At 42.6% G+C, this 72089-nt stretch overlaps 1 protein-coding gene across 14 annotated transcripts; it reads right to left on the reverse strand.

The window, feature by feature from the left end:
* Window positions 1–7550: 7550 nt before the first annotated feature.
* On the reverse strand, window positions 7551–40790 carry LOC126183899 (putative uncharacterized protein DDB_G0271606). 14 transcript variants are annotated; one of them, XM_049926237.1, is made up of 4 exons: window positions 40674–40790; window positions 11439–12174; window positions 10665–11180; window positions 7551–9632 (listed from the first exon to the last, which is right to left on the reverse strand). In XM_049926237.1, the coding sequence occupies exons 1-4, from the start codon at window positions 40674–40676 to the stop codon at window positions 7849–7851; spliced, it is 3039 nt and encodes a 1012-aa protein (XP_049782194.1). In that variant the 5' UTR covers window positions 40677–40790; the 3' UTR covers window positions 7551–7848. The 14 variants fall into 14 exon arrangements, with proteins under 14 accessions (XP_049782194.1, XP_049782192.1, XP_049782186.1 ...); XM_049926235.1 differs by having other exon boundaries at window positions 7551–9890; XM_049926229.1 differs by having other exon boundaries at window positions 7551–10148.
* Between the last annotated feature and the right edge of the window lie 31299 nt (window positions 40791–72089).

The raw sequence follows: 72089 nt of genomic DNA on the forward strand, positions 1-72089 counted from the left end.
GTAGCAACACAATGGTGTCAAATAAAAACATTATATTTTTCAAAAAACATTTTCAAAATTTCTTTCTTTTCTCAGAAAACATGTTGAGATAAATTATTTGATTAAAAAAAATGCAAAAATAAATTCTTTCATTGGCAAAAAAAAAATAGTGACTGAAACAGTTGTAACACTGTCCAAAAAACTAGTAGTTAATGTAATAAGAGATGTCTTGGCAAATGTTCACACGATTTCCCATCAAAGACTCTTTAGATTTGCTTTCCCAGTTATTTGACGCCACTGTTGTGGGTTTATTTAAGCACACTCGGACATCGTCGTGTTTCTTGTATGATGGAATTTATTTTAACCAGACAGACAGTGTCACGATGGGAAGTCCATTAGCTCCTGTTACAGCCAACCTCTTCATGAAGTACTTTGGGAACATCATCCAGGACAGAGCTCCTGCAAAGCCTACTTGCTTTTACCGTTACGTCAACGACACATTTGTTGCCTAGCCTCGTGGGCATAAAAAGCTTGGAGAATTTTTCCACCACATCAACAGCATCCATGATAACATCAGATTCACAATGGAAGTAGAGACAGATGGTGCCTTGCCTTTTCTAGATGTCCTCATTTGCTGGAAAGAAAATGGGAGTCTCAGCCACAGTATTTATTAGAAACCGACCCACACAGACCGATATCTGCATGCTATCAGATATCACCAAAGTTTCATCAACCCAAGCCCAGGATTCAAAAGATGGACAAGAAGGAAGCTCTAAATGCAAAAAATACAAATCTTTGGATACTGAATTGAGTCATTGATGTGCAAAACAAATTCTGTCATATATGAAAGCAAAACTAGCATGTTTCTTGATCTTTTTAGCCATATTAGTGTCAATAAAATGAGAAACTTTAGCAAATTTAAGAATAATACTTCTGTCACATCATCTCAATAGGAATAAAAGTGCACTCAGCAGCTTTCCTTTCTTCTTGCAAAATTTATCAAACTTCTTGACGGGAATAACCATCTCCTCCCCATAGAGGTTTCTGATGTGATTGTGTAGATTTTTCTGTTACTGGGACTGTGTATTTGAGGAATCCATTGAAATAAGATTATCCAATGACAAAGGTTTTACTTTTAGCAAGATATGGCATCCAATTTTATCAGATATAAAACAACAATGGTCTGGTTCTCGAAGGCTGCAGCCTAATTTGCAGTTCATCACTTTTGTTAGTTTCTACTGCTAGCTGTACTGCAGTTCTTTGCTTCACAGAGGACAGTCCTTTTGCTTCTCATGCATGCACAGTGGCTTGTTCCCAGGGTACAAAGGAGCTGCTGCATCTGATGTTATCTCAATTATGGCATGATTGTGCACCTACAATCTCACCTGAAGATGGCGGCCAGTTGGACCGTTGAAATATTGTGTTGTCAGGTTGATGAAATCCAGCTGCATACTCATTAAGAGCATCAACAGAGAGCATTCAATGTTATCAGTGAGCCAGTTGGAAGGTATCTTTGCTATTTTGCTCATGAGAAAGACGTTACAAATAGGAAACCTACTGAAGTTATTGCTAACCACTTTGTCAATTTCTTTAAAAGAAAAATAGCACTGATAAAAGTTTGCAGGCTACTGGTGGCAACTCAACGAATATCAATACTGGTTGGGAAGGAGGAATCACGCATTGAGTTGAGATCAAGCTGAATCATAAACTCATCTGTATGGTTTGTGCTCTTCATACTAATGAGCTACCTCTGCACCACTTAATCAAACAACTGAATGGGGAAACTTTAAAAAACAACAAGTGGAGTGGTAAGATTGGCAATATGCTTCATAGTGCAACTAACTTGAAATCAATCCTTCATTTGTCAGAATATCCTTTCAAGAGCCTTTTGTTCCACTGAGTGACACTATTGTCAAAACTCTCCATAGCTCAGGCTTATGGTTACAGGATAACACAGGCTATAAGGACAGATGCACTTCCAGCTGATCTGGAATCATCCTGTAAGCCACTTGTGGTGTTTAACAACTGAGAATGGAATTCCTCCCATATGGGTTTCAAAACATGACCTTAAAGGCAACAACTTGAAGACGTTACAAGTGCATCTGGAATACACTGTTCATGCCGGCCGCAGTGGTCTAGCGGTTCTAGGCGCGCAGTCTGGAACCGCGCGACTGCTACGGTTGCAGGTTCAAATCCTGCCTCGGGCATGGATGTGTGTGATGTCCTTAGGTTAGTTAGATTTAAGTAGTTCTAAGTTCTAGGGGACTGATGACCACAGTAGTTAAGTCCCATAGTGCTCAGAGCCATTTGAACCACTGTCCATGTTTGCTCTCTCTACTGCTTTACAATCAGATCCCAATTCTCTTGGGTGGAAGGACCTCAGCACATTCATTATGAACTGAAGCCCCTAAAATCCCAGAACAAGGCAGTAGCCAATATTGTTTTGCTAACAATCCAGTGCTCATCATGATACACATTTAATGAAATGGTGCATCAGACACTTTTCTGCTCGGAAGACCAAGAAGGAAGGAAAGCAGGGATCCAGAAGATAACTGAATTGAGGATGAAAATGATGATACAGCAGGAGATCTATCTGTTTGGCCTAGGAAAATACCTGCATTAAATCCAAATGCAACTTCTCTTTTAGAACTGAGAGACTGAACAGAAGCATATGAACTTCCACTTATTTGTAAAATCAAAATACCAGAAATAAGGAAGTTTGTAAGTTCTTAAGTGTCCATGTCATGAACAGTCCATAGATGTGTGAAACAAGTAACAGAGGCTTCTGGCATAGTGTGTGCTCATTAGAAATGAGGAGGATATATTAGAGGCCAAGAAGCAAGTAAAGGAATGACGTCTAGGAATGAAGTGAAGCAAGATTTAACGAATATTGTTGGTTGAAGATTTGCAATGTGTTTTCAGTGTTAGATAATAGAGACAGAATATAAGAAAAATAGTTTGAGTTCATTAGACCATGTTTTGAGCAAATTTTGGTGAATTTTATATTAATTTATGCCATTTTATGAGAAATTTCAGTATCTATTATAATCAAGTGTGAATTTACAAAGCTAAATGTCTATCAATAAAGAAAAGCCTTTTAAATTAGGATATTAAACATCAAAAGACAAATTTTTGGATCCCCTCATTCACAAAAATTTCGAAATTTTATTCTTTGCTCTCTAAAATTTACATTCTACTGTGTAATCTACAGGCAACTTTAGGAGTCAACATTGGGCAGGTGGCTTTACATAAGGATGTGTTTTAAGTGTAAACTTCTTTGCAAGTGCCATCAGTAGTATAATTCCTGATTAAGAAGTGAAATTCAGTGATTCTTATCTATAGACTATTTTTCCCCACTGATCCAGTAAAAAAAAAAAAAAAAAAAAAAAAAAAAAATACTAATAATAATAATAATAATAATAATAATAATAATAAAATGGCTGGAGTACTAGACAGGACACACAGTCTATGAAGGTATTTGTAGGATCTCAGCAATGAGTACTGAATAGGACATACTGATTTGAAGTTATTGCACAATGAGAGCACACTGTATGTGTGAAAAACACCTACATATTTGAAGATACTTGATACTGTTTGCTATGCAAGATTTATGCTGGCCACAGGTTCCTAGAGCCCCAGTGTAATATTTGACCTCATGAATGAGCCTGTAAAACCAACACTTAACATCTGATGGCAACTTTTTTTTATGCATAATGCGTCCAGGTTCTTATCTCTTTCAAAACCATTGGAATTCAGTGCCAATGCTTGCCTTACCATGACATTTCATAAATTGCCTGCAGGCTCAGTATCAAAAATTTAATGACACTTTCTGTGAAACATCTATTAACCCTAACATAAAGTCAGAGCTGACTTACAGCCTAGGTGCTCAGAGTTATTTCAGATTTGGTGATATTCAACAAGAACTCTGTTCCTGGATGAGTTTTAAATAATATTTTGCAACACTTTAAGTGAGTATAGAAAACATAACTACTGCATCTATCTTTGTATTATAATGAGTTCTGTTAAATAATTTTTATACTTATTCACCCCAAACAAAGCCAAACAGATAATTGCAGCATCCAAGAAGAAATCGTGGGAAGACTTTGAAAACAGGTTGGAGACTATGGGTCAAGCTGCTGGAAAACCATTCTGGAGTGTAATTAGCAGTCTTCGAAAGGGAGGTAAGAAGGAAATGACAAGTATTTTGGACAGGTCAGGAAAACTGCTGGTGAATCCTGTGGATGCCTTGGGCAGATGGAGGGAATATTTTGAAGAGTTGCTCAATGTAGGTGAAAATGCGATCAGTAATGTTTCAGATTTCGAGGTAGAATGGGATAGGAATGATGATGGAAATAGGATCACATTTGAGGAAGTGGAAAAAATGGTCAATAGATTGCAGTGCAATAAAGCGGCTGGGGTGGATGAAATTAAGTCGGAACTCATCAAATACAGTGGAATGTCAGGTCTTAAATGGCTACACAGGATAATTTGAAATGGCCTGGGGGTCGGGACAGGTTCCGTCGGACTGGACAAAAGCAGTAATCACACCAATCTTTAAACATGGAAACAGAAAAGATTGTAACAACTACAGAGGTATCTCTTTAATCAGCGTTGTGGGTAAAATCTTCGCAGGTATTGTTGAAAGGAAAGTGCGAGTATTAGTTGAGGACCAATTGGATGAAAATCAGTGTGGGTTTAGGCCTCTTAGAGGTTGTCAGGACCAGATCTTTAGCTTACGGCAAATAATGGAGAAGTGTTATGAGTGGAACAGGGAACTGTATCTATGCTTTATAGATCTAGAAAAGGCATATGACCGGGTTCCTAGGAGGAAGTTATTGTCTGTTCTACAAGATTATGGAATAGGAGGCAAACTTTTGCAAGCAATTAAAGGTCTTTACATGGATAGTCAGGCAGCAGTTAGAGTTGACGGTAAATTGAGTTCATGGTTCAGAGTAGTTTCAGGGGTAAGACAAGGCTGCAACCTGTCTCCACTGTTGTTCATATTATTTATGGATCATATGTTGAAAACAATAGACTGGCTGGGTGAGATTAAGATATGTGAACACAAAATAAGCAGTCTTGCATATGCGGATGACTTAGTTGTGATGGCAGATTCAATTGAAAGTTTGCAAAGTAATATTTCAGAGCTAGATCAGAAATGTAAGGACTATGGTAAAGAGATATAAATGGATTGAGTGCCAAATAGGAGGAACAAAGTTAGAACAGGTGGATGGTTTCAAGTACTTAGGATGCATATTCTCACAGGATGGCAACATAGTGAAAGAACTGGAAGCGAGGTGTAGCAAAGCTAATGCAGTGAGCGCTCAGCTACGATCTACTCTCTTCTGCAAGAAGGAAGTCAGTACCAAGACTAAGTTATCTGTGCACCGTTCAATCTTTCGACCAACTTTGTTGTATGGGAGTGAAAGCTGGGTGGACTCAGGTTACCTTATCAACAAGGTTGAGGTTACGGATATGAACGTAGCTAGGATGATTGCAGGTACTAGTAGATGGGAACAATGGCGGGAGGGTGTCCACAATGAGGAAATCAAAGAAAAACTGGGAATGAACTCTATAGATGTAGCAGTCAGGGCGAACAGGCTTAGATGGTGGGGTCATGTTGCACGCATGCGAGAAGCAAGGTTACCCAAGAGACTCATGGATTCAGCAGTAGAGGGTAGGAGGAGTCGGGGCAGACCGAGGAGAAGGTACCTGGATTCGGTTAAGAATGATTTTGAAGTAACAGGTTTAACATCAGAAGAGGCACCAATGTTAGCACTGAATAGGGGATCATGGAGGAACTGTATAAGGGGGGCTATGCTCCAGACTGAACGCTGAAGGGCATAATCAGTCTTAAATGATGATGATGATGATGATGATGATGATGATGATGATGATGATTCACCCCACAGCGTTACTAGATGTCTTATAGTGATATATGAAATATGTAAGTATCTAACTTACCTTCAAGAGAAATGTAGAGTATCTGAAGGTGTCTGCCTTCATTAGTAAACATTATTTTTATCACATTGCACTTGTTAAGTTTCATTTCATAACATGGTATTTTTTTACAATAAACTTATATAGTGTGATAAAAGCTGTCTGAGAGCAGAATTTACAGCCCTGAGCAGCCCTGCAGCTGTTGTTGTGGAGGCAGAAGGTAGTGAGTAGTCTGTCATCAAAAAGAAAAGAAAAATGTCTTATCACTGAAACAGAATATTTGTGATAATCTGTTGCTATATTCATGTTCTGCACTCCTCATTTATAAATTTTAACTGACAGAGAAATTTTTCTTTCCTGTATGAATTACTTCTTCTTCTTTTCCCTTTCATTTATTCCCTCTAATATGTGATCCATTTCTTCAGGATGTGGCAAATTTCATTTCATTATTTAACTTTGTGGTCATATGCCCTCCTGAAGCTACGCTCATCAAGGCACCCTAAGGGAGGGAAAAAACTTGTGCCATCTGTCTGTGAATTGTATAAATTTTTTTAGGTGTCTTATCATAACTTAAATATTTGTCTATCATATTTTCTGAGAAGGAAATTGAGGATCAGCCCAGCATTTGCGTAAATGAGTGTTGTTAAACCACATAAAATCATATTCAGGTTGGCCAGTGTGTCAGCCCATGGATCAGATCTGAGTCTGGCTCACCTTCCTAGCTAGAACATTCCATATTATACTATGTAAGCAGATCACATTTTTTCCCACCAAACTGATCATGCTTAAATGCAAATAATACACTAAAATGCCTGTATCTGGAACTTAGTACTCTAGTGTACTGCTGTTAGTATATTACCATTGATTCCAGGAGCTCTCCACTCACAAAGATGTGCTAAGTAACTTGCCACAGGAAACATGGTTTTTAAGCTATATTCCTTTCAATGTATGAACTATTTTTGGTTTCCATATGTGCAAAAGAAAATGCCATTCAAATTTGTTTTATGCAAGAAACAAACCTCATTTTTGTTTTGCTTAGGAAAGTACAGTATTTGCAAATTTTTTGCTATTGGATGTGTTACTGTGTACAATTTCTATGGCTTTTCATTGTTTCTGGCATTATTCCTCTCGTCCGCCACTATCCCCTGTTGGTGTTTGGTTTTTACATACTGTGTGATGAATTAAGTGGTTTGTAGAATAATAGAAGCATAATAAAGAAACATTCTCACTGTACTATAATTGTCTAATGGATGTAATGTCATGTCATATCAACCACTGATTTACTGAACCATCTCTCACTGTTTGTACAAGGGAAGCTACAGTTTTATATGAAAACTGAAACAGAATACATTGGTATTGGTCTCTCAATACTGACACACACACACACACACACACACACACACACACACACACATACACACACACACACACACAAAAAAATCTTGAATGAATATTTATGATCTACAAGTAGATGAGTCTTCACTAACAACATCAGAAATTGATAAGCCTAACTATATTTAATCTGCAGAAATTGGTTCTCATTCATGCTAAAATGTTTCTGAAAGTAATCCAATGAAAAATATAACACTATACTACAAAAATGGTCTATGGAATGGAAAAAAGGATATACATTTATATTTATTTTCATTTTATTTAAAAAAATGTTATTTATGTATGTTACACTCATTAATAAATAAAAAATGTACAAGAACATGAAGCATCTTGAGAAAAATATGTACAAAATGAGAAAGATGACAGTCCATGAATTGAATGAGTTTGCAGAATGATGTTGTAAATGGAAATCTAATTTGTTTGCTGACAAAATACAGCACCATGGGGATTCTTCACTGAGAGTTATTGAGGAATTATGTATATATAAGAATAATGGCAGTGGTGATAATGATGCAGTGTATCAGTACATAATCTTCTTCAGTTAAATGTCTCTTTCACTTTCTCATAAGCAGATTTTGCTGTGTCTTTTACTGAATTCAAAGCTTCCTTTCCTTTCTCCTTAACACTTGTATATATTGATCCTGCTTTATTGCTAAGTTTTTCCCAGAAGGAAGGCGCTTCAGTCACAGGATCAGATACAGAGTCTGATTCAGTTTCACTGATCTCACTGGCTCTACCACTTCCAACTCTTGAATCACTGTTCGCTTCTGACTGGTGTATGATTTCGAACTCTGACAGCCTTCCATTTACTTGTTGGTCTTGATTGGATTCATGCACATAACTATTTCTCTGAACTGATTGTTGCTGTATTCTTGAGTGTTGTTGGCTTCTTTTGTGCCCCTGATGCAGATCGTCTTCAGTGTGCTGCTGATGGACCCGCTGAAGATTATTTGTGAATCCTTGATGTTGCAGCCCATCTTCTTCTTGGATTTTTTGCAGATTATTTAGTTGTTGTAGCTGTTGCACATTATCTATTTGTGAAACCTGTTGTCCATGCTGATCATCATCATTGAATCTCTGCTGCTGTGACTGTTGTTCCAATCCAGAAATATAATCCTCCTGGTTAGTTTGATGAAACTGTTGTAGTTGGTCCAAGTCATCTGACTGTTGCCCTAGTTGCAATTGCTGATCGTCATGAGTGAATCTTTGTTGTTGTGACTGTTGTTCTGTCTGGGGTAGGTACTCTTGTTGAGTTGTTTGTCGGATTTGTTCTAGCTCTTGCAAGTTACCTGTTTGTGGCCCCTGTTGCACTTGCTGACTGTCATCAGGAAATCTCTGTCGCCCTGATTGTTGTTCCAGTCGAGGAAGATAATCCTGCTGGCTAGTTTGATGAAACTGTTGTAGCTGATCCAAGTCATCTGACTGTTGCACTAATTGCAAATGCTGATCATCGTTAGTGAATCTTTGTTGTTGTGACTGCTGTTCTGTCTGTGGTAGGTACCCTTGTTGAGTTGTTTGTTGGATTTGTTCTAGCTCTTGCAAGTTACCTGTTTGTAGCCCCTGTTGCACTTGCTGATTGTCATCAGTAAATCTCTGTTGTCCTGATTGTTGTTCCAGTCGAGGAAGATAATCCTGCTGGCTAGTTTGATGAAACTGTTGCAGCTGATCCAAATCATCTGACTGTTGCCCTAGTTGCAAATGCTGATCATTGTTAGTGAATCTTTGTTGTTGTGACTGTTGTTCTGTCTGTGGTACGTACTCTTGTTGAATTGTTTGCTGGATTTGTTCTAGCTCTTGCAAGTTACCTGTTTGTGGCCCCTGTTGCACTTGCTGACTGTCATCAGGAAATCTCTGTCGTCCTGATTGTTGTTCCAGTCGAGGAAGATAATCCTGCTGGCTAGTCTGATGAAACTGTTGCAGCTGATCCAAGTCATCTGACTGTTGCCCTAGTTGCAAATGCTGATCATCATTAGTGAATCTTTGTTGTTGTGACTGTTGTTCTGTCTGTGGTACGTACTCTTGTTGAATTGTTTGCTGGATTTGTTCTAGCTCTTGCAAGTTACCTGTTTGTGGCTCCTGTTGCACTTGCTGCCTGTCATCAGGAAATCTCTGTCGTCCTGATTGTTGTTCCAGTCGAGGAAGATAATCCTGCTGGCTAGTTTGATGAAACTGTTGCAGCTGATCCAAGTCATCTGACTGTTGCACTAGTTGCAAATGCTGATCATCGTTAGTGAATCTTTGTTGTTGTGACTGTTGTTCTGTCTGTGGTAGGTACTCTTGTTGAGTTGTTTGTCGGATTTGTTCTAGCTCTTGCAAGTTACCTGTTTGTAGCCCCTGTTGCACTTGTTGACTGTCATCAGGAAATCTCTGTCGTCCTGATTGTTGTTCCAGTCGAGGAAGGTAATCCTGCTGGCTAGTTTGATGAAACTGTTGTAGTTGTTCCAAGTCATCTGACTGTTGCCCTAGTTGCAATTGCTGATCGTCATGAGTGAATCTTTGTTGTTGTGACTGTTGTTCTGTCTGGGGTAGGTACTCTTGTTGAGTTGTTTGTCGGATTTGTTCTAGCTCTTGCAAGTTACCTGTTTGTGGCCCCTGTTGCACTTGCTGACTGTCATCAGGAAATCTCTGTCGCCCTGATTGTTGTTCCAGTCGAGGAAGATAATCCTGCTGGCTAGTTTGATGAAACTGTTGTAGCTGATCCAAGTCATCTGACTGTTGCACTAATTGCAAATGCTGATCATCGTTAGTGAATCTTTGTTGTTGTGACTGTTGTTCTGTCTGTGGTAGGTACCCTTGTTGAGTTGTTTGTTGGATTTGTTCTAGCTCTTGCAAGTTACCTGTTTGTAGCCCCTGTTGCACTTGCTGACTGTCATCAGGAAATCTCTGTCGCCCTGATTGTTGTTCCAGTCGAGGAAGATAATCCTGCTGGCTAGTTTGATGAAACTGTTGCAGCTGATCCAAGTCATCTGACTGTTGCCCTAGTTGCAAATGCTGATCATCGTTAGTGAATCTTTGTTGTTGTGACTGTTGTTCTGTCTGTGGTACGTACTCTTGTTGAATTGTTTGCTGGATTTGTTCTAGCTCTTGCAAGTTACCTGTTTGTGGCCCCTGTTGCACTTGCTGACTGTCATCAGGAAATCTCTGTCGTCCTGATTGTTGTTCCAGTCGAGGAAGATAATCCTGCTGGCTAGTTTGATGAAACTGTTGTAGTTGATCCAAGTCATCTGACTGTTGCACTAGTTGCAAATGCTGATCATTGTTAGTGAATCTTTGTTGTTGTGACTGTTGTTCTGTCTGTGGTAGGTACTCTTTTTGAGTTGATTGTTGGATTTGTTCTAGCTCTTGCAAGTTACCTGTTTGTAGCCCCTGTTGCACTTGCTGACTGTCATCAGGAAATCTCTGTCGTCCTGATTGTTGTTCCAGTCGAGGAAGATAATCCTGCTGGCTAGTTTGATGATACTGTTGTAGCTGATCCAAGTCATCTGACTGTTGCACTAGTTGCAAATGCTGATCATTGTTAGTGAATCTTTGTTGTTGTGACTGTTGTTCTGTCTGTGGTAGGTACTCTTTTTGAGTTGATTGTTGGATTTGTTCTAGCTCTTGCAAGTTACCTGATTGTAGCCCCTGTTGCACTTGCTGACTGTCATCAGGAAATCTCTGTCGTCCTGATTGTTGTTCCAGTCGAGGAAGATAATCCTGCTGGCTAGTTTGATGAAACTGTTGTAGTTGGTCCAAGTCATCTGACTGTTGCCCTAGTTGCAATTGCTGATCGTCATGAGTGAATCTTTGTTGTTGTGACTGTTGTTCTGTCTGTGGTAGGTACTCTTGTTGAGTTGTTTGTCGGATTTGTTCTAGCTCTTGCAAGTTACCTGTTTGTAGCCCCTGTTGCACTTGCTGACTGTCATCAGGAAATCTCTGTCGCCCTGATTGTTGTTCCAGTCGAGGAAGATAATCCTGCTGGCTAGTTTGATGAAACTGTTGCAGCTGATCCAAGTCATCTGACTGTTGCACTAGTTGTAAATGCTGATCATCGTTAGTGAATATTTGTTGTTGTGACTGTTGCTCTGTCTGTGGTAGGTACCCTTGTTGAGTTGTATGTTGAATTTGTTCCAGCTCTTGCAAGTTACCTGTTTGTGGCCCCTGTTGCACTTGCTGACTGTCATCAGGAAATCTCTGTTGTCCTGATTGTTGTTCCAGTTGAGGAAGATAATCCTGCTGGCTAGTTTGTTGGAACTGCTGTTGTTGATCCAAATTCTCTGCCTGTTGTACTAATTGTGGATATTGATCACTGTCCGTAAATCTTTGGTTTTGCACCTCTTGTTCTATATTAGGCAGATACTCTTGTTGATTTGTCTGCTGGATCTGTTGTAACTCACTTATTTGTGGTACCTGTTGCAGTTGCTGATCATCGTCTGTAAACCTTTGTTGTTCTAGTTGAGCGGGATAACCCTGCTGGCTAGTTTGTTGATAGTGTTGCTCATCCTGATCATCATTGGTGAATCTTTGTTCATATGTTTGTTGACCTTCATTGTTTAAACTTTGGAGTTCCTGTGTTTCCTGAATAATATCACCACGGCGATGATTCTGGTACTCTTCGTGAAACTGTTTGGAGATTTTTCCATAGTATTGTTCACAGATGAGTAAATTTTTACTAATTTGCTGTTGTGTTTGATCAAAGTTGTGTTGCTGGGTATTCTGCTGCCAGAATAAGTCATCTTCTTGGTTGCCATTATGGGATGCTTGCAGTGCTGCCATCTTCTGGTAAGTTTTGATGCATGTAGTCCTATCTGGCACTGTTCTGTAAGGTGCTGCTCCTGCAGCTGCTACCAATAGCAGCAGTGTGTAGATAATATGCAGCTCCATCTGAAAGAATAAAACATAATGATTTTTGTTTATTTCTAGCATATTACCCTATAATAATCATTTCAGTAGTGTTAGATTTTAAAGTTTGTATGATATGGTATTCAAAAGTTCCTGCAATTTGAATGTTGTACAAAAATGGCTATGATTTCATTGGAATACCACTTGGTGTCTCCCTATACATTATGCTCATATCAGTGTCAGAAATGTCTTTGAGCTGAGTGGTTTGGTTAGTTGTTGGTGAGCATATTTCCACTGTCATGTTTTCATGAGTTTACAGTTTTGTGATAGCTGACTTGAAAGAACAGCACATCTGTATGAAGTTTTGTTAGAACTTGTGAAAACTATGCCGCTCCAAGCCAAGTTGGGCGGGTTGCGTCACAAACTCGCTAGGCGCTCAGCAGGCAGTGCGGCACTATGTTTTTGAATTTTTTCCAGCTGTTGCATCCTTGAGCTCCCGTTCACCAGATGCATGTCTACAGGTTACAGAGATCAAGGATCACAGTTTATTAATAATTATAGTACAGAGTAATATCTCCAGGTAGAGTTACATTTTCTGCAAGTACACCAAGTCCTTTTATCCATACATGTATTTTCTCATCAAGAGTAACATTGCACCCCCCCCCCCCCCCCCACACACACACACACGTGTGTGTGTGTGTGCGCACACAAGTATATATATATTTGTGTGTATGTGTCTGTGTCTGAAATGTTACTTCTGGCTGTGCAATGTTACTCCTGGCTTTTCGAGCTTTTTTGATCAAAGCGAAAGAAGAATCTTCTATTGTAACAAATGCTGCTTAGTTTCTGGGTCTTAGGTGTAGTCCCAACGTTTATCACCAGTGGAAACCTTTGAAGGAAAGTTTGGACTGTCCTGAAGCTTCACATTTTCAATTCGTCTGGCAGGATATGTTCACACTGTCATATGTTGTTCACAAAGAATTGCACAGGTCTTGGATAGTCCATGTACAGTCTTCCAGAATCAGATACCTCATTTTCTGCATATTTTCTAATGTGATGTCAGTTGATAGTCATCTAGAGTGATCATCATTATCACTCGATGTTTGCTCATTTTTGAAATTGTTATGCTAGTCATAAGTCTGTGTCTGACCTAAAGCATTATCTCCAAAAGTATGTTTCAACATTTGGTTTATATATATATATATATATATATATATATTTTTTTTTTTTTTTTTTTTTTTTTTTTTTTTTTTTTTTTTTGGGCATGATTAGATTAGATTAATACTAGTTCCATGGATCATGAATACGATATTTCGTAATGACGTGGAATGAGTCAAATTTTCCAATACATGACATAATTAAGTTAATTTAACAACATACTTAAGTTAATATAACAACTTTTTCATTTTTTTGTGTTTTTTATTTTTATTTTATTTTTTTTTTTTTAATTTATATCTAAAAATTCCTCTATGGAGTAGAAGGAGTTGTCATTCAGAAATTCTTTTAATTTCTTCTTAAATACTTGTTGGGTATCTGTCAGACTTTTGATACTATTTGGTAAGTGACCAAAGACTTTAGTGGCAGTACAATTCACCCCTTTTTGTGCCAAAGTTAGATTTAATCTTGAATAGTGAAGATCATCCTTTCTCCTAGTATTGTAGTTATGGACACTGCTGTTACTTTTGAATTGGGTTTGGTTGTTAATAACAAATTTCATAAGAGAGTATATATACTGAGAAGCTACTGTGAATATCCCTAGATCCTTAAATAAATGTCTGCAAGATGATTTTGGGTGGACTCCAGCTATTATTCTGATTACACCCTTTTGTGCAATAAATACTTTATTCCTCAGTGATGAATTACCCCAAAATATGATGCCATATGAAAGCAACGAGTGAAAATAGGCGTAGTAAACCTACAAATTTGGAATATTCTACCTTAGCTATCTGCTTCTGATTAAGGTCTATATTTATTAATGGCATCATACCATTCACTGTACGGAACTGTATGTACTGTGTCTTATCAAAATTCAGTGAGAGTCCATTTACAAGGAACCACTTAGCAATTTTCTGAAAGACATTATTGACAATTTCATCAGTTAATTCTTGTTTGTCAGGTGTGATTACTATACTTGTATCATCAGCAAAGAGAACTAACTTTGCCTCTTCATGAATATAGAATGGCAAGTCATTAATATATATTAAGAACAACAAAGGACCCAAGACTGACCCTTGTGGAATCCCATTCTTGATAGTTCCCCAATTTGAGGAATGTGCTGATCTTTGCGTATTATGAGAACTACTTATTTCAACTTTCTGCACTCTTCCAGTTAGGTACGAATTAAACCATTTGTGCACTGTTCCACTCATGCCACAATACTTGAGCTTGTCTAGCAGAATTTCATGATTTACACAATCAAAAGCCTTTGAGAGATCACAAAAAATCCCAATGCGTGGTGTTCGGTTATTCAGATCATTCAAAATTTGATTGGTGAAAGCATATATGGCATTTTCTGTTGAAAAACCTTTCTGGAAACCAAACTGACATTTTGTTAGTACTTCATTGTTACAGATATGTGAAGCTACTCTCGAATACATTACTTTCTCAAAATTTTTGGATAAAGCTGTTAGAAGGGAGATTGGATGGTAATTGTTGACATCAGATCTATCCCCCTTTTTATGCAAAGGTATAACAATAGCATATTTCAGTCTATCAGGGAAAATGCCCTGTTCCAGAGAGCTATTACACAGGTGTCTGAGAATCTTACTTATCTGTTGGGAACAAGCTTTTAGTATTTTGCTGGAAATGCCATCAGTTCCATGTGAGTTTTTGCTTTTAAGGAGGAAATGCCCACAGAAGTGACATACCAACATCTGTGTGCTCCACCGTGACAATAGATGACTACAGTCAGCCTTAATTATTCAGGAATGTTTGACTAAAAAGAAGAAGATAGTCGCTCCTAAGCCTTCATGCTCACCGGGCTTAGCTCTGTGTGACTTCTTCCACCTCCCAAACATGAAAATCTAATTGAAGGATGAAGATCTGATACACTGGAGAAAACAATAGCAGAATCACAGAGGGGACTAAACATATTAATGAAGAAAGACTTCTGGGATCCATCTCAGAAGCAGCAGAGGCATTGAGATAAATATATTTGCTTCCAAGGGAACTACCTTGAAAGTAAGAAATTTTGGCAACATGTTGGAGCTTCAGCAGTTTTTAAGTGTAACTCCATCTTGAGCTCAGTAGATGGAACAGTGGCTGGTTGATGAAATATGCCATTATTTTGATATTGTTTTGTTAGGCAACCAATTTCAATACTCCAGTCATGTCATCTGCAGGCCTGTCACATGAATGACATGAGGCACCACTTGTGCATGGATCAGATGAGGCAACAATATTCATATCTGGTTCTGCAGAGGTCTGAACTTCATGAGCATGTGTGCCCTTCACACGTATGAAAGTAGCTGTTAATAGTTGGACAATGTATGTATCCAATAAATTGAACACCATCTATTACTGCATAAAAATTCTATCAACCTGCACAACAAATGAAAAAATAAAAATGTGTTATTTTCCAAAGCAGAATCTCTATTGTGATACCGCATAATCTCTGGGAAAACTCAAGTGCAACAAAAGTTAGGACATAAAGGAATTACAGACATTGGCTGTGAGTGGGCATTAACTAAAATCATTGGGGAAAGTTGATAATTTGTGTGAGGCTAGGAGTCGAACCCAGGTCTCCTGCTTTCTAAGCAAACACTCTGACCACTAAGCCATCCAGACACAGTGGTCATTCAACTGCACAGACTACCCTAGCAAAACAGTGAAAGTTGTTTCACAGCCCAAAAGAGAGTTCAGTTGCATGAGCCATGGAAAGGGCTGCTCCCAGAAGCTCATCTAAACTTTTATTCAAAAAACTTCAAGTATTCACTCACATTACACAAGAAGAAACCAAAATATATAATTCCAATATTCAGATACAACACTCAAACAAACTGGAGCACTCCAAGAAGGAAATAAGCTGTACAACAAACTACTTTGTGACATCAAAATGATCAAACATACACTCCTGGAAATGGAAAAAAGAACACATTGACACCGGTGTGTCAGACCCACCATACTTGCTCCGGACACTGCGAGAGGGCTGTACAAGCAATGATCACACGCACGGCACAGCGGACACGCCAGGAACCGCGGTGTTGGCCGTCGAATGGCGCTAGCTGCGCAGCATTTGTGCACCGCCGCTGTCAGTGTCAGCCAGTTTGCCGTGGCATACGGAGCTCCATCGCAGTCTTTAACACTGGTAGCACGCCGCGACAGCGTGGACGTGAACCGTATGTGCAGTTGACGGATTTTGAGCGAGGGCGTATAGTGGGCATGCAGGAGGCCGGGTGGACGTACCGCCGAATAGCTCAACACGTGGGGCGTGAGGTCTCCACAGTACATCAATGTTGTCGCCAGTGGTCGGCGGAAGGTGCACGTGCCCGTCGACCTGGGACCGGACCGCAGCGACGCACGGATGCACGCCAAGACCGTAGGATCCTACGCAGTGCCGTAGGGGACCGCACTGCCACTTCCCAGCAAATTAGGGACACTGTTGCTCCTGGGGTATCGGCGAGGACCATCCGCAACCATCTCCATGAAGCTGGGCTACGGTCCCACACACCGTTAGGCCGTCTTCCGCTCACGCCCCAACATCGTGCAGCCCGCCTCCAGTGGTGTCGCGACAGGCATGAATGGAGGTACGAATGGAGACGTGTCGTCTTCAGCGATGAGAATCGCTTCTGCCTTGGTGCCAATGATGGTCGTATGTGTGTTTGGCGCCGTGCAGGTGAGCGCCACAATCAGGACTGCATACGACCGAGGCACACAGGGCCAACACCCGGCATCATGGTGTGGGGAGCGATCTCCTACACTGGCCGTACACCACTGGTGATCGTCGAGGGGACACTGAATAGTGCACGGTACATCCAAACCGTCATCGAACCCATCGTTCTACCATTCCTAGACCGGCAAGGGAACTTGCTGTTCCAACAGGACAATGGACGTCTGCATGTATCCCGTGCCACCCAACGTGCTCTAGAAGGTGTAAGTCAACTACCCTGGCCAGCAAGATCTCCGGATCTGTCCCCCATTGAGAATGTTTGGGACTGGATGAAGCGTCGTCTCACACGGTCTGCACGTCCAGCACGAATGCTGGTCCAACTGAGGCGCCAGGTGGAAATGGCATGGCAAGCCGTTCCACAGGACTACATCCAGCATCTCTACGATCGTCTCCATGGGAGAATAGCAGCCTGCATTGCTGCGAAAGGTGGATATACACTGTACTAGTGCCGACATTGTGCATGCTCTGTTGCCTGTGTCTATGTGCCTGTGGTTCTGTCAGTGTGATCATGTGATGTATCTGACCCCAGGAATGTGTCAATAAAGTTTCCCCTTCCTGGGACAATGAATTCACGGTGTTCTTATTTCAATTTCCAGGAGTGTATTTCAGCATATAAAACAGTTGTTCACAACTACCTACTGTAGAAGTGTTATTAGGGTGTAGCTGGGCATTTGTCAGGTTCAAATCTAAATGTGTGCATTGTTGTTGTAATAAATAGTGATAGTGGAAAATTTGTATAGATTGTGTTAAATGTGAAACAATGAAACTGGTTGCAAAACTCAAGGATCTGTGCACAACTATTTCCTCAGTAAATGTTCTTACAATATAAATAAATATTTGTTAGTACAAAGAAATAAAATGTCATACAACACATTTTCATCATGATGTCATATAAATTGTACATATCTTTTAATTTTCTAATTTGTGTCTTTTGCACAAAAATCTGCAGTTGTAAACTATGGTCACAAAGATACTGCAAAAACTGTAATTTTTTAGAAAAACTAGATTAACTGTTGTAAATTCATAAGCAGAGTATGATGATATAGTGGTCATTTATATCATTTGTGCAAAAAAGATGATGATGTAAACTATGATCACATGATGCAGTAAGAATGGTAAACATCCAACTGATTTTTTGCATTCTTATGAAGAGTATCCATACCTGTATCTTTTTTAGATTTAATCACAATTTGAATTGAAAAAATAAGTATATACATATATATCTGCTTATAGCTATTATTGAATGTGATATCCTGTATTTTGTGTTAGATATGAAATTTATAATCATCACATTAACTCATGTTGTCTCATCTCATCTTCTCATAAAACTGACTTGTTGCATATCAGTTTATATCTATGTACAAAAATGAAGAGGATCAATAAAACATTGCAATACAATTGATTTTCCAAAAGCCACTCTGGTGACAAACATATTTCTCCCAACAGGAGGGCAGTTTGTTGATGCTGTTACTGTAGAATGTCTGACTTTGTCAACAGAGCCACAACCTCACATCTGCTTGTACTGCTTCATCACTATCAAATCCTTGAAGGTGCTTCTTAAGTTTTGGAAACATGAAAATTGGACTGGGCCAAGTTGGACTGTATGGAGGATGGTCAATTGACAGTGAACCCAAGGCATCAGATTGTTGCAGATGTTGCAGTGTTTGTCTGTGGTCTGGCATTACCATGCTGAAAGAGAGGGTGCTCCATGTGCAGAAAAACTCTTCAAAATCATGCTTTTGGGACCATTCATTAATTACAATAAATGTTCCTTGATTTTTTTCTTTTTTTTCAGACATCATTTTAACAAAAGATAAAATTATACAATATTTTCTTACTCTACACATTTTATAAAAACAGTCTTAATCGGTGAGGCAGTTTTGTTTTTCTAGGTATTCCCTTACTATATAGAAGCAGTGCTCGACCAAGTAATCCTTCGCAATTGATTTGAACTTGCTTAAGTCCATTATTATTTGTGTCGATTTGAGTAGTGCATTGTACAATTTGGTGCCAGGGAGGAGTATGCCTTTCTGTAATAGTTTTGTGTTTTTCTGTTGTAGATTTACATCATTTATGTGTCTTGTGTGGTAGCTATCTACAGATTCATTACTGGTGGTGCTTGGACTGCCGCTATTTAGTTTTTCTTTTATAATAATTACATTTTCAAGCATATAAATACGTGGAAGTGGTATTATTTTATTTTTCCTAAATAGTGGCTAGCATGGTGCCACACAAGTTGCAACTTGAGTCAGCAAAGCAGGAAAATTGGCAAAGTAATATGCGTGACATGTAACACCTCGACTGATATTGAAAACAGAATAAAAAATTCTGAGGCACTGCTTTTCAGCATACCCACATATACATGAGTTTGCCAAAACACTTGATTACAGCAAATGCACTGTTGTTTACCAATGACAGGAGCATTTCAATAAAATGATGCACTGATGATGACCTATTGGCAGAAAGTCTCTGAAAGAATGAATAGGTGGGAAAATGAATTACAGATAATGCTTTGCTTATAAAGGAAGAAAAAATGGTATGAATGAATTTAAGTAATATAAGAAGAAAAGTTAGAGATGGCACGAGAGTTTTAGTATTGTATAAGCCCCTCCGTAAAATTTGTAGGCTTAGGGATGGTTGAACAACTGAGATGGGAACAGCATCTAGAATTTCCAAATAAAAAACTAGTTAAATGTTGTTAAGTACTAAAAAGGCTTTGGGACTTCTGCAGCACTGAATCATTGTTGTGTACCTATGATGCATTTATGAACAGCTTACCTAGATATGGTGTGATATTCTGGGCAAACACAAGTATGACAAAACATACTTCCAAACTTCAAAAAAGTGCTATTAGAATTATGGCAGGAGCGCCCCACAGAGAGCCATGAAGGGAAATCTTTAAAGAATTTGAAATAATGACACTTCATGGTTTATACATTTATGAATGTGTTTGTGTTCTGAAATCTCTCAGGAATTTTCGACATTGAACGATTCACCCACTGAGCCAACATCTTTCCATTGATCGACAGTAGAATCCCGATGGTCCCGTGCCCACTACAATCATAACTGATGATGTCTTGGGATAAAATGGTAACACATAGGGGTGGTCTGCTGTGGAGCTCCATGTTCAACAATTTACAGTGAATGGTGTGCTCCAAAATACTTGTGCATGCACCACAATTGTGCTCATTCAGCAGAAATCCCACAAATCACCATTTATCCTACTTTATAGAGCAGACAAATCGCCGAACACCATGTTCTGTGAAGAGTCATGCATGTTCAACTATTTAGTGCCTAGTGGTAATCTCACTGTCCTTTTGCCTCTTTCCATAGAAGCTGACAGCAGTAGCACACAAACATCTGACAAGCTTCACAGTTTTCAAGGTACTCATTCACAGGCTGTGCGTAATAATAATCTGCTCTCTGTCAAAGCTGCATATCTCAATGGATTTCTCCATTTGCAGTGTGTATCTTCCCTAGAGTGATCCCCCATCCATGTCTGCTCCTGTCATATACTTTTGTTACTATGTCACATGCCTGCAGTGCCACACGATGGCATCCAACTTCATGGTAGGCAGTGGTCATAATGTTTTGGCTAATCAGTGTTTTGTACACATGACGGAGATGTGCTGAGATGTATTTGCATATGATATAATTTTAGCAACTTCGATTTGCCAAAACTGGTCAACAAATCTTTAATGATAATGAGCCATCTTGGCTGTTGAAGTTTATACTTCCGTATTACACATTACTCTAGATTGCCCCCACACTTGAACAATATTGAACATACATAATTAATCAACCTCTCAATGAAACACATGATGGGCAGTAATATATTTGTTTGGGTTTATTTTATGTACATATTACAACAACAAAACTGCAGATGTATGCCAAAGCACCAGAGAAGATGCACCTGAGAACTCTAGGAGAAAACATCTGGTAGTTGTAGATTTAGATTTTCTTATTCTATTCTGGCCTTCACAGTCCGCGCAGCAGATATATATTGAGGGTTGTGGATGATTGGCAATGAGATTATTCTAAGGATACCACCTTGAGTGAAACACTGTTTTGTCTCATTCAACTTTTAGCCATGCATGTTTTGCTGTAGTTGCACCATTAGCAGTGAGTTCATTACATTTATTGCAGATGATAAGGTACATAAAAAGGGCCCATACAGTCACATATGGGTATGGTTATAGTCATCAAAATTCATGGAAAATTTGTATAAAATATGCTCTTTTGCTCCACATGAAGCTGTTTGCACGGATTTCAGTCTTGACTGAACCCCTGCTAGGTGATTTTTCCCCTACAGTATAAAAACTCTATACATACAACCACACTAGCAGCTAAGATACCTGCTTGGTGAACTATTTACAAGGGAACTTCTTCAGTTCAAATGGTTAAAAGTGAATAAAAATTATTTTAAAATACGGAGAAAGATCTGATGTACCACTTGTTAATGTCACTGATCTGTAAAACACTGCATTTGTGTACTATCATTGTCTGAAGGTTTACAAATCTTTACAGAGTTCAGAAGCACAGTTCACTGTACCATACAGCAGGGTGTTATGACCAGAGATCCACAAGAGCCCTGAATTAGATGTTATTTGGCAAAAAGTTAAAAATACAATGCCTGTAAGGTTACATAGCTACCAATAGCAGTCATCGTGTCATCTCTTATTCATCACAAGTGCAAATGTGGATTTTTGGGTGATTAAAACACAGCTGAATGGAACAGCATGTACACGTGACAAGGGCAACATGTGACAGTGCTGCATCATTTCCAGCGTATTCATGCTGCAGTAGTTCAGTACCAAACATGAAAATGAGATTGTGAAGTCAAGATGAAACAAACAACAACCACATCTAAACCTACCAGCCGTCTTCTTCTAGAATTATCAGATGCATCTTCTCAGGTGCTTTGGCTGATATTTGCAATTTTGCTTTCCAGATATTTATCACAATCTGTTCCATACTCCTGTGTTTTATTCACCTAATTGAAACTCCACATTTGCATTTAAATGACAAATAAGAGAAGAATGTATAACAACTCAGCACCTGGGAAATTGTGTGAATACTGCATGTGTTCAAATGTGAGTGAAATCTTATGGGACTTAACTGCTAAAGTCATCAGTCCCTGAGCTTACACTACTTAACCTAAATTATCCTAAGGACAGACACACACACCCATGCCCGATGGAGGACTCGAACCTCCGCCGGGACCAGCCGCTCAGGCCACGACTGCAGTGCCTTAGACCGCTCGGCTAATCCCGCATGGCTACTGCACGTGTTAACATACACTAACAAGCTAAAACGTTATGGCTACCTGCTTAATAGCATATTGGGCCACTTTTGTAATGCAATATAGACTATCACCAATTCTGCATATCATCAAATCTGCAGTTCATTGGTATATTTGTGGAGCTATGTGGAACAAGGTGTCAATGCACACTAATATAAGTCCTGCAAATAAATGGCCACTGCTTTCTGTATGTGATGATGGTGTTCAATAGCAACTCAGATGGGAACGGTCGGATTTACCTCAGGCGAATTTGGTGGCCAAGACATTACCTTGGTTTCACTAGCATTCTCCTCGGTCCACTGTAGCATCATTTTGTCTTCAAGACATGGATAATTATACTACTGGAAGATGGCAGCATTGTCAGGGAAGACTTCGAGCAGGAAGGGATGCTGGTGGTCCACAGCTGACATAGTGTCTTTAGTTTATACCACAGGTCCCATGCAAGCACAGGAAAATGTCTATCATAGAATAGTAGTGCCAGCGTTGGTCCATGGTGTGTTGTAGATTTAAGCGTCCATTGGTCTGGATGACGGTGTTTGTGGAGACGACCATCAACCGTTTTTTAGGAAAATGTGATTCATCTGATGAGCCGACTCATTTCTAGTGGTACACAGTCCATTCTCTATAATCCTGAGCCCACTACAATCATAATTAACGACGTCGTCGGGCCAACGTGTGAAAACGCAGGGATCGCCTCCGCTGGAGCCCCTTGCTCGACAGTGTGCACTGAGTGGTGTGCTCCGAAAGACGTGTGAGTCCACTGCCACTGTGTCTTTCGCCAGGGGTGCCACAGATCGCCATCTATTTTAATTTACGGAGCAGACATGCCTCCAAAGCCCACGTTCTGTGAAAAGTCGTGGATGTCCAACCACTTAGCATGTAACGGTAGTTTCACTGCCCTTCAACCACTTTCCATAGATGTTCACGACAATAGCATGTGAACATTCGACCAGCTTCGTCGTTTTCGAGGTATTCGTTCATGGGCTCTGCATAATAATAATCTGACCTTTGTCAAATCTATCTCAGTGGATATGACTACGAAGTCTTTCGCGATGGAGTCCTTGCAGCACTTAGGCTACAGCAGCACTTAGCAGGAAGACAGGGGAGCTACTGAAGAACTCTGGCCTCCCAGAAGAACTAGTCAAGAATCTACGACCAAGAGCACCAAGGCCACCCTGGTTATATGGTCTACCAAAGTCCATAAGGATGGGGTCCCGTTGAGACATATTGTTAGTGCTATTGGGTCTCCTACATATCGGTTGGCAAAATACTTAACCAAATTATTAGCACCGATAGTCGGCCACTGTAGCCATCATATTAATAACTCAAAAAGGTTTGTTGACATCATAAAGCAGATGAGGATAGGTCCGAATGACATCATGATCAGCCTAGATGTGGTCTCTTTGTTTACAAAGGTACCAGTGGAAGATACGTTAAAACTGTTGGCTGCTCATTTCTCTCCTGAAATACTGAAGTTATTTCGACACACTTTGACGAACACCTATTTCTTGTATGGTGGAAAATATTATGAAATGACTGACGGAATAGCCATTGGTTCGCCACTGTCACCAGCCATTGCTAACTTCTTCATGGAGGATTTCGAAGAACGAGCATTGAACAGTGCTCCCTTACTTCCATCCTGCTTCTTCAGGTATGTTGACGATACATTTTTAATCTGGCCACATGGCAATGAGGCACTGCAGCAGTTTGTTGATCATTTGAATGGTGTACATCAGAACATACGATTTAGAGTGGAGGTGGAGAAAGATGGGAAGTTACCCTTCTTAGATGTGCTGGTGGAGCGAAAATCAGATGGACGTCTCGGACATTCTGTGTACAGAAAACCGACGCATACAGATTTATATCTAAACGCGCGTAGTTTTCACCACCCAGCTCAGAAGAGAGCTATGCTGAATACCTTGGTACACAGAGCAAGGACTATTTCGGACAAGGATCATCTCAGCTCCGAGATTAACCATCTGACGACGGTATTCAGAAAAAATGGATATTTCGATCGTGATATCAGATCTACTCTGGCGGAGAAACCTAGGAAGGTCGCTGTTCGAACAGATGAAGAGGACCAACACATCGCGCGGCTACCATTCTGCGGTGCAACGACCAGCAAGATCGGCAGAGTCCTGAGCCGGCAGGGAATCAGACCAGTCTTCCGGCCACCCAGGAAGATTAAGGAGATGTTGCGACCCGCGAAAGATAATCTCGGCCTCAGAGTACCGGGAATTTACAGCATTCCTTGCGAGTGTGGCAAAAATTATGTGGGCCAATCTATAAGAACTGCTGCCGATCGCTGTGTGGAACATCAGCGTCGCCTGAAAAACAGGTATCTAGAAAAATCAGCGGTGGCTGAGCACAGTTTGTTAAATAAATATAAGATTTTATTCGATGAAACAAGAGTACTTGCTGACGCTTCAAACTATTGGGACACTGTCATCAGGGAAGCAGTTGAAATTAGACTCCGTGAAAATAATTTCAACAGAGACTCCGGTTGTGCACTCAGCAATGCATGGAAGCGCGCTATTGATAAAGACAGAGCGCAGAGGGAGACTTCTCACATTCCTCGCAGTTATCCGCCTTTTGCGATGGATGGCGCTGCAAGCAACGCTGGATAAAGCGCGCAAAGAAAATCTATGGATATAGAGGCAGCCACCTCGGTACGCGCCGTTTTCACCGTGACGTCATCCAGCCAATGAGAAGCCGTCCACTGCTTATAAAAGCAGAAGCCTCACCGGTCCACGACACTCCCGGCCATGACTGCGTTACCTACCGCCACCTCAAACACGGCCCTCCCTCCTTCCTTTCCCTCCTTGCCACCCTCTACAATGTCATCCTTGCCACTGGCTTCTATCCCGACCTGTGGAAAACCTCCCGTATCCTGATGTTCTCCAAACCCAACAAGCCTCCATCTGATGCCTTTTCCTATCGTCCTATCTGTCTCACATCGGTGTTCAGCAAGCTCTTGGAATCCATCCTTTCCCGGCGCATCCATCTCCACCTCCACCAAAACCACCTCCTCCCAAACACCCAATGTGGCTTTCGACCTTCCTTCTCTGCTGATGACCAACTCCTCCGCCTCACTCATCTCCTCTCCCTCCAGCTTAACTCCCGTCACTCCGCCATTTTCGTCTCACTTGACCTCGAAAAGGCCTACGACCGTGTCTGGCATCCCGGTCTCCTGTTTAAACTCCAAACCTACGCCCTTCCTATCAACTACATCCATCTGATGGCCTCCTTCCTCTCCCACCGCCCCTCCTATGTTACCATCCATAATGGCAATTCCCACACCTTCTACCCCTCTGCAGGTGTGCCCCAGGGCTCTGTCCTCTCCCCTCTCCTCTACCTCCTGTACACGGCAGATATGCCCCAGCCCCCCCCCCCCTCCAGTACACCTCTTGCAATATGCTGATGACACCGCATTCCTTGCCCTCGCTCCTACCCTCCAACGGTCCCAATGCCTTCTCCAGAATCACCTTGACCTTTTTGCTGCATGGTGTAACCAGTGGCTCCTGAAACTCAATCCTTCCAAGACCCAGGCAATCATCGTAGGTCATACCACTCGCTCCTTCCGGCTCCTGGATTTTTCCCTTACTGTCTGCGCACGTCCTGTCCGCCTCACCCCCACCCTCACCTACCTTGGCCTTACCATTGACCGTCACCTCACCTGGATCCCTTGTCTCCGCTCCATCCAATCCAAAGCCCACAACCGCCTCCGATTCCTCAAACTCCTCTCTGGCCGGACGTGGGGGTTGCACCCCTCTACCATCCTCCACACCTACAAATCCTTAATCCGTCCCATCCTCTGTTATGCCAGTCCTGCCTGGATATTTGCCCCCCCCCTCCAAATTCTATAAGTCCCTCCAAATCCTTGAGCGTCATGCTCTCTGCCTCGCCTTCCGTATACGCCTCCCGTCCCCCACGCGGATCCTCTATGATCTCATTCCTTTCCCCCATCTGCTCCTATTCCTCGAACATATCCGCATCCTCTACACCTCCCGCCATCTTGAACCCCCTCACCCCCTGGTTACTCCTCTCCTCTCCCATTCCCGCCCCCTGCCACGTCTTCACCGTTGTGTGCCCCCTACCCTCCATCTCTACACCCTACATCTCCTTTCCCAAGGTGGCTTCCATCAACTCCCCCTCCCGGATGATGCCCTCTCTCCCTCCATTTATCCCTCCTATCAACTCTGATCCTCACTCCCCCTCCTTTCCTCTGTCCTTTTCCCGGGCTCCCTCTCCCCCCCTTCCATCCTCTTTCTTCCCCACCACCCCTCTCTTTGCCCCCTTCTCTCCCCCGCGTCCTTTTACATTTCCCTCCTCCGCCTCTTCTCATTCCCTCTCGCGTCTGCCCTTCTCCCCCTTTATTAGTCCTCTCCCTCCTTGGTTTCCCCCCCCCCTTTTCGTTTTTTCCTCTCCTCCCTCCTTGTTTTTCCCCCTACTCCAGGTCCCCCCCCCCCCATCTGCCTTGGGTCGGGAGTGCCATCTTTGTGCCGCCTTTTTCGTGCAGTGTTTTACAGTGTGTTTTTCCAGTGCGTGCTCCGTGTTGTGTCTTTTGGGAAGTGTAGCGAACAGCCATCATACTGTCGCTGGGTGTGCTTTTTATTACTTGCGAACAGAAACCAGACTGTCGCCATGTTTTTTTAATTGTGTGTCTACTGTGCTACTTGTCGGATTCCTGTGTCTTTTATCTACATTGCCAACCCCCTTTGCTTTCTGTTTTAACTTTCCGCAATTTTACGCCATTTTTCACTTTAAATCGCCATTTTATCGCCTGTTTTTCCTTGTTTCTTTCTTCTTCCTTTATTTACAAAAAGTCTGTAGGCTGTAGAGCAGCGTAGTAAGCTGCTGCCGGCCCGCCCCCTTCGGGGGGAATTGAAAATCAATAAAGAAAAAAAAAAGAAAAAAGAAAAAAAGGTCCAAGACAGTCAGTTTTACCCCTGACGAAGATGATGGAGGTAGTCACCGAAAGCTTGGGATGTTATCCAAATTTGACGCTGCAAGTAAACCGAAAACTTTTTATGCTATCTCAGTGGATGTCTCCATTTGCAGCGCATATCTTCGCTAGGATAATCCCGGCTTACAAACGTTTCTTACTGTGTCACGTGGCCGCTACACCAAGAGGAGGCATCTAGCCTTGCAAAGGGCAGTGTCACAATGTTTTGGCTGATCATTGTTATTATTTCGAGCAAATGTTTGTCTTTTTGCGAAATAATGTCTCATTTATGATTACTGTGAATCTGCTAGTCATAATTGTGTGTTGTACAGTATTGCTTTTTAAGCGCCTTGTGCTTAGATATCCAGAATGAATCTTTTACTCTGAATGTGCACTCTTATGAAACTCTGCATTTATACACAATCTATTTTGAAAATTAACGAATCTTAAAGCTATGCATGTGGCTAAAGAAACAATACCACATCACAGACGATTAGGACCAGTAGATTCACAAGAGTCATAAAAGAGGTATTATCTGCGAAATTGGTTATGTAGTCTTTATATTAGCTAACCTTTGTGCACTTCTCTGCAAAGCTCTGCCGAGTAAGATAACGTGTTAACACCTTGGTGGAAATGAATGAAAGTGTGGAAGCATGTCGCCAGAGGTCTCCCAGTCGTGCCAAGAAAGATGGACGTCACACAGCCTGAGTTCAACGTGACTACAGCGCCAAACGATACCGGCCCGACAACACGGGGCAGTTAAAGGAATGGGAAAAGGCAGTGTGTGTATCAGTGAGCAGTTACAGTGCATAGTGGTGGTGTTCCTCATTACAATATGGCCTCGAGACAACACCTGGATGACTTTACACGGGGAAGAATCATTGGGAAACTGGAAGAAGGGCGAAGTGTGACGACCATAGCCTGGGAGTTTGATACTGCTCACAATATTGTTTCACGTGCACCGAGAACGTTTCGGACCACAAACAGTGCTACTCGAAAGACCACTACATTATGTCTACATCTACATCTACATACATACTCCGAAATTCACCATACGGTGCGTGGCGGAGGGTACCTCGTACCACAACTAGCATCTTCTCTCCCTGTTCCATTCCCAAACAGAACGAGGGAAAAATGACTGCCTATATGCCTCTGTACGAGCCCTAATCTCTCTTATTTTATCTTTGTGGTCTTTCTGCAAAATGTAAGTTGGCGGCAGTAAAATCCTACTGCAGTCAGCCTCAAATGCTGGTTATCTAAATTTCCTCAGTAGCGATTCACGAAAAGAACGCCTCCTTTCCTCTAGAGACTCCCACCCGAGTTCCTGAAGCATTTCCATAACACTCGCGTGACGATCAAACCTACCAGTAACAAATCTAGCAGCCCGCCTCTGAATTGCTTCTATGTCCTCCCTCAATCCGACCTGATAGGGATCCCAAACGCTCGAGCAGTACTCAAAAATAGGTCGTATTAGTGTTTTATAAGCGGTCTCCTTTACAGATGAACCACATCTTCCCAAAATTCTACCAATGAACCGAAGACGACTATCCGCCTTCCCCACAACTGCCATTACATGCTTGTCCCACTTCATATCGCTCTGCAATATTACGCCCAAATATTTAATCGACATGACTGTGCCAAGCGCTACACTCCTAATGGCGTATTCAAACATTATGGGATTCTTTTTCCTATTCATCTGCATTAATTTACATTTATCTATAATTAGAGTTAGCTGTCATTCTTTACAACAATCACAAATTCTATCCAAGTCATCTTGTATCCTCCTACAGTCACTCAACGACGACACCTTCCCGTACACCACAGCATCATCAGCAAATAGCCGCACATTGCTATCTACCCTATCCAAAAGATCATTTATGTAGATAGATAGATAGATAGAAAACAACAGCGGACCTATCACACTTCCCTGGGGCACTCCAGATGATATCCTCACCTCTGATGAACACTCACCATCGAGGACAACGTACTGGGTTCTATTACTTAAGAACTCTTCGAGCCACTCACATATTTGGGAGCCAATCCAATATGCTCGTACCTTAGTTAGGAGTTTGCAGTGGGGCACCGAGTCAAATGCTTTCCGGAAGTCAAGGAATATGGCATCCCTCTCATACCTTTCATCCATGGTTCGCAAGATATCATGTGAAAAAAGGGCGAGTTGCGTTTCGCAGGAGCGATGCTTTCTAAAGCCATGCTGATCCATGGACAGCAACTTCTCTGTCTCAAGGAAATTCATTATATTCGAACTGAGAATATGTTCGAGAATCCTGCAACAAACCGATGTTAAGGATATTGGTATGTAATTTTGAGGATCCGTCCTTCTACCCTTCTTATATACAGGCGTCACCTGCGCTTTTTTCCAGTCGCTCGGGACTTTATGTTGAGCAAGAGATTCGCGGTAATTGCAAGCTAAGTAAGGAGCCAATGCAGTAGAGTACTCTCTCTAAAACCGAAATGGAATCCCATCAGGACCTGGCGATTTATTTATTTTCAACCCATTTAGCTTCTTCACAACCCCAGGGATGTCTATCACTATGTCCTCCATACGGGAATCTGTACGGGACTCAAACGGCGGTATGTCAGTACGATCCTCCTGCGTGAAAGATTTCTCAAATGCTAAATTTAAAATTTAAAATTTCATTGCCAGCCCAACAGGTAAAAACGCTCAATGCACCCAGGAACATCGTCAAACATGATCTTCTTGGTAATCCTGATTTTGTGATGTGGGGAGACATAATTTGACGTGGGAGTACTGACCTCCAACTCTTTGAACTCGTGTCACTCATCAGTAAACATTATTGTGACACTAAACTCTTTCCCCATGAGCGTCATATCGTGGGAGATTTCGGCACTGACTTCATTTTGCTGGATAACGATGCATGACCACATCGAACAGTGGAGGCAGAGGAGCTCTCGGAACGAAAGGATATTTGGCGAATGCACTGGCCTGCCCTTTTCCCCGACTTACATCCCATCGATCTCGTGTTTATCTGCGCTGGGGAAACATATTGCATCACGTCCGCACGCATCGTCGGCCGTCCAACAGTTCTCAACCGTGCTGGTGGAGGAACACGTTGATAACCTTGTGGCTAGCATTGGAGTACGGGTCAGATCGTACATTTCCGTCTGCGGTGATCACACATCTTATTAAGAACAGTGTCCCTCCTTCTGTAACGTCCAGGGGACCATAATAAATCAAGGTAACTTCAGTATAATTATTGACTTTGAATAAACGCGTCATCTCTGTTCACCTCATTGCGTATTTCTTTCAGTTACTATATGTACTATAATGTGGCAGTGTTGGTTGGTGATAGTACAAACAGTTTTTCGTACTTTGAAATCATTTTTATTTGCTCTTAGCCGTTAGAAGTGGGGTGCTTCCTTTGTTAATGGCCATAGCAATAGTTATACGCACTTGACTTCCCAATATAGTGTAGCTTACCGAGTGAGATGGCGTACAAGGCAAGATTGGGTCTCAAATTTCCATCTGGCCATCGTCTGCAGCTCGTGGTCTAGTGACATCATCCTCGAACACTCGCACAGAGCTTCCGACATTATGAACCAGATAATTCAAAGCGAGAACAGTTTTAGCCCTGTAGTACTCCCTTGCGGTGCGCCCGAAAGTTACTCTCACATCCGACAATTTCTCCTAGGAGTTGTGTCTGCTAGGAAAGCTTGTTCGATGTATCTTCTTCCTGTCTGGGTATTCTGGGTCAGGTTGCTCTTGCTTATTCCACGTGCATAATGAAAAGAATGTGGCATCTGACACCAGCTTTGCGCTACTGAGATAGTATTCTGCATACAATGGCCCACCACTCGTCGGAACGTCGGTCCTTAACGAAGAAAATGGCGCTTTGCTGCAATTTTCATTTACTGACAGTTGTACGAATTTTAAATGAGCTAGAAACCCATGATTTCCACATCCGATGCACCGAAGGTCTTGCAAGTAATTTTCCGTCAGTGCTTCGGCCGTGGAAAGGTAATTTGTGATGGATTTATTACTAGTTATTTATTTTCAGGATACTCCTCAGGTTCAATGGCTACTGCGTGGGTTTCAGTTCTCGCAAAATTTGCCATAAAACTGTATTACTGTTTCCTTCTCCCACGAGGAAGAAAGGGCAATTTCACAGACAGGAGTAATAAAATTTACGGCTGCAGATCAAAATAAAACGTAATGTATTTCAAGCAGTGAAGCTGAAAAGAAAAATGCAACTACATATAACTTTAATTAATGAATCATTAGCCATATACTGTAACCTGTTGTAGACTTAGGAGAGAGGAATCAGTTGTAACTACACAGAAAAGTAAACAAATAAATTCGAAATTTTTTTCCATCTATAAACCGAGTGCCTTGAAAGTGCCTGCTGATATCTAAAATGCTGTTTTTGCGTGCCTCTTTAAACAACACAGGCCAAAGCAAAGTGGTTCCTTAACTTCCACGTAGGTTGCTTCCTTCTAGTGAGTACTCAGCCATTCACTCACTCCCCAAATTTCCTAGATACACTAGAAAATGTGCCTAAGAAGCAGTATTAGAGTTTACTTGCTGGCGCAAAAACGCACATATTAGTCATCTCCAGGAAACCTCGACAATGGCCTCAGTTTGGTGACGAAGAGAGGCCATAAGTCCTTCAGGCATGTTATATCCAGCTAAAGCTACTGATTGAGGATTGCATTCCTTAGAGGTGCCAAATTCTTGAGATGTTTCATCTGCTGTTCCAAATAGTCCCATGCATTTTCTATCGGACTGAAATCCGCTGCTTTAACGGGGCAATAGACGTGCGGCCCTGCGAACAGAAGATGTAGAAAAAAAGGAGAACGCTTGATCACCGAGAAAGTTGAAATGAATCCAAGTCTGTGTTGAATGTGACCTGAATGAATAGGCCCAAGTCATATCCCGAAAACATGAGAGAACTACCTCCGGCTTGATCAACTACACACCTGCACATAGCGTGTGTGTGTGTGTGTTTGGAGTTTACGGGCGCTAAACAGCGTGGTCATCAGCGCCCAAACGCATAAAAACAGGAACACATGCAGCGAAGGGACTAAGACAAACAGCGAACAAGGAGAACGGCTAAAACACACAGACCTGACGCAGTTACAAACCCTGCACATAGCGTCAGTGCACTCGGGTCCTTGCAGCATTTCGAAAACTACCCCAGTCAGCTACTAACCGGCATCTGCGAAGTACCCGACTCAAAATGTCGACTGCATGCGGTTGCCTTCGCGATCCTAGCTTGGAAACTGACATCACTAACAACAGTAGTTCCTGCAGGGTTAGAAATGACAAGGAGTGACGGTCCCTGTCTGTGATGCAGCATTCCCTCAAGGTGGGAGGGGGGAGGGTGGTGGGGGTCACGACAACCACAAAATTTTTTTTACTAGAAGTGTTTATATTTTTATATCCGAAATGTGTTTAAAAATATTTTTTCCGAAAATTTTTATTTATTCCTCTACATTAGTGTTAACAACTTCAAAATATTCCCCATTAGATATTATTCACTTCCGCCAACGTTTCTTTCAATCGCCGAAAGGCTTCTGGAACTCGATCTCTGGGATAGCGTTCAGCTCTTTCCGTGACGCGTTTTTAATCTCACATGTACTCGTAATACGACGACCCTTAAAGATTTTCTTTATTGTTACAAACAGAAAAATGTCAAATGGGGGCCATGCCTGGCGAGTATAGATGCTGGGGCATCATTACGGTATAGCTTCTGGCAGAAACTCACGAACAGACAACGGAGTGTGATCACATGCATTATCGTGATGCAAAAAGCTCGGTTTGTTCGTCACAAATCTGGATGTAAGAGCGTTGAACTTGAGAGGGTACTCCTTATCGATCGTTCGCGCTTGTGGCAAGAAATCGTGATGCACTACCCTGTTAATATCGAAGAACACTGTCTTCATAACCTTTAGGTTTGATCGCACTCGTCGAGCTTTCTCCGTCCTTGGTGACCTAGAGTGCCTTTCCACTGGGACCACTGAATCTTGGTATCGACGTTACATCCGTGCATCTGCCTTTTATCAACTGTTATGAAATCTTTCACTAGTTCTGCAACATTGTTATCACATAGCGACTCCTGAGCAACTTACGTTCGCCCCTTTTTTTGGTTTTCAATTTAACAATTTTGGAACAAATTTTGCTGTCACAAGTTATATCACCAAAACAAGCAGTTCAATTTGTAAAGTTATTTTCTCGGCTTCTTTTCATTTCTTTGGCTCATATAGGCTCGCGTCAATTGTGCGGGTCTATCCTTCTTGGTACGACTGCAATTAGGATTCCGATTGTTGGAGGCATACTTCAATAAAAAAAATTAGATCGTCTGCGTGTTTTCGCAACAAGAAAGTAAGATATTGCGTTATTTTATATTATGTTGTTTAAATGAACAACGATTTTATTTTCTTATCGAAAGAGGTGTAATAATTACAACAGAACTCCCTTTTTCTTTATTTATTTTCAAGGTATGCTGTTTATTGTCTTCAAAAAAATGTTCAAATGTGTGTGAATACCTAAGGGACCAAACTGCTTAGGTCATCGGTCCCTAGACTTACACACTACTTAAACGAACCTCTGCTAAGAACAACACACACACACCCACGCCCGAGGGAGGACTCGAACCTCCGGCGGAAGTTTATTGTGTGAGAAATAACAACTGTCACTAGCATGCGGGTTATTATTTTGTTTAAATTTTATCATTCACCTGCACAATCATGTGTGCATTAATTCTGAGCTAAGAAATGTTAGTGAAAATACATGTTCACTTTAAAAAGTATGTACTGCAAGTACGGTATTGTTGCTTTTGATTCTCAGGTGCCAACTGGTAAAAGTGTTTTATTCCAAAGTGAAATACTTAATATCTTGAACGAACGTCAGACGTCCGTGATTTGTCTGAAAACGACAATGCTCATGTTGATAATCCATTACTACTGCTGGTGAGTGATATAAAAGAAGAAAGCAGCCATAAAGGAAATTGTGTCGAAAGCAGTAATGAATATGAAAAGTTTCTTGCTGTGCCAAAATTTTCGTCGCTGAAACTATCCCATTGTGGGTGTTTACAACAATGTGTAATACCAGAAGAGTTTCCATGAAGTGAATTCTCAGCCTTCTAAATCGACGACACAGTGGCGCTGTTTATGGAGACAGAAGAATTTTGACGAGAAGAGTTTGCTCTCCACAGATGCTTCCAATACTGAGGTGAAGTACATGTTAATTTATTCTACGATTTTTAAAATATTTTTGTGTCAGTCACATATTGGGAATATCATACATTTCTTTCAGGTTCCAGTGATATAGAAAAACACTATGTATTACTGTTTCTCATTATTTCTCTGAAGATTTCGTTACTTTCGCATCAGAGCTGACAAACATGTACTCAATTGAAAAAAATGGTAAATCGTTACTTACGAATCATGTTGAACTTAAGCATTTCTTTGGTTTAAATTTAATAATGAACATGGTCCGAGAATCACTCCTGCCCGTTTCAAGTAATGACGAGATAGTTTCCGTACAATGGAAAGACAGAAATCGGGTTCTAATGGTATGGCTATGTTCTGAAATTCACACAGAACACAAAGACGGAATGCTGGACCGAAAAGGAAGAAAATCTATATTTAGCTAGCAAGTCCTTCTGCTTACGCAGATATAACCTGTCAGCGGGCGGGGTGATCATCTGTGATCAACAAATGGAGTGTTACCTTACTTGATTTAGGACAAGGAAATGGATTTTGAAGGTCACTCTCCATTTTCTCGACTTAGCTGCAGTGAGCAGCTGGATGGAATACAGAATAGCCACGAAACGAAATAATGCTGAACAGAAAGGTTTAAGGACCTGATGAAATTTCGACTGGAAATGGCAACTCCCACGAATAAATGACCTGAAGTAGACTAACCAGAGGATGGAACTGAGCCTGAGGGATGTAAACTGCAATCCTCCTGCCCATACTTCTTGCGACGACAAGCGGTTCGACGGTTATGATCATCTCCCATTCGTTGACGATCAGACTTCTCCACGTACGTGTAGATTAACTCGATGTAATAGCCGAACGGAAATTCGTAGCGAAAAACGGCATGTATACTTATGTCTTTTGAAGCACAACAGTTATTTCAAGCAGTTTCACACACAGAGGTAACAGGCTCATGGTCTGTTGGATTATTGTTAGTGATTTTCAGTGGTTGTTTTCCAATGTTTTAAGTAACTCTTTAAATTTATATTCTAGTTTATGTCTGAATGAATAAAAATGTTTAATATAGTTTCACACACATAAATAATGATATCTTTGTCTGCTTCACTATTACTGATGATTTCTCAGCGATTGCTAACCTATGACTTTCATTAATTATTTTAATTTATATTCTATTCTATGCTTAAATGATAATGAAATATATAATTGTATGAGGACGTGATAAATATGGATCTGATCTTACAATCACAGTCCTACGTACTTGACAAGCATACAGCATGTGTTTTATTAATAAACCGTAACCCGCAACAGCGTATGAGTCCATTTCTCATAACCGTAACTGAAAAAGATTTTTTTGTAATTATCCTGGCCTAACTGTACTCTGTAAGTCAAATTAAAAAAAAATCAGGGCTGAACGGGGTCTACCAGCATCATCTGCAACTTCTCTGGCTGTCATTCGCCAATTGTTCGTAATAATTTCTTTCACTTTTCCACGATTTCATAGTTTAATGATGTCCTGGGGAGTCCAGGGCTCTCGTCATGTTCGACGTCTTCACGGCCATCTTCGAAACGCTTATACCTCTCGTAAACACTTGTTTTACTCGTAGAACACTCATCAAAAGCAATATTTAACCTTTCTAAAACTTCTCTGTTGATCCATTGTGGATACGGGACAGCGGCTGGTCAAATATTTACCAAGTAAAATCGCCAAACAGCCGTGCGTTTTGACAAGTTATTTTATTGAGACAACCAGTTTCGGGACCTCAATAATGCCATCTTCAGGCCCCACATGCACGTCATGTATAGACAATCAGATACTTGCATACTGGAGTCATCACTATCTGGATACCGTGAATTCGTTATTCGAGTGTTTTCTTCGAAGGTTTGATAATGACTCATTGTTGTTGTCAAGTTAAGAGGGGGCGAAGTCAGGGGTAAAAACACAGTGACCTGTGATACCCTCCAGAACCGAACCCTGGATCCATCACTGTTTTTAAGCCTTTGGGACCACTAATATAGCCAGTCCGAACTTACAGTACTGCCTATCCTTTGAAGACATCAATCTATAGATTCTACAACTCACAAGGAATTTAAAAAAATTCAGTGACACAGTTCATAGCACATAAACAAATACTGTGGCCTCTTAATTAACCGACGATCATTTCTTGTAGACACCTTGGACAGTCCGCGTTGATATGCCAACAAATCGGCCAGTTTCATTTATGACATGGTCGTGCGTACATCCAGCCACGATAGGAATACGAAATAGCATGCATGTCTGAAGGAAAGTTGCATCGTACTTCTTAATAACACAGACACTGCTACTCGTATTTATTCGCCAGTACCAGGCCCTCGATTCTCAATAAATTTGTCATTCCTAGAGGGGAATATACGTAACGTACCAGTGCAGATTGTGATACATGGACGACGACATGGAAGTTTAGGTCTGGCCGTGATTCGTGCACGGATATCCGAAGCAGTTAAGGCGACCGCTCGCTTAAAGCGGGAAATTCGGGTTGGAAAAATTTTCATTGTCGTCATTCCAATATACAGCCGATGGTGGTTCATAACCGCAATTGCGAATACATCTCCCGTACAACTACGATCGCTCCAGTTGCTGCACCTATTCCATAGAGGCGAGTAGCACATCCACTGTACTGGAGTGTCCTGACTGAGGCTCGCTGCACTGGGGGTGACCAATGGTTTGTCCTGTGAGCTTCGCTCCTAGCTGACTTTTTCTCGACGATTAAACCGTCTCCAAAATTGTATCACTATTTAACTCGCGTATGACGTTATAACTACCTGCATCATTTTGCTCTCTTTATGTGTGTACAAATACGCAGATTCACAGTCTAAAAAATCTGTGTTTTAGCTCTGCTTATAACTTTGATTGCCATTAAAATACCAATTTCGAAATTTCGATCAATAAAAGGCTGAGTGATGGTTACGGCAACTAGGTTTAGTTAGTTGGTTAATTCCACGTTCCAAAGATCATCCCTAATCTTACTTCCTACCCTTCTCCATACCAGTATATGCTGGTCATTTAATATTACGAAATAGATCAGTGGCTTCAGCTGAATAGAAATGAACTTGTAGCTCGTTGACAGTACCCTTTATTAGAAAGACATACGTAAATGTAACCAAAAAAACTTCTTTGTCTTCTGTATTACACGTGCAAATCGTTTTTTTTATTAAAAAATCGTTTATAGAAGAAGAAACAATATTAAATTTAAAATTAGCTTCTCTGCCCGTTAGGAATTTTATATTATTAAATAAATGATAAAAAAAATTTTGTGGCTGCATGTTGATAGTCTTTCTGAGCCACTGAAAACTTTAATAACGAGTGGGAGGGGGGGGGGGGGGAGAGGGAGATTTCTGTCTCCCAGCATTGCAACTCTGGGCTACGATTTTCGCTTATAATGTTGCACCATGCGTGAACGGCCTCGCGGCGCTTTCGACGTTATACATCAAGCAATTTATATGTGGAACAGCAACAGTCCTATAATACTCTTTTGCGGTGCTCCAGAACTTACTTTCACAGCCGACGATTTACACCGGCATCCAAACAGAGCGTGCTGAGTTCCGCAAGATAGCTGTTTGCGAAGTCTGTGTTAAGTCGTACAGGGGAATTTTCACTGTGCGAAAGTGTCGTAATACGCATGTATAAAACGTGTTCCATAATTGCTGAGATATAGGCCTACGGTAGCTGCGGGCCTCTGTCCGACGGCCCTTCGTGGAAATGCGGATGTTTCGCGCAGGGGATATCACAAATAATTCTACAAACTTCAGAAGCGGATTGCTCATACCAGAAAGAGGAATTAAGGCGGGAAATCCAAACCTATGTCCAAAATCCTTCGTTTTTCAGTTGTTAATGAAAGAAAAGACACGATAAACGGCAGTAAAGTTTGGTTGACTCAGCTGCCAATTGTGTGGAAACGCGTTTTGACACAGCCATGCTGCTCTGCGTCCATTAAAATTATCGTGGCCGTTAATAAAAATCATATCTGTCTGCTAACGAAACGAAAATCCAGCCATTGTTCAGCGAAATACTTACAAAAATGGCTCTGAGCACTATGGGACTTAACATCTGTGGTCATCAGTCCCCTAGAACTTAGAACTACTTAAACCTAACTAACCTAAGGACATCTCACACATCCATGCCCGAGGCAGGAGTCGAACCTGAAACCGTAGCAGTCGAAATACTTACAACTAGCCTTGTTTTGGAGTGAGGAAGAAGCCTCTAAAGTTTTTGAAAATATCTTTAATGCATCCCACGGAACCCAATAATTAATTTTGTGTAAAGTTTTAGAAGCTGCATGGATGGGAATGAGTCGAATGCTTCTAATAGCCCGTGTTTCAACACTGAATCTAACGTGCCCCAAGTTCTGCCAGTACTCAGAACGTAGTGCAACAGCGATGTAAATGCAAATGTATCTCTAAGAGGGATAAATCACACTTTCATCGCATGTAGACTGATACATTAATTTTGAACGTGATAATAAAGTGTTTAAATAAAAATATAACGGGCAGTCAAATGAAAACGAGACAGATGGAAAAAAGAAAGTAAACTGTTTGTTATTTGAAAAGTAATCGCCATATATGCTACTACATTTATCCAACTGTGAGACAAGACGGTTAATGCCTACATAGAAAAACGTTTGCGGTAGCTTACGGAACCACGATTGTACCTATGTGCATCTCTTCGACCGAAGCGAATCAACTGCCACGATGTCTTTCTTCAGAGCTCCAAAATTATGAAAATCGCGTGGGGAGATGTCGGGACTGTATGAAGGATGTGTAAGGGCTTCCCAGCGAAACTTCTACAGTGTAGTTCAAACAACTCGCCGGCAAAATACCCACCCACATGTTGCCAAAGTTGCACACATGGATGCAATCGTGGTTCCGTAGGCAACCGCAAAGCATTAACCGTCTGTCTTACAGTGGGATAAATGTAAAAGCATTTATGGCGATTACTTTTCAAATAACAAACAATTTACTTCCTTTTTTCATATGTCTCGTTTTCATTTTACTGTGTGTTATAATTTTGATAAAAACGTTTAACGAACAAAGACAGCCTCTGGTGACTACACCCACTACAAAACATTGGAGGAGGGGGGTTCATTTCCCCGTCCCGTCATACAGATATAATTTTTCCAACAGCGGATCAGTTTATACTCTGCAGTAAAACATCACACCGTTGCTTGCAGAATGCAAATGGATATGAAGATGTTTACCGCCATATTCTTCACGCAGAAGCTCACGGCGAGTTAAATCTTGATAAGGCGTCAAAGTGGTGCAAAGACTGGCAATTTTCCTTCAATGTTCGGAAACCGTGCACGTCACAAAACGACAGAGTGCAGTATCCTACGACTATAATGCCAGCGAGTAGCAACTGGAATCAGTCAACTCGTACAAATACTTGGATATGATATGAAATGGGACGATCACATAGGCACAGCTATGTGTAAGACAGCTAGCAGACTTTGGTTCTTTAGCAGCAAAACAGGATAATGCAATCAGTCTAAAAAGTACATTGCCAACAAAACACTCGTGGGACCAGACCTAGAATATCTCTCAAGTGTGTGGGATCCGTATCACGTAGGACTAACAAGGATCAAAAGGCCAGTACCAATGCGCGCAGGTTTCTTCGACCCGTGGGAGATGTTGAGAAACTTGAACTAGCAGGTGCTTGAAATAGATGCAAACTACACCGTGAAAGTTTTCTTACACAGTTTCAAGAACCAGTTTTAAGTGAGGAATCTAAAAACATACTATAACCCACTACGTTCCGCTCCCATAGGGATCACGAAGACAAGATTACACCATTACAACGAGCGCAGAGGTGTTTAAGAAATCATTCTTCTCGCTCTCCGTACTTGAATGAAACGAAAAGAAGCCGTAAAAAGTGGTTCAATGGGAAGCACGCTCTATCACGCGTTTCACAGTGATTTTAAGAGTATAGAAGTAGATACAGATTTAGAAATTGTACTGGCCTGGGAACAGGAATCTAGCAGCTATTTCATACAGAAAATCAACCCATAAGATGCTGACAAGTCCGAAGGCAATTATCGATTCAGTGCCTCCAGCAGAATCTCAGTACGCATCCACAAACCACACGAGAGGCTCTCTCGGAGCTATCCCTCTATCGATCGCCTACTGTCGGAGCACCAATACTACTTCTCAACAAAACAGAGGTGACGGTAACTCACCATTTGAGTCTGGAGATGAGCGGCTGCTGCTATTCACTTGCAGACTTGTCCGCTGGTGGCTCGACGTCTTCTTTTATCCGACGCTTTGGTACTTCCCTCTGATAACTCCGGACTGACCTTCGTCTATACTGAGAAGAGATGTGACGAAATCTCCCAGACGGGAGTGGGAACCTGCGCCTGGTCCCGAGCGTCATTGATCTCGATTCCTTGCGTCCGAAGTCTAAACACGGGTCATCCGTGTCACAGGCCAGAATTCCCACTCCGTCATGTATTTACTGCGGCGGAGGCTGTTATTTACCGTCGCAGTACGACTCTTACTAATGTCTTGCCTCTTTCAGTTCCGACATCGGTGCACATGTGCCGTGGAGCAACTGGATGAGACACTCGTTTAGTCGATGTTTCGGGGGGTTTACCATTGTAGTAAAGCGAACTCTGAAGTCATCTGTTCCGATAATTCCCTAAATGAGAGAGATAATCAAATATTAAGTTATCCACGACACTGCTGGTTGAACTCAGTGGCTGTAATTTAATTACTTGGAGAAATAGAGCTACCAAACACATTTATTTAACTTTTCTAGGATTAATTTGCCGTATCTCAGTCTAATGCTATAGGTAAATTATGTTATATTACTTGCTACGTATCCTTGCCAATACATCATTGTCCTATCTGCGCTACTCAGATGTCATTGCTCCCCTAGTGTAGACAAACATCAAAATTCTGCCTTAGAGATACCAACAAGGGAACATTCCCAAATGTTAATAAACGATCTTGATGAAACTTGACGGATGTGTAGAGGGGGCAAAATAGTGCAGTATGTATTTTTTGTGACCAATACCACTTTTAAGGCGTAAAAAACACCCCAAAAGGTAATTTGGCATTTTAGTTTTAGAGGGAATATCTTCGAAATGATGATGCATAAAATTTTTATATAAAAGTTGATACGTTATTAATGTTCTTGAAAACTATATAATCAACTTTTGTAATAACTTGAAATTACCAAAATACCCCCCCCCATCAACTAATTTTGAAAAATGAAAACTTTTATTAGAACATAAATTAATGAAGCTTTCAAGCTGCTTAAATCCCCGTGTAACAAAGCTGATTTCTGAAATACTGTTCTTGGAAAATAAGCTGTACATAATGCGCTGTCAGAGTATTTTCAACATACTAAATAAATACATACACACATTACTAATCTAATCTTAACTCTTTATTATGAAAGGAACTAATTACAATGAAGATAATCTGTGAAAAAATGCATAACGTTTTTTACACTGCACATAAAATGAATGGAATTTCTTCATGCAATATACACGACGGAGAAGACAATATAAAACAAAATTCAGCAGGGTTTAAAATTGTCTCGGGTGATCCTCTAAACATACTGTTTTGTATGACATATTTCAGTACATTAGTAATCCTTGGCAAGGAGAATTGATTATGTACTAATGACTGCAGTTTGATTATATTGTTTCTCAAGTGGAGATTGACATCATAATCATTCGACCGAGCTACATCTGAAAGTCTCCGCACAAAGTTCTTCCAGCATCGAAAGCTGTATACGTCCCATTGCAGTACCTGTGCCGTCGAGCCACCGGATGAGCAAGTTCCTTGTCCTTAGGTTCAAAATGGTTCAAAGGGCTCTGAGCACTATGGGACCTAACATCTGAGGTCATCAGTCCCCTAGAACTTAGAACTACTTAAACCTAACTAACCTAAGGACATCACACACATCCATGCCCGAGGCAGGATTCGAACCTGCGACCGTAGCGGTCGCGCGGTTCCAGACTGAAGCGCCTAGAACCGCTCGGCCACAGCGGCCGGCCCTTGTCCTTAGGTACGATGCTCAAAACCGTTCTTTCACACTGACTAACGCAAGAATCTAACAATAATACAGATCTTTCTTTTTCACTGGCAAAGAAAACATCTTTCAAATATCTCTTGACCAGGTCAGACGTCTGTTGACCAGATTTCGATGCTGTTACGAGGATATTTGGGATTTCAAACAGAGATCTGCAAGGCGGCAGGCCCTCTGGCCTCTTCATACACTTATTAAGGACCATCAGACCAGCCTACCTTGTATTTCTAAAATCTGAATTTGCATACATGCAAATTAACGTCAGGTCGTTACCATATTACACTTGTCTTGCAAAGCAGGCAATCAGATGCTCTGTACCGGCATGTACATGATCGGGAGTAGGATGCACGCATATCATAACTGCGTTCATTTCACGTAGGAGACGAGCGGGAAATTTTGAGCTATGATTAGGCTAACCGCTCACAATAACAGCGAACGGTCAGAAGGCAAGGGGAGCATCCGGTCACTAGGAATCGCGGACAGGGTCCCGACCCACGACTGGCGGCTTTCTCTTTTGATGTCGGGTCAGGGGCTAGAGCGACGGACTCTCGCTATTTTTACAGTGGCTGGGGACAGTTTTCTCGGAAAGCTTCATGTTTTGGGCAGGAACACGTCAGCCCAATGCTGATGTTGTGCTATTGTTTGGGACGTTTCGGAGAAATAGTCGCCGAACTCCACAGGATAGCTGACAGAAGGGCGCCGCACATAGCAACCCGATTATCATATTCCGATAGCACCCATCATCAGAGAGCTTCCCGCGCTAAGTCCTGGCAGAGGCTATGATAGGCTGCTCGACTGTTACGTCAGCACACATTTGCAGTCATCATTGGGAATTGACGGGAAGGAACGGCATTGGCGCCTAGGTTGACAGTGTATGATAGTAGGACGAATTTTTTGTAAGGCCGTAATTGGCGAAAGCTTTGTTTATTGGCGAAGATAGGCCGAGTACTGGTATAGGGGAAGGGTCACTCTCTGGGCGAGGGCCGGGAGGGAATCTGAGAGTCGGGTCCTGGCAGCTGCAGGAATCGGTCGCGTACTTTTCCGACCTTACTGAAGAGTAATTTCATCCGCAGTTTCACTTGCCCAGCCAATCGGACAATACTTAGTTTTTTCGCGCTCTCCATGGTGGAGTCCATCTCCATACAGTGGAGCCGACGACGAGAACCAGCCGTCATCAACACGCCGCCTTGCGCCTTATTGTCGGTAATATACGTAGCTCCAGCCTGTAGGATTTCAGTTGATTTTCCAGCTGCCCAAAATTCGAATTGAGGTTTCTCAGCAGTGGCATCTGTAGAACCACATTGCCTTCTTAGGTGATGTCGTGGTACTACATCCGATTACCCATTTGTTTATCGATGTTATACATTTCGTCTCATCTCTTTGCTCTCCCTTCTCGTAGTAGAGAAGCACACTAGATTCCATGCAGTGTCGTTTTACTAGGTTCTTGCCGAAAACTCTATCAAGTGTTTGGTTTACGTTAATGTACATGATTGCACAATTTTGTGTTCCACTTAAGGAAAATAAATGTAATTGTAAATTTTTAGGACGGCAATTATCCGTTAAACAGTCACATTCACCAGAATCTTTTCCTATCATCATTTTTGGAGGGGAACTTTGATCACCTAATTTAAAGAATGAATTATACGAGAGGCTATCCATCCCACATTTATATGGTGACCATTATAAGACTACATTATACACCTTGAGCAGATTCAATATACACTCCTGGAAATGGAAAAAAGAACACATTGACACCGGTGTGTCAGACCCACCATACTTGCTCCGGACACTGCGAGTGGGCTGTACAAGCAATGATCACACGCACGGCACAGCGGACACACCAGGAACCGCGGTGTTGGCCGTCGAATGGCGCTAGCTGCGCAGCATTTGTGCACCGCCGCCGTCAGTGTCAGCCAGTTTGCCGTGGCATACGGAGCTCCATCGCAGTCTCTAACACTGGTAGCATGCCGCGACAGCGTGGACGTGAACCGTATGTGCAGTTGACGGACTTTGAGCGAGGGCGTATAGTGGGCATGCGGGAGGCCGGGTGGACGTACCGCCGAATTGCTCAACACGTGGGGTGTGAGGTCTCCACAGTACATCGATGTTGTCGCCAGTGGTCGGCGGAAGGTGCACGTGCCCGTCGACCTGGGACCGGACCGCAGCGACGCACGGATGCACGCCAAGACCGTAGGATCGTACGCAGTGCCGTAGGGGACCGCACCGCCACTTCCCAGCAAATTAGGGACACTGTTGCTCCTGGGGTATCGGCGAGGACCATTCGCAACTGTCTCCATGAAGCTGGGCTACGGTCCCGCACACCGTTAGGCCGTCTTCCGCTCACGCCCCAACATCGTGCAGCCCGCCTCCAGTGGTGTCGCGACAGGCGTGAATGGAGGGACGAATGGAGACGTGTCGTCTTCAGCGATGAGAGTCGCTTCTGCCTTGGTGCCAATGATGGTCGTATGCGTGTTTGGCGCCGTGCAGGTGAGCGCCACAATCAGGACTGCATATGACCGAGGCACACAGGGCCAACACCCGGCATCATGGTGTGGGGAGCGATCTCCTACACTGGCTGTACACCACTGGTGATCGTCGAGGGGACACTGAATAGTGCACGGTACATCCAAACCGTCATCGAACCCATCGTTCTACCATTTCTAGACCGGCAAGGGAACTTGCTGTTCCAACAGGACAATGCACGTCCGCATGTATCCCGTGCCACCCAACGTGCTCTAGAAGGTGTAAGTCAACTACCCTGGCCAGCAAGATCTCCGGATCTGTCCCCCATTGAGCATGTTTGGGACTGGATGAAGCGTCGTCTCACGCGGTCTGCACGTCCAGCACGAACGCTGGTCCAACTGAGGCGCCAGGTGGAAATGGCATGGCAAGCCGTTCCACAGGACTACATCCAGCATCTCTACGATCGTCTCCATGGGAGAATAGCAGCCTGCATTGCTGCGAAAGGTGGATATACACTGTACTAGTGCCGACATTGTGCATGCTCTGTTGCCTGTGTCTATGTGCCTGTAGTTCTGTCAGTGTGATCATGTGATGTATCTGACCCCAGGAATGTGTCAATAAAGTTTCCCCTTCCTGGGACAATGAATTCACGGTGTTCTTATTTCAATTTCCAGGAGTGTAAATCCACTTGGGTGTGATTTGCATAACATCATGATTCTGACCCCTAACTTGCATATCAGTTGGGATCCCACAATAGCAAACGCGCGGCTAATTTCCACATTGATGACTGAAATATTTTTTTTTTCTTAGCTCTGCAGTGGATTTAAGTTGTCGGTGCGTGTGCTAATCCTTATGTTTTCTTTATCTTTTATTTAGCGAGTTACCTTCCACGATGACGCAAAGTTTTGTGGTTTCTGCATCACATTGATGATGAGTGTCGTAAATCAACTTTGTGAACAGCATCCTTAACTTGTATAAGATTTCTTCTTGCGCATGTGTTATTTTGGGGTGGAAAAGTTTCTTTGATTATTGTCTCGAGAACAGAATGGTAAATTACTTGATCCGTTGTTGCTTCAGTTATTGTCGTTGTTGTAATGTCATTCAGTTCTGATTGCTGATAAGGAGTACGGTAAGGTTGTTAGGGGACGCGGATGAAGCTAATCATTCACATTCTAATTACGTGATGGAGCAATTTGACGGCGACTTTCCGGGGACGAGATGGTGTTCGAGAACACGGAGCAGACACGTCCAGATGGCAGTGTTTTTCACCGTTCTGAGGTTGAACACGAACGGGTAAACACCCCCCAATTCAGGATAATGCGGATTCTGTGTGTCTGTGAATTCCTAAGGGACCAAACTGCTGAGCTCATCGGTCCCTAGACTTACACACTACTAAAACTAACTTAAACTATCCTATGCTAAGAACAACTCACACACCAATGAACCTCCGGCGGGAGAGGCCGCGCAATCCGTGACATGGCGCCTCTAACCACGCGGCCACTTCGCGCGGCGCGGATTCCGTTGAGCCACACCGTCTTCCGAACATACTGAAGCCATTATGACAATCCAGAACCAGTTGCAAACAGACAACAGGGCAGTCAGTCGGTGCCACCATAATAGCGCGCGAGAATCAAGAGTTGCACCCCCTGTTACTGGTATGGCATATGAACTGCCGCAGGATGCTATTTTAACTCTTCTTAGAGAGATGGAGAGAAACAAGAGAAGAAACAGATAAAAGTAGGTAGGAAGCAGAAAGAAAGAGAGAAGAAAAGGCCGAATAATTTCGTATGGAAATCCTTGTGGCGGTGGAAAAGAGGAATGAAGCACAGAAGGGAAGAGAGGAGGCTGAAAAGGAACGACATGCATATTTTACAGAACTTACGAAGTGAATTTCTACTGCAATCATTGAACTCAGGGAAAAGATGTTGAAAATAGCAAAAACGTGTGCAGAAGCAGAACAAACTGCAATTGCCACAAAAGGAGACATGCGTTTAGCTAAATTAGGAGTGGCAGGAGCCAAGAAGTCGATGCAGCCGGGAAAGCTAAAGATTCGAATCGAACAATGAATCAGAACATAAAGACCTTTACCAGTCTAACATACTAATAGAAAGTGACGTGGTGGTCGAGAGTATGTTGAATAAAGCAACAAAATACACTACTAGCCATTAAAATTGCTACACCAAGTAGAAATACAGATGATAAACGGGTATTCATTGGACAAATATATTATACTAGAACTCACATGTGATTACATTTTCACGCAATTTGGGTGCATAGATCCTGAGAAATCAGTACCCAGAACAACCACTTCTGGCCGTAATAGCGGCCTTGATACGCCTGGGCATTGAGTCAAACAGAGCTTGGATGGCGTGTAGAGGTACAGGTGCCCATGCAGCTTCAACACGATACCACAGTCCATCAAGAGTAGTGACTGGAGTATTGTGACGAGCCAGTTGCTCGACCACCATTGACCAGACGTTTCCAGTTGGTGAGGGATCTGGAAAATGTGCTGGCCAGGGCGGCAGTCAAACATTTTCTGTATCCAGAAAGGCCCGTACAGGACCTGCAACATGCGGTCGTGCATTATCCTGCTGAAATGTAGGGTTTCCCAGGGATCGAATGAAGGGTAGAGCCACGGGTCGTAACACATCTGAAATGTAACGTCCACTGTCCAAAGTGCCGTCAATTCGAACAAGAGGTGACCGAGACGTGTAACCAATGGCACCCCATACCATCACGCCGGGTGATACGCCAGTATGGCGATGACGAATACACGCTTCCAATGTGCGTTCACCGCGATGTCGCCAAACACGGATGCGACCATCATGATGCTGCAAACAGAACCTGGAGCCATCCAAAAAAATAACGTTTTGCCATTCGTGCACCCAGGTTCGTCGTTGAGTACACCATCGCAGGCGCTCCTGTCTGTGATGCAGCGTCAAGGGTAAGTGCAGCCATGGTCTCCGAGCTGATAGTCCATGCTGCTGCAAACGTCGTCGAACTGTTCGTGCAGTTGGTTGTTGTCTTGCAAACGTCCCCATCTGTTGACTCAGGGATCGAGACGTGGCAGCACGATCCGTTACAGCCATGCAGATAAGATGCCTGTCATCTCGACTGCTGGTGATACGAGGCCGTTGGGATCCAGCACGGCGTTCCGTATTATCCTCCTGAACCCACCGATTCCATATTCTGCTAACAGTCATTTGTCTTGACCAACGCGAGCAGCAATGTCGCGATACGATAAACCACAATCGAAATAGTCTACAATCCGACCTTTATCAAAGTCGGAAACGTGATGATACGCATTCCTCCTCCTTACACGAGGCATCACAGCAACGTTTCACCAGGCAACGCCGGTCAACTGCTGTTTGTGTATGAGAAATCGGTTGGAAACTTTCCTCATGTCAGCATGTCAGCACGTTGTAGGTGTCGCCACCGGCGCCAACCTTGTGTGAATGCTCTGAAAAGCTAATCATTTGCATATCACAGCATCTTCTTCGTGCCGGTTAAATTTCGCGTCTGTATCACGTCATATTCTATAGGCAATGATGAAGGCTCCCCCCCCCCCCCCCTCCTCGAAAAAAAGCAGGGTGCTGCCGAGGAGAAAAGCTTGTACTATATCTGGGGAGATAATGGCCAAATACCACACCACGACATCCATATTCATGTCTATGATTCTTTAAATGCAGGGCCTAGTTATATGAAACTTCCTGAGGATATTAAGGACAATCAAGCCCGTTTTAATGTCCAAGACGAAAAGGATAATGCTTGTTTTGCATGGTGAGTCCTGGCTTGCGAAAGAAATTACACAAAAGATCCACAGCGCACATCTCGATACTGAATAGGTTTTAACATTCATGAATATTATTACTTTGATGGTACTGAGTTCGCGTAAAGATTCAGAACATACCAAAATCCCTGAATATCAGTTCACATTGATGGCCTGAAGAAGCAAAAAAGCAAGCCAGATAAGCAGGATAAGCACACTGTAGTTGGACCACTCCATTTTTCTAAATATTCAGGTGAGTGTGATCTTCATGTAAACATGCTACTCTTTTCTGAAGGCGATAATCAACATTACGTACAGATCAAAGACATGTCAAGTCTCCTTTACAGAAAATTAACGAAAGAAGAACATAAAAAACACATTCGCTGCAGGTGTCTAAACATCTTTTCAGATGAACAATACTTAAAAAGGTATCTGAAGGACTGTGAATCTAAGGAACCAGTACATGTTGTTACATATACACAAGAAAACAACTTCATTAAATTCAAGAATGCTCACCACCAGGAATGATGTCCGTTTGGTGTATACACTGACTTCAAATGTCTCCTTGCCCCCATCTCCTGCTGTGAAGGGAACCTCTTAGCCTCACAGACCACCTTCACACAAAAACACGTACCATATGCAGCAGCATACCAACCTGCACGCTCATATGATTCAAGTTTTAACCACTATGAATTTTATGTTGGGGATAATCCTTTGGTTTGGTTGCTCACTGAGCTTGAAAAACTCTCGTGGGATGTTCATAGGTTTTAAAGCTCCAACATCCCCATGACCGAATCGGGGAAGGAGAAAAAATTACACAATGGTGCAGTTAACTGTCACATTTGTGGGTTGGCGTTAGATAGGAAAGCTGAAACTTCCCATAGGGACCATTTTCATCTTATGGGGAAGTTCCTAAGTGTAGTTTACAACGCATGCAATTTGAAGTACCAGTTACTAAGGCACATACCCGTTTTCTTCCATAATTTAAGCGGATATGATGCTCACTTCGTAGTTGAGCAATTGGCTAATTTTGGCTAGGAGAAAAATAATGTAAGTGTCCTGCCTGAGAGTGCTGAGAAATATATTTCATTCTCCAAATGAAAGACGCCAAATATTACTCTCCGTTTCCTTCACTTCATTCCAGAAACTTGTTGACACTCTATCTCAGGAGGATATATGTGCCACCCGATCTGCATACCCTGCTGAGGAGAAGTTTCAGCTTGTGACTAGGAAAGGTGTTTTCCCTTAAGAGTATCTGGATAGTAAGACAAAACTCTACAAAACCAGGTTACCTGACATATCTGCATTTACCAGTACTCTTACATGCGATGCCATAACTAGTGCAGATTATGAGCATGTCATGAATATCTAGTGGGAATTCAGCGTTCTCAATTTGGGTGAATACGCAAGATTATACATGGATACCGACGTGCGCTTGCTTGTGAATGTTTTTGAAAAGTTCCAGAATGTATGCATGGCCATGTATTCTCTCGACCCCGCCATATATTACATGGCACCTGTGTTGTCATGCGACATGATGCACAAGAAAACGAGGCACAGCATCGAACTTTTGACTGATGTTGATGGGCTTCTTTTCTTTGAGCACAGGATCCGTGGGGGCTTTGCAGTGTGTCCATAGTCACACCAAGGCAAATAATTCATGTATGGGTGCATGGTTCAACGCACTCCTGGATTCAAGTTATATTCTACAGTTATGTGTGCATAACTTATATGAGAATGCCACGATGCAGCCACTGCCTGTTCGTGGGTTTCAATGAGTACCCGAAAACGAATTAGGGGGATTAGCTGGAAAAATAATGGGTCTCGCAGCTGATTCTGATGTATGGTATGTGATGGAGGCAGACCTCATATACCCCGTTAGTATGCGTGAAATGACAAGCGACTTGTCTTTACGTCCAGAGCAACAAGTTCCACGAGGAAGCACTATCCCTAAAGTGATGACCACTGTTGGACACAAGCAGAGGTACATAATTCATTATCATGAGCTCCTGCAGTGCCTCAGCTTAGTGATTCAGCTATGTGGAATCACCCCCACTATCTCCTTCAGTCAGTCCCCCTGGTTGAAGGAGAATATTGAATACTGAACTGGTGGTATCGAAAAGCTTTTTATAAATTAAGGAATAATTACATTTCCAGTAAAACCAAGCAGAATGTAAGAAGTGAATGCGATATTTTGGTTAAGAGTGAATGAGATGGGCATTGGGGCGTAAGAAAGTGCATCACCAGACCAGATTCTAAAGAGGTCATTATTTTCAATGAGAACTTTATCGAAGGTTTCAGTTGATTTTACGAAAACTATCTATGTGGGTATGTGTATACTGGACATCTCCAAACTCCACATGTACTATTTCTACTATGTGGTTGCTAAAACTCACTTTGTGGAATCAGAGTTACTTTATATGGATACTGATAACTTCATCTACTCTGTGAAGAGTTTCAGTTGATTTTACGAAATCTATCTATGTGGGTATACTGGACATCTCCAAACTCCACATGTGCTATTTCTACAATGTGAAGTAATTAGGTGTTACAGTAATCAATTCGACACTTTGGGATATGCAACCGATAATCCTTATGGTATTTTACGTCAGAACAAGAAGGTTATCGGCTTAATGAAAGATGACGTGGATGAATGCCAGTTGTGGAATTTGTGGGTCTAAGATCCAAAATGTATGCATGTCATACAGTAGATGGAGCCACCCAGAAGCAGGCTGAGGGTGTGCAATGTATAGAATCACGTGTCCTCACGGTCAAAGACTACATTCGGTGCCCGTGCGGCGATGTTCGTGGTGCTCCACTGCAACATCCGCATATGGTACAGCAAACCAGTATTCAGTCGTGAAGTCATGAGATGTACACTGTGCTGCAATCTTAAGTCGGGTTGTCAGCTCATGACGATAAAAGAACCATTTGTGATGGCTGGGTCGAAACTCTCCTGTACTCACACTATTTACTTGAAGCACAAGAGGGGACTCCAACAGTGTGAGTTAGAGAGAGTGAGTAACTGGCTGAAAGAAAGCTTGTGCCGAATAGTATAACTCTTTTATCATAGAGTAAATATTGTGTGTGTGTGATGTATGGTGTGCCTGCATGTGTGAACGTCTTATGTGTCTGTGTGTATACTTATCAGTCTGTTTGAGTGTGGATGCCTGTGTAAATATGAATGCCCATGTGTAAATACATTTTGTTTATTTTTTTAATAAGTAGCATACTATGTATGCATGAATATATATGCACCATGTGTGGGAAAAAATTATAAAAATTAATGAAAAAGTTAAAAATGAGCAATGTATATATAAGAAAAAGTTTAAAAATTGGAGTAAAATCATCAGAAAGTTAAAAAATATCAAATTAAAAAAGATAGTTTTACTGTGTTTTTTTCTTTTTCACTTCATGCTCATGTGTGAATGTGTGAGTGCATGTGTAGATAGAGTAGTTTTTAAGTTTCACATACCGCTAGCTGTCCAAGTCATACAAGTCTTACGTGTGAGTTCCACCCAGTTCATTTTAATGCAGCTGATTGGGATGAACATTTTAGGGCCATCCACTTCATCGTATTGTTAAATCATTTCAGCTGCTTTAGGTGGAAAATGTTTAGAGCCACCTAGTTCAGTGTATAAATTAGGTCTTCTGTTTGGGTGGAATTTCACTATCAATAGCAATAGTATTAGTGTAAGAGAAACTGTACCTTTACAATAGCTGTAGTTAGTACTGCAATGTAAAGTAAAAATTTTTCGTTCCAGTGTTACACTAACACGGATTGTAGTGACAGGGAATATATCCACTGTCTGATCACATTTGTAAAATTTTCTGGCATCCAACTTCAAAACATGTCCTTTTGTGAAATCCAGTAGTGGACCTACTGAACCTTTTTGCTTAAAGTCAATCGATGCATTTCATATTTAAGTGTACCGATGTTTGCACGGAGCTTAATCCCTTTTCCAGACTGTTTTGAAACTTCGTTTAAATCGTCAGTATCGTATGCACTAGGTTCAATTTCTATAATTTCGTTTTTACTATTAATTTCCAGATGCTGTTTATTGCTAGCCTCTGTGATATTTGGGATGGTGTTGTATATGTCTCCAGTCCAATAAGCACGATACTCCAATCTCAATGCTTAAACCAGTTGGTGGGAAGTAATTGGTACTTAATACAGACGATCATTCTTTTAAAGTCAAAGTATACGACGTTGCATCAAAACATCAACTGGCGAATGGATGCTTAATGCCCATCATTATATACGAGGGTTGGAACTTAAATAGTGGCAACTATTTATTCACAACCGATACAAAAGAGTTACATGTTTTCACCTGTTACTGTCCTTAAAAGTAGTCACCAGTGTTGTGTAGAATCCGTTGCCAGCGATGTGGAAGGCGTAGTATAAAGTTAGCAGAGCCTGTTCTGTTGATCGTGCGAATGGAGAAGTCTACTGCCTGTCGAATGCTACCGAGCTATTTGTGGTCTGCACGTCATGTTATATCGCAAATCATCAGTGGAGATCCAGCTGTTTTGTGATGCGAGAAAACCAAGCCTTTTCAGTAACACTCTATTCCCTCGACGACGTATGACCCTCTCTACGAGATACACATCTGGTTCTGAGCTCTTCTGTATAAAAGTATCCTGGAATTACGGTAACACTGCTGTCTTTAAGAGGTAGGTTCTAGTATTCGTCCTCTGCACTTTGAAAACCGTGAATATCTCGGATGACCAGTTTGGTATGTACGACTTCTGAAATGCTGTCTTGTGCTTTGAAACAGTTCTAAATCACCTACATTAAATAGCTGTTTGCGCGGATCTAACATTTTAATACGATTGTATACTGTATCTAGAAGTCTATTATCACGAACATCGATTGGTCTCATTTTTATTGTGCTATGTTTGGTTCGATTATACTGTGCAATTACATGGGAGGATATCGATCTATTCGTGTGAACCATGAAGATTGAATTGCATCCACATTTGGGTTTTCGATGTTCTGTTCACACGTTCCACGATACTCGCCTTCAGGTGGGTGAACGTCGAGTAGCGATTTATTCTATACCGCTCCATCACAGTCTTGAAATATCTATTGTAAGACTCACCACCGTGGTCTGTTTGAAGATTGTCTGGGCTTCGATTCGTCCCCGTCTGCAGCAATCCAACAAACACTAGAGCGATTTCCTTCCCTGTTTTCGCTTTCACAGGTAATGCCCAGGTCCCCAGATGTTTAGTCCCATAGTGCTCAGAGCCATTTGAACCAATGCCCAGGTATATTTAGAATAAGTATCAATTACCATTAAAATATATTTCAATTCGTTATTCACACGTTAATATTCCCTCCCGTCGACAAGATCCGCCTGCCACAGGTCGTCCAACCCTTTAATCATAACGTATCTAAGAGGGTATGTTTTGCGTGCTGGTTTGTACACTTCTCGAACTAAAGTCTCCATACTTATTCTATGATACCTGTCTCTCTAAGCTAAGAAATTAGTGAAACAACTTCATTCGAATGAGCTGTATTACCAGCGGTAGCTGATGCCATGAACAGTCGTAGCCGATCTATTAACTCGTTGGGGTGGTCGTAACGGAGGGCGTCGCTGTGACTGTTAATGAAACCAGCAATAGTGTCATCGTCATCGTTGTGAAATTTCGCCGAGATTTCATCGAGTGAGTCGGTAACTTGTTTAAAGGTTTCTCGCAGCGTCTGCTTCCTCTTGAAATGCCCTAACCTCAGCTTGTATGCTAATCGGATTTCTGAGCACTGTGAGGTATTATATACACGTTCTTCTTCTTATGCTGCTGCCCCTTCTCGGTAACAGCTATTTTCCTTCAGTTAAAATGCTTACTTTCTTTTCAATTGCACTAACCATTTCATACAATGGCCCCTTCTCAAAAACAACTATTTACCCTTCAATTAAGTCGTCTACTTTCTTCTCGATTGCATTGACCCGATCATTTAGTGTACTGCTCAGTCGCAGAAGGGTATGACGATACGTCTCTAGTCCCTTGGGCACGCCTCGAACTTTATGTTCAAGAGTTTGAAATTTCGCGTCCATGTACAAGCGTATGTTTAGTCTATGCACACCTATGTTATCAGACTGAGCTCCCAGCGTGTGTGCGAATTTATCCATGGTGATGTGTATGCTGATGTACTCATCTCTTTCCATGGCTATATACACTACGTGATCAAAAGTATCCGAACACCTGGCTGAAAATGACTTACAAGGTAGTGGCGCCCTCCATCGGTAATGCTGGAATTCCATATGGTGTTGGCCCACCCTTAGCCTTGAAAATGGTTCAAATGGCTCTGAGCACTATGGGACTCAACTGCTGTGGTCATCAGTCCCCTAGAACTTAGAACTACTTAAACCTAACTAACCTAAGGACATCACATACACCCATGCCCGAAGCAGGATTCGAAACTGCGACCGTAGCAACAGCGCGGCTCCGGACTGGAGCGCCTAGAACCGCACGGCCACCGCGGCCGGCACCCTTAGCCTTCATGACAGCTTCCACTCTCTCAGGCACACGTTCAATTAGTTGCTGGAAGGTTTCTTGGGGGAACTGCAGCCTGTTCTTCACGGAGTGCTGCACTGAGAAGTATCGATGTCGGTCGGTGAGGCCTGGTACGAAGTCGGTCTTCCTAAATATCCCAAAAGTGTTCTTTAGGAGTCAGGTCAGGACTCTGTGCAGGCCAGTCCATTACAGGGATGTTACTGTCGGTGTAAGCACTCCTCTACAGGCCGTACATTATGAACAGGTGCTCGATCGTGTTGAAAGATGCAATCGCGATGCCCGAAATGCTCTTCAACAGTGGTATGCAAGAAGATACTTAAAACATCAATGCAGGCCTGTGCTGTGATACTGCCACGCAAAAAAAACAAGGGGTGCAACCCCCTCCGTGAAAAGCACGACCACACCATAACACCACCGCCTCCGAATTTTACTGTTGGCACTACACACACTGGCAGATGACGTTCACCGGGTATTCGCCATACCCACACCCCCTCATCGGATCACCACATTGTGTATCGTGATTCGTCACCACACACAACGTTTTTCCACTGTTCAATCGCCCGATGTTTACGTTCCTTACAACATGCGAGGTGTCGTTTTGCATTTACCGGCGTGACGTGTGGCTTATGAGCAGCCGCTAGACCATGAAATCCAAATTTTCTCACCTCTCCCCTAACTGTCATAGTACTTGCAGTGGATCCTGATCAGTTTGGAATTCCTGTGTGATTACGACCCTCTTCAACTGTCGGCGGTCTCTGTCAGTCAACAGACGAGGTCGGCCTGTACACTTTTGTGCTGTACGTGTCCCTTCACGTTTCCACTTCACTATGACATCGGAAACAGTGGACACTGGGATGTTTAGGCGTGTGGAAATATCGCGTACAGACGTATGACCCAAGTGACACCCAATCACCTGACCACGTTCGAAGTCCGCGAGTCCCACGGAGCGCCCCATTCTGCTGTCTCACGATGTCTAATGACTACTGAGGTCGCTGATATGGAGTACCTGGCAGTGGGTGGCAGCACAATGCCCCTAATATGAAAAAACGTATGTTTTTGGGGGGGTGTCCGGATACTTTTGATCACATAGTGTATGTGTGCAGTACGGAAGAAGCTCAGGAAAAAGTGGCGGAAGAAAAAGAAGGGTGGCGGGACGTCCGAAAGCGGGATAGGTGCTGAGAGAGAGTGTGGTCCAAGGGTGTCCAGCAATAGGCTGGTAAGGCACGTAGGACAACGGCGCCACAACGTCATGCGAGAGCCAATGAAAAGGGCTATTGCTTTGTCAGGCACATGATACAGACCTAAAACACTCCTGCACTGCAGGAGGGTGAGGGCCTCGTGCCTTATCTTGGACAGCAAGCCGTGGCAAAGAAATGAACCCAATGCCGCTAGCATGAGGCGGGCCGTCAATGGTGGAATAGGAAGTGTCTCTGCCACATGGGGGATACGTGACGCCAAATATATATTTATGTTTTGTGTCCGATGCAGAAGATCGAGTGCTCGTGAACGGTGATCTGTGGTTAGGAAAATAGGCGCTGGCAGTTGAGGAAAGTCGAGAGCCACAGATCACTTGCGAAATCGAGTCCTAAGCGTCAGATATTATCAGCTACACACAAAGGAGCAGCGCTGTCTGCAGGAAGCCCTTACCTATGGCCGTCGCGCTTGATTTGAGGGCGTTATAAGGCAGCTACCAGGGGCTTAGCCTTTGATGGAAACCCATGCCAGTGACTCCCTGACCTCGCACTGCTACGAAGAATGATGACGAGATCGTGGGCATAAGCAGTGCAGGTGAATACACGGTCACCGAGAGACATCCCAGACAGGCCTTGACGCAGACCATTGGTTTCATAGCGAAAGCATAAAACAGTACAGAGAGCGGGGAGCCTTGACGCTCTGATCGGCGGATCGAAATGGGAGGAGTGGGACAGCCATTGTAGAGTACAGGAGACGTGTCTACACGAAGGAGACGCATTGCGACGACGACGGTTGTATCAGGATATTCCATACTGCGTTGTTCCCCTACCAGGTAGCCATGATCGACTCTATCGAACGTCTGTCTGAAGTCAAGAGTTGCCCAAAGTCCAGGCATACGACAAGTGTGAGCAAGAGCGGTTATGTCCAGATAGCGACAGAGGGCGGTGCGGATGCTATTGGCTCATCCCAAGGAAGTTTAATCGGAGAAAACCACGTACTGAGCCGTCGGTTTAAGCTGTTCAGGCAACAGCTGGGTAAAGATCTTTGTGTGGCTGTTGAGTAACGTCAAGGGCGGTAACTGAATATTCGTGAGGTACCCCTAGGCTTGTGGATAGGAATGAGGAAACCACCGAGCAAACCATCTGGAATGTGCACGAAAGATGACGTAAAGTCCTGACAAATTTCCGTCTACACTTGCGCCAGAAGGGGACGAAATGTCCGATAAAACTCCAGTGAGAGGCTGTCAGGAAAAGGCGACCTGTTCGCAGAACCTGCCTGGATAGCATCATGCACATTGTCCTCTGTGACATTAGCATGTAGGTCCATTGTCACATCCACTGGAACCTGAGCCAAAGGAGAGTCTGGAGACTGTCGTAATGTTGGCAGGCAGGTGGGGGGCAGACAGAGGTGGACAGTTATGGAAAGCGGCAACAGCTGTCAGGACACTGTGTTCGTCCCGTAGTTCCTCTGGGGAAAGGTCCAGGACAAGGGGGTGGTTTTGGGCCTCGAACGCATCCGCCAGCGTATCCACAATTTGGAGGCTATCGTATGACAAGCCCGCTGCCATGCGAATAGGATGGGTAATCGCCGCATAGAACGTCGTAGGGCGCGAATGACAGCCCAGTCAGACTTATGGTGTAGCAGGAAAGCTCCCATTGTTCGGACCTCCTGTCAGCGAACAGGCAGCAGAATTCGCGCCGGAGGCGCCCATTTGGCGTTTGTCCCAAGGATCACGAAACTGGTTCCACCGTCAGCGGTAGCGGTTCTTTTGCACCTTCAGCTCCTGCCCGGGTCTCAAGATCTCTCTTGCTACACTGGTAGACCAAAGGGTCCTCGAAACAGAGCCAAAGCAGTTCCTCCTTGACTTCCTCTGCCGTAACCTCTAGTGGCAAATCCTTGATGACGATTTTGGTTCGGTGATTTCCCGACGTCTGGTGGGTAAAGTAAGGCATCGCCCTTGATTTGACAAATTCGAGAACGGTAAGATAGTCGTCCCTACCGTCGAGCAGGTTTTTCACATGATCTTTTTGGTAAACAGCGCGCAACTGGCCGAAGATGAGCCGCTGGAGTTCAATGTTCAGTTTTGTATAATTAGTGACATTATACACCACAATAGGGGGTACCTTCTCTTTCTTCATTGGGCTTGATGGGGTCTCTTCAGATGGAGGGTCGGGAGCAGGAGCCATTTTCTCATCCACAGGACCATCCCGTGCGGCATCCTCCAGGAGGGAGGTATCGGAGCTCGATCCGCTGTCACAACGGCCCGCGTGGGTGGAGGAGCGTCTGGAGCGACGGGCAGAGAACTTTCCGACTGGGTCATGGTGCCCAGAAGATTCTCCACGGTGGCGGAACAACGTAGGAACGTGCACTCATAGGTACAGCCGGGCGGCGGTCAGTCGGAGCCAAGGCGGTCGCCACCTCACTACGCGAATGATCATTTACTAAGTGGTCAGGTGAATCGTCGGACGACGACGACGCGGAAGAACGGTCGCTGACACGGGACAGTGGACAGTCGTCACGGTGATCACGATGATCGGTTTCAGTGCCGGTGGCATCCACCGGCGATTTGTGGCGGTTGGCGCGATTCAAACGATCCTTCGCCCGCTGCGAGATGGGCGGAACATCAGGCGCAATTGGAAGCCGGGGTGAGAGGCGCGGCGGTGGAAATGACGGAGAGCCGCGAAGGTTGCTCCGCGGACTCCTCCGTGGTAGACATTGGTCCGCCTGACGTAGCCAAGGGCCCAGCACGAGAGGACTGCGCACACCAAAAACTTCCCAGGTAATCTGGGGCAAAAACTACGAAACACCAACGGCGAAAGCGAGGTATCAAAGCTGATATTGGCCGTGCGGTTCTGGCGCTGCAGTCCGGAACCGCGGGACTGCTACGGTCGCAGGTTCGAATCCTGCCTCGGGCATGGGTGTGTGTGATGTCCTTAGGTTGGTTAGGTTTAAGTAGTTCTAAGTTCTAGGGGACTTATGACCTAAGATGTTGAGTCCCATAGTGCTCAGAGCCATTTGAACCATTTTGAAAGCTGATATACGGTGAAAAGCACAACGATATAACACGGAAACGCACTCGCACAAGAAAGCACTTCCAGGGATCCAACTTGTCGCCAGCTTTATGTACACAGTAGTACGGAGGATTGAAAAATGAATTCCGGGAACATCTTGTGGCGGGAGACGCATTTCATCCCGTAAAAAACGTTCTACTTCATACGCCTTCGGTCGGTCGTGATCTAAAGAAAAAGTTAATCTAATTCTGGCTTTGCGGTAAGAAAACGCCATGATGGTCGATGAAGTCGGACTCTGAGAGAAGCCGCTACGCGGAAGTAAGGAAACGCACGCGCGCTAGCAAGCAGCACAACAGGTGAGACGCTATTACGGCGTGCGCGCCTCACCACTGTCGAATGCAGACTAACGACTTGACCACCACGAACTCTTAACATCCGTCATCTACGCACAGGTACGTCAGTTCCATAATAGATGCTTAAAACTTCCCTTTCGAGTTCCTCGGAATTGCCAGAGTTGTGCGCCTTACTACTTGCACATTATGTTGTTTTAAGGGCCTGCAAAAGGTGTACAAAGTTAGAAGTAAATCCATGATTCAAAGTCGTGGCCTCCCCTTGTAACTGCAAAAGTAATACATGCTAGTTGTGTTATTAAGCTAAATATAGTTTCCTGTTATGTTCACTCATCTGTAAATTGTCAAATTGCAGCCATACGAAAATAGCAATTAAGTTACACTGAAGCGGCAAAGAAACTGGTGTAGGCATGTGTATTAAAATACAGATATATGCAAACAGGCAGAACACGGCGCTGCGGTTGCAGACGCCTATACAGGGTGTTACAAAAAGGTACGGCCAAACATTCAGGAAACATTCCTCACACACAAAGAAAGAAAGTATGTTATATGGACATGTGTCCGGAAACGCTTACTTTCCATGTTAGAGCTCATTTTATTACTTCTCTTCAAATCACACACACAGCAACAGAACGTACCAGCGTGACTTCAAACACTTTGTTACAGGAAATGTTCAAAATGTCCTCCGTTAGCGAGGATACATGCATCCACCCTCCGTCGCATGGAATCCCTGATGCGCTGATGCAGCCTTGGAGAATGGCGTATTGTATCACAGCCGTCCACAATACGAGCACGAAGAGTCTCTACATTTGGTACCGGGGTTGCGTAGACAAGAGCTTTCAAATGCCCCCATAAATGAAAGTCAAGAGGGTTGAGGTCAGGAGAGCGTGGAGGCCATGGGATTGGTCCGCCTCTAGCAATCCATCGGTCACCGAATCTGTTGTTGAGAAGCGTACGAACAGTTCGACTGAAATGTGCAGGAGCTCCATCGTGCATGAACCACATGTTGTGTCGTACTTGTAAAAGCACATGTTCTAGCAGCACAGGTAGAGTATCCCATATGAAATCATGATAACGTGCTCCATTGAGCGTAGGTGGAAGAACATGGGGCCCAATCAAGACATCACCAACAATGCCTGCCCAAACGTTCACAGAAAATCTGTGTTGATGACGTGATTGCACAATTGCAACATTACCTTCCTTCAATTGGGCCAACTGGCGGTGAATCGAGGAAGTACAGTACATACTGACGAAACTAAAATGAGCTCTAACTTGGAAATTAAGCGTTTCCGGACATATGTTCACATAACATCTTTTCTTTATTTGTGTGTGAGGAATGTTTTCTGAAAGTTTGGCCGTACCTTTTTGTAACACGCTGTATAAGACAACAAGTGTCTGGCGCAGTCGTTAGATCAGTTACTGCTGCTGCAATGGTAGGTTATCAAGACTTCAGTGAGTTTGAACGTCGTGTTACAGTCGGCACACGAGCGATGAGACACAGCATATCCGAGGTAGCGATGAAGTGGTGAATTTTCCGTATAACCATTTCATGAGTGTACTGTGAATATCAGGAATCCGGTAAAATACTGTATCTCCGACATCGCTTGGCCCGAAGCAAGGTCCTGCAAGAACGGAACCAACGACGACTGAAGAGAATCGTTCAACGTGACAAAAGTACAACCCTTCCGCAAATTGCTGCAGAGTTCAATGCTGGGCCATAAACAAGTGTCAGCGTGCGAGCCGTTCAACGAAACAACATCGATATGTGCTTTCCGAGCCGAAGGCCCACTCATGTATCCTTGATGTCTGCACGACACAAAGCTTTACACCTGGGCCCGTCAACACTGATATTGGACTGTTAATGACTGGAAACATGTTGCATGGTCTGACGAGACTCGTTTCAAATTGTATTGGATGGATTTGTACGCCTAAGGAGACAACCTCATGAACCCATTGAAACTGCATGTCAACAGAGGACAGTTCAAGCTGGTGGAGCCTCTGTGATGATGTGGGGCGTATGCAGTTGGAGTGATATGGGACACCTGATACGTCTAGATACGACTCTGACAGGTGACACGTACGTAAGCATCCTATCTGACCACCTGAATCCATTAATGTCCATTGTGCATTCCGACGGACTTGGACAATTCCAGCAGGACAATGCGACACATCACACGTGCAAAATTGCTACAAAGTGTCTCAAGGACACTCTTCTGAGTTTAAACACTTCCACGGGCCACCAAACTCCCCATATATGAACATTATTGAGCATAACTTTGAAGCGTTGCAACGTGCTGTTCAGAATAGATCTCCACCCGTCGTACTATTACGGATTTATGGACAGCACTGCAGAATTCATGGTGCCAGTTCCCTCCAGCACTACTTCAGACATTAGTAGCGTCCATGCCACGTCGCGTTGAAGCACTTCCCGTGCTCGCGGAGGCCTGCAAGATATTCGGCAGGTGTGCCAGTTTCTGAGGCTCTTCAGCGTAATATTCTGTACACTGATTCCTTGCACGACGTTGCGATATTTCGTGCAGAGACCAACAGAACATGTGGAAGTAAAACATCATATGACAGAAATTCTCATCCAACTGCAGTGACGAACGCAACAAGATGGTATGGTGTAGCTTACTAGTAAAATTAATAGGGTCTGCATTTCCAGGAAAGTCAAACAACATATTATATCCTCCCACAAATTTGCACTTTGCAAAATAACAATGACAAATTGGAGGAAGTCTAGATCATACGGCGATTTACCTCAGTCGTTACTCATGTGTACCATTCGCAAACAGAAGAAGAAAGGGAATAAACGACGAGGAACTGATAGTAATTCACGAAGACCCCTCGACGAAACAGCATAAGGTGCCTTGAGGACTATAGTAGTTTAGGTTTAAGTAATAGGCACTGTAAAATACTCTTCTCACTGTTCCGCGGTGTGTTTGCTCTAAGTTTATTAGCTGCTGCAACTTTTTCTTGGTAGTTCTCATACTCACGTACATACTTGGATAATGTGAACTATACACGAGCTATCGCCTACGTGCCGTTTACAAGGAAATACGATCGCGGGTAAGAGTGGCGGACTTCAGGGCGACCTCAAAATACGTGTAGCTGACGGCCATTTATCATTTTAAAACTCAGATAGTAGGCACTTCCGAGAAAATTAAATAGGACTAAATTCTATTACATATTATATATACGCACTATTGCAGTTAATTAAAATAATCAAATTCGTATGAAATGACTATGCTAGGGGACTCTAGAAAGTAAGTTACTCATCACTATGACCGGCCACGTAAATTTTAGTGAAAACTACACTGCACTTCAAAGTGACACAGATACGTGACACCGTTTCCAACATTGTCATCAAGTGTCTGCGAACAACAGCTGGAATTTTCTACCAATCATTCAATTCCTCGACTACACAATTCGCTACTTAGTCACGGAGTCATTCCAGAACCGCTGTGTGAACGTCCTCATGGTTGGTTCATTTCTTACACCGTAGATGTTCTTTAAGCTTGCTGAAAGATTGCCTGCACATTGTCGTCTGTGGTCCATATCGATGGCCTTCCTTGCCGAGAAGCATAACTCCCGCCTGTGCAATCTTGGTCAATTTGTTAGCACTGTTTCATTGGATGTAACATTCCATTTCATCCATATATCGCTAGAATTTCACCGTCGATCTGCGTGAAATTTAGACGTTTTGGCCACATGAATCGTACAGGCCGGCGTATTTCAACTTTGGAATAAGCTACGTTTTATGACGGAACAACTACACTAAACACATTAAATAATAAATTTATTAAAAATAGTCCTTGATGAAACTGTCGATCGATCAGTTTTGAAATTTGTTTGAAATGTAGATGTCTTCACGACTTATAAAATTAATGATATTAAATGCTATATGTTTTGGAAATATAACAACAGGGAAATATTTGTTTGTAATTGTAAATGACTGCACTACTCAAAGGGTTTAAACATGTTGCAGTGGATCTTGATTTGACGATTGGATGGCACGCTCGCTAGTTTAAATCATTTGTCAGAGACGTTAAGAAGTCATGCAAGATGGTCGGCAACCACTTCTTCGACGACACAACTACGACATGGTAAAAGTTGTTTAATAGGAGTAGAACTGTAACACAATGATAGTTACAATAGTGCAAGTGTTAAACTGGACGTAGTATGAACACTATACATCATTATTTAATTTAAATCTAATTTTATTTGACATACCGACAGGTCACGATCATAATATCAGTTAATAACTCGTGTAGAAATTATTATGTCAAAAATCGTATTTGCGTAATCTGAAAATTTTCCAGATTCAAAGTATGATGAAGTTCATTTATTTTTCATTTAAACACATGGAATATAAGGTTTGTGCATTGGTTACTTAGTTTTTTTTCATTTGTTAACGCAAATTTTGCTGAAAGACATGTCATAATATTATAAATAAATTTCAGTAATTGCTAAAGAGAAGGCATTATATCTGACTGCCTAAACGTAGCATCAGAAACAATATTGCTTGCTTGCCTTTGAATTTATGTACTAGTTGCCTTAATGAAATTAACTATTAATTGAAAGTGCATTTGAAAGTTCCTGGCAGATTAAAAACTGTGTGCCGGACCGAGACTCGAACTTGCCTTTCGCGGGCAAGTCCTCTACCGATTTCATTTACATGAAAAAGGAGATATCACAACTTCAAACGCAACTTTCTGATATCAACAGTAAATTCTATTCCAAAATACAGTGAATCGAACAGTGCGTTGACCCAATGGTAGATGGAAAGATACAGGCGTTAGTTCCAGTATTAAAAACCGAAATTGATGCAGAAACAAATGCAGAGGTATCAGCATTAAAAAACAGTAGGTTCTTGTGTAATGTAGGTTATACTGCCACCGAAATTCGTGTACAGGTCTGAATCTGGCACCCAGGAAAGCAGCCCAGCAACGAAACCGGGCCGCACTCCTCTGGTCAGTGCCCAGCCAGCTCAGTAATGCCAGCAAAGTCAGCGCTTCTGCAGTCGGTGCTTCCACGAGTCAACCAGAAGTACGTCACGTGCGTGCCTGCTGCATGACCGACCTATATATTGCTCACGCCATGCCTGACCATCAACCCCGTTCTAGACGTTTCGTCGTGTCCTTAATACACAGACCTTCCACAACTGTCAGCACACGGAACTGTGGATTTAAACCACGAGGACCAGCCCATCACGGTGCCTTTACAGCTCTGCCATCCGATGACGCACAGCCTGTGGCAGTTATAACGTCGTTTATCACATTGTATCCACTGGGTAGCGAACTGAGGACTGCTGCCTGAGTGTCCAACCTGAGCACATGTACATCGCACCGCTGCCCACGCTGCCATACAGAAGTTATGCGCCAGCATCCGCCATCATGCTATGGTAGCTGGACAGCCCTTTCCATCCTCTGGGCACATCTGTGTCAGCGCGTCCATACCGCTGTGTCTGGGACCGGGGATCATCTCCCATCATCTGCAGTCTGTTTCAGATGCGCTAAACGACGTCCGTTTACGTCTGTCAATAAAGTATTCTAACAATTGATTGGTTACATACATCGCTCGCTCCTCCGCCAACCTCAAGCAGAGAATCTCTCTCCCACACCTACCGTACAGTAGAGCTATTACTATATAGGTGTCAGAAAACCTGTTAGAGCTGAAACTGGGCGTCCAACGGAGCCTTGAAGAGAAGAAGGTGAACAAACAGTGGCGTTCAGCGCGAGTTTGCAAGTAAGTTCCGGTGACAGTTTTTCATTTCGGGCCTGTCTGGTTGTATTTGTCATTTCCTTCCAATCTGAGTACGCTAGACACCTGTGGTGGCAGTACTGAGTACAATGTCTGACAATGAAAAAGCAACAACCCAGCGGACAATTCAGCATCTTCTAAATGAGGTAGCTAAGGTTAGAGTTGACAATGAAGCGTTCAGTAGAGGTGAGTCGTTTTAAATGTGAAAGAAGGGAAGGGTTGTAACACTTATATCAATTAGAAGTAGGTTTATATTATGTAATTCTGTCGCCATATGAAACGTCCCCTTTGAACAAATTATACACGACTGTGCTGATAAACCTCTTACACTATTTGCTTTTCAAACAGCTGAGCAAAACTGAACGTACTCAAACATTCACTAAAGTGACACACAATATTTTTAGCGCAACGCAATCTGACTATCAAAGATCCCTGCAAAAGAATGGCCCTGAGTAACATTAAACTATACCTTTCAGAAATCACTTACCTCACAAAAATCTTCATTACTCGAACTACTGCAATACAGCGAGCGCCACTATTGCCAGCTAAATAAAAGATTCAAACTACAGAAGGCACTAACTACTGATAGGGATAGTTAGCAAATGAAAGATTTTAATAGAGAACAAACACTGTATTTACCTTAATAATCATAATATATATAGCAGTTCAATTTCAAAACTTCCGCCATCTCTCTCCCCACATCCACCACTGCTGGCGGCTCACCTCCAACTGCCCAACGCTATGCGCTATTAACATCCAGCTGCCCAACAATACAATGGCAGACAACAATGCAAACTAGCCACAGACTGCACACAGCACAGCCAGTGATTTTCATATAGAGCGCTACGTAACGTTGCCAATAAGAAAACATAAACAGCCTACTTACACTGTATCTGCAATTTATGAAGTGTGTATTCTATGTTGTTTAGACTCCTTGATGTATGGCCAAAAAATTAGAATTTTGTAATATATATATGAAAAAAAGCAAAAGAATATGTTGAAATGGTAAATTATTATAATATGAATATGTTTATAAAAAGAAAACGTTTGTTAAAAGCTGGTTCGTGCTTAGGCCACTTGTATTTGTAATATGTAAACGCCGTAGTGAAGTCCCTCCGCAACGGAAGTGGCATGGCGCGATCTAAAAGGTAGGTTCACACCTTTGTGTGAATGATACTCGTGGTACACTTCAACTGTGCTAAGAGAGGCAATGGGGAACTGCATTATAACGGATTTGCTTCGGATGTGGATCTGGCTATAATTTGGTATTCACGGCATAACGGAATGGCTCTAATATGTTGAAAATCCGACGCCAAGAAGAGATTTTATAGAACATTCGTACATCAAGAGCAGTGAGTACAGTTAGCCGCCATGTCACCTGCCACCAATCTTCGCCACTACTCCATAAACTTCATAAATTCAGTTAATTTGTGTATTGTTTCAATAATAATCGCATAAAACATAAATTAGCATAGCCATATTTTCAATCCTGATCACGAACCTACGCTGGGTCCTCACCTAAGTGCTACTAATACCGATTTTCGTGATTTAAATGAACAATTCTTGGATTCATGTGTTTAAAAGTGATTTTTTGTCTAAAGTAAAAGGAGTAGTAAAAGTTAAAGCTAAAACCACAAAAGTGAAGTTGGATACGTTTTTGCTAAAGTACCTTTAGTTTATTTTAACATATAGTTTTGTATGATTACTATGCAAGATTGTGTAAATATTACTGCGAAGAATACCTGCTTCACAGGTAATTAAAGTTCAAGTACATATAAACCTTTAATGAACAGATTTACTATAGTATTGTTAGAAGAAAAATTATGCACAATTTTAAAGAAGGTGTATTTTTGGTACCCATCATGAAAGGTTCCTTTTTCGAAGTTAGTTAAACCCAGTGTTGTATTTTATTGTCTTGCAAAGTAATTTACGAATTACTCCAAGTGAAGTGAATGATTAGCTTTTAGAGTTAGTCTTTACTACTGTAATAATCACAGAGCTTTGACTAGTCAAACAATACTAGTTTATGGGTCCCCATCATATTCTCCACTTATTAAGAAAAAATTGAACTATTACTGTTACTAAGAAAACTGCTATATGTAGAGGAGTTTAAACAGTGTATTTGTTATGTTATTCATCTCTGTTTGTGTCAGCCAAGATAGAAGCCCCTCATGTCCAAATTTAGTTCTGCACTTCATGCAGTGACATTTCAGCATTTGATTAAGTAATACACTTGAGTGTGTCTGTCATTAGTATGAACTTGATGCAAATTTACACCCCATAATTTTCTGGTGTGTGTGTTATTGGTAACTCTTGCTACTCACAGTACAGAGTGCACTGTGTTATTTTGTATCCTGTTTGTTATTCAAAGGGAAATCTCAACAAAAGTAACTTCAAAAATCAATATTCAATTTCCTCAAATATATATTTCCAAATTAATGTGCCTAATTGGGCTGGCGACCATTCATTTTTTTTTCATTCATTTATGATTTTACCACTTTCGTTGACTCCCAAGATTAAAGCCCATTTGGTTTTTCTGTTATTTCACCAACATCGAAATTATAGTCCGATACGCTTGTCCATTAGACACACACGCAGTCAAACTTCGAAATCCTCTCAGAGGGTAACATAGCGTGTTTCACGGCACATTAGTGTTATAGGGTCGTTTTCGTGCATGTCTTCACCTACCCTAGATGCTGATATGATCTCATTGCTGGCACTGTTTCAGACACATCTCGGGAAGATATTTTTGTCTCTATAGACAGTTTGCTTACAGCCACAAAATTAGGAAAATGGAGTGAGTAAGAGTTGTTAAGTGCAGATCATTTGAAACTGATGGGATTCCAGAACATATATCACGTGCAGTGAAACATTGCGAGATGTTCAGTCCTTTGTAGACTTTCAGCAAGGGTTTGTGGATCGTTACAGGAAGAAAACATTCTCTTAGAATTATCGTGAACAACTTAGTGACATTGCACAGAAGCAAGAAGAATTAGGGTTTTGTGAACTGTATCACGAGAATCAATATCAATATGTATAAACTAACGAATTATGATCATGCCAATAAAGCCATTTGGCAGGAGGTTGAACAATAGGTGCTTGGTTCGTTTTTGTCGGCCCTGCCATCCTAATTTCATGGAAGGTACATTTGTGTTTCCGAGAAACTTGGACGAAGCACTGGCAACTGCACTAGCTTTGACTAAAATTGACTCAGTGACTAGACCGAGGGAGACGCGGGTACAGTCTAATGCACGTATTCTACGTTACAGCTGTGGTTCTCCAGGCCACATTTGATGTTCCTGAAGGAATTCACAATGCCTGAGATGCAGGCAAGTAGGACATATGTTCAAAAATGACTGCAGGCACATTGACGATAGGACCAATGAAACACTCGTGCCCCTGTGCTAGCGAAACAGTGGGTGGTGTGACTACTGTACAATGTTCCCAGTAAATTCGATTACGGGAAGCCCCAGTGCAAATTCAAAGACAGACATCCGCTTATTCAGCTATGCAAAGGGAAGTTCCTGTAAGTTTGAGATATTGCAGGGCACTCTCACTTTCGATACAGTGTCATGCTGCTTAATGTTCATAGGGAAGCTGATCTTTATTACTTGGTTGCTATATCTGATATGATCTGACTTCATTCATATGATGAAATGGTTGGCAGCAGTTAACGCTCTTGCTTGTGTGTTCTAGTGAAGGCATAGCGGTACCTGTGTTCGAAGGAAGAGGGTGCCGAGTTAATTGACTGCAGTTTAAGGGTATGGCAGCTGAGGGCCGGGGGGAGCTTTTTTTCTATAGAACCTGGTGAAAACAGCTGTGAGTTTCTGCGAATTTCCGTGGGATGGAGCAGTGGTACCTAGGCGTCCAGACTCTGCTACAAAACATATTTCGGAAGACACGAGGCTTTTAGAGAGTTTATGGCTGTTCTTTGGAAAGTTCGAAATGGACACAACAGGGGAGACAACGACCTTTTTATGGAGGGCTGTGGTTCCATCCAAGTCATGCTCTTAGCAAAGACATGGCGTAAACGCTTAGGAAAGAGGGTGCGAAGCTGAATCTTTTTTCCTTTTTCTCCCAGTTAATTTTGAAAGTCGCTGGTTGGTCAAAACTGTGTATGCAGAGCAAGGGGGCGGTCTTCCAGCTCGTGATTGGCTTGTGCTAAAGTGGGTGTAGTCTAAGCATGCAAATGTGCTATGCTACCGAGCTGTGGAGGAAAGCTGTAGAGAAAGAGAACATTCTCGTACTGACGCTTCGCTAATAAAGAACGGCAGGTCTTTACCTACACAGTGAGACTTGTGTCTTTTGCCAGTGTGCCACTGAGAGCCTGTGCCAGACACCATCTGAACCATTAGAGGTACTGCTTCTTGCATCACGCACACCACGAGTTAGGCGTGGGTGTACTTATTTGTTTTGAGTCGGCCGTCTAAACGATTGACATTCCGTCACGCATAGTCGTGTCACGGAGTCAAACTGATTTGCCAGACCAGCAAACGGGTCCACTTGCACAATGGAATCCACTGGGGTTTCAGAGGATCATCGGAAAGTATCTGCATTCTGCATCAGCCGAACGCGAGACCGCGTAGCTGCATATTTCCTGGCGCGCGCCTTTAATAACAGATTGTCACTGTCCGTGACTCCAGTCGGCGAGCGCGTCGTGCTGTGCCGCCCTCACCTGCAGAAGGGTAAAGTATTGGCTGCTACGGTGTACGGCTCCAATATATGCTTCTCAGTACCCTGTTCTTTGGAACCATATTTTTTGTTTATGGAATATCAGAGTGTAGATGGTTGATAGTAGCTTAGTTTTTGGGCCATACCAGCAATTCACATTTATGAAGCCAGATAAAGCGATTAGTTCTGGTTAATGTGGAGTGTTGATCCCCCAGACTTTGTTAACCATAGAATGCTCATTATTGAAAGCTTTTGTGAATAAAAATGTTTGTGTGACGTTTCTTTAGCCATATTTTGTCGAGTGATGTTAAAAATGAATAAATCTGTTATTATTTGGACCACAAATTTTCCCAGTGTTCTGATTTACATTACCTTTGCCATTTTATTAAAGTATTGATTGCGACTGAAGGAGTACAATACTTGCAATTGCCGATCCGCTGTCAGGATCTAGGTCCTTGTCACGTCTGTGATTGTGTCATTTAGCATCCTTGCCCAACAGGTCCACATTATGTTGAAATGAAAAAGAAAAATATGGTTCAGTAGCATGTTGTAGATATTTATTTATCTGATTGTGTTGTTTACGCATTTATTTGTTTTATTTACAGAGCATTTGTTTCATTGACTTCTGTGTCACAAGTCGTGTTATTTTTGTGGTATTTACTATTGTATTTGTTTTGTATATGGTTGTTTTTGAATCTGGATCTCGTGTACTATTGCGTAGTCTCAGACTGCAGACTGTTTCCCTAATTTTATGTTATTTTTTATGTCATTGTATTGTACTAAGTATATCTTGTGAGTTAGAGAATACGGTTGTCCATGCGTTGCTAGGATCATTAAAGGTTGTTGTTGATAGAGAATTTGAATGATAACGGAAAGTAGGGAACGGAGACAAGTAGACTGGGAACGGGAAAATTAAGCGTACGTCATGGAGGAAGACCGCAATGAAACAGTGGAGGCACAGTTTGAACGTAGAGGCGTTGCTGTTGAACGATGGTAGCAATAACGATGTCGTGCAGCAAGGAAATCAGGGAGACGAAAGCGATATGGGTTTATCTTGAGGGGATGGACAGTGTCAGATCGCGTGTGATAAAAGATGTGAGTGTACCACAGTATATCGAAGCAGAGCTGATTATCAGAAATCCGGACAAAGAAGACAGGGAGGCATCAGAACGCAATGATGCGGAAACAACACCGCAGAAATCAAGTATGAGTTCGGTCGAGTACTATACTGAGGAAAAGGAAGAGGACTTCAATGTGGTGGCGGTTTTAATTGGACTGGAGAAGAAGATTGATGGACTAAAAGGAATGGAGGAGGAAATTAATGAGACGAGGACGGACATAAAAAATATCGGTGCTCAGGTAAATCAGATGCGAGAGGAACACAAGTGATGGGCAAATCAACTACAGGGAAGCCTACGTAAAGTAAACACCGAAGCAATCAAAGGTTTAAAGATTGCACATGATGTTAAGAAGACGGCAGAGAGTGCCAAGACAGTATCAACTTTCCCAAAACGAGTAGCAGATGAAGCATCGAAAACGAATAAACACACAGAACAGCAAGGATGAGAGGCAGTGATCAATTTGAACAAGAAGGTCGAAAGCGTGGAGAAGTGGCAAAATACGTGAAGCCACGGATCTTCATGCGACAACCGCCATGGACCAATAAGTCTAAGCTACGCAAATTAGGGACTGGTTCGGACGCGACAACTACAACTCCAGTGAGCGAGACTAAAGAGGTCCGGACTCTTCTTTTGTTCAGATCTCAACAGGAAGCTATCAACACGTGTACGGAAAGAAATTGGATGAAGCGCTAAGGAAAC

The sequence above is a fragment of the Schistocerca cancellata genome, chromosome 4 (assembly GCF_023864275.1).
Source record: "Schistocerca cancellata isolate TAMUIC-IGC-003103 chromosome 4, iqSchCanc2.1, whole genome shotgun sequence".
Classification (NCBI taxonomy): domain Eukaryota; kingdom Metazoa; phylum Arthropoda; class Insecta; order Orthoptera; family Acrididae; genus Schistocerca; species Schistocerca cancellata.

Excerpts from the sequence above, each read along its gene's own strand:
- LOC126183899 (XM_049926223.1), bottom strand. Across the intron at positions 11,181-11,438 it reads GCAACAGGGGCCACAAACAG|GTAACTTGCAAGAGCTAGAA; the intron begins GTAACTTGCAAG and ends GGCTACAAACAG.